This window comes from Lycium barbarum, chromosome 9 (genome assembly GCF_019175385.1).
Source record: "Lycium barbarum isolate Lr01 chromosome 9, ASM1917538v2, whole genome shotgun sequence".
Taxonomy (NCBI): domain Eukaryota; kingdom Viridiplantae; phylum Streptophyta; class Magnoliopsida; order Solanales; family Solanaceae; genus Lycium; species Lycium barbarum.
Genome location: NC_083345.1, coordinates 27507111 through 27579199, shown reverse-complemented (window position 1 = coordinate 27579199; position 72089 = coordinate 27507111). Strand labels below are relative to the sequence as shown.

Genomic DNA, 72089 nt, shown 5'->3' with positions numbered 1-72089 from the left:
TGTGGCTGGTTATACATTGTGTCAATTTTTCACTCCAAACTTGAAAAACAATTTTTTCAAGTTTGAAAAATTGGTTTAAAGTGTACTTTTCTCTCACAAAATTTTAACATTTTTTCAAATGAATTGCATGTTAAAATATTCTTTTTCTACTTAACTCAGTTATTGTTTTGCAAAATATCTCAATTCATGTTCAGACGCCCTCGAAGCATTGAATCGCTCAAGGACAAAGTTTTCATGCGATTTTGGATTGTGTTTCAAAGTTTTAGGAGTATAAAAATTGTGTTTCATTTTTTTTTGTAAAAAGAGAAAGTTTTTGATAACAGTCAAAGAGAGAGACCTGAGGTCCAGCTGCTGTATCCTTTAGGCTTTAGGTCTTTGCCTTAAAGATTGTGAAATTAGCAAAACCAAGAATGCAGGTTTGTGCCCCTTCTTTAACATTCTGGAAAAACAAAGAATAAGAAATTTATGGACCACTCTAAGCTTAGAGTGTACTCAACACTATTTGTAGACTTGTAGGCCTTTTTAACATTTGGGGTCTCTCCTCTATTTACTTAGAATCCGTTTGGCTTATAAGTTGTTAAAAATAACTTATAAGTCGTTTTTAGTTTTTTTGAGTATTTGACTGACTAATTTATAAATTATTTTATGTATAAAATAAATTTAAAAAATAATTGAACTCATTTGATTTAGCTTAAAAAACAGTTTATAAGCTGAATGTAGCTTATAAATTATTTTTTTTAAATCCATCCAAACAGGCTTTTACTCGTTTCATCATTTCATTTGCTTTTTGAGTTTGACCCCCAGCTACTTAGTCCTCTGTGATTAACAAGTATCATCATCTTGTTGAATGCAAGTACACTATGCAAAAGCTTGTTTGAGCTGTCAACTTCAATTCCACCTGCTAGTACTTAAATTTTCATAATTAGAGTATGTTTGGCTAACTTATAAGGCGGTCATATTCATATAAAAGTACTTTTTGATTTATTCATGCAATTGATAAACATAGAAACTCTTTAGGAGTCGTTTGGTGTTTAGGTTGAAATATTTCAGCACTAATTTTTTATATCGTATTTAGCAGGAGGTATAAATTTATTTCATAGAAATTCTTTAGGAGTTGTTTGGTGCATAGGCTGAGATATCTCAGCATTAATTTTTTGTATCGTATATGATACGAGATATAAATTTATTCTGAGATAAATTTATACCTCCTATCAAATATAGTACAAAATAAAGCATAATTTCAAGGGTGGAATATCTCACCTTATCCCAAAAAGGGGGATAAATTAATTCTGAAATTATAATCTCGGGAGAATTTTAGCTACCTACCAAACGATCCCTTAGTACTACTCCATAAGATGAGTGCTTATAAGGCCAAAGTCATAAGTTGGTTACTCTCACGTTATGATTTTTTCATTCTATAATAACTTTTTAGCTTGATTAAGATTTGGACTATTTTATCTTTGATTTTTTTTAATTCTCAACATACTTCTGGAAAACAAAATCTCTAACTTCCTCTACTTCATATTTGTCACTCCTCTGCCTTTTTATTTATACTTTTAAATTTTTAATTTTTTTATAAAATTTTTAAAGATATTTTAGTCATTTTAATAAAAGAACAACTTATCAATATGAAAATTTATAAATAAATACTAATTTAAAGTTAAAATATAAAATACACCAAACCACCTACTTGGAACTGTTTGATAATTTATTGTTTTTGTGGCTCAAATGAGGCTTAAGAGCAAATAGTGACGAATCATTAGGTGCAGAGAGGCTAAGATAGATAGCTGGGAGTTTTCTGAGGCACTGAGCTGTGAAGTGAAATGTCAATGGGTTACTTAAATTCAGTAGTTATCAACTTTAATTTCCTTGGGCACTTAAACTTCAGCTTTTGTTGTGCCTTAATCACGGGCGTGCATTCACCCATGCCAAAATCATAACGGGTCGTTTGATAGAAGGTATAAGCTGAAATATTTTAATATTAATTTTTATATTATATTTAGTAGAAAGTATAAATTTATTTTGAGATAAATTTATATTTCGTATCAAGATAAATTTATATTTTCTACCAAATAAAATATAAAATGCAACCTATGATATAAGTTGAGATATACCTTCTTATACTACTTATTTCGGGACTATTTTATACTATTTCCTAGATGGTATAAAATAGTCCTAAGATATGAGATAAATTAATCCCAAAATTATAATCTCGGAATAATTTTGGCCATGTACCAAACGACCACTAAGGCCTCGTTTGGTTGCTGGTTTGGATGGTTATTACAAAATAAATTTTGGGATTAAACTTATATAATGTACTAAAATCGATACTCCTTTTGTACTAATTTATGCAGTATCTTTTTCTTTTTAGTCTCAATTAGAAAGAATGTTATCTTTTTATATTTAAAAATAATTTAATTTTATGAGTTGATTTTACAGTCACACAAATATTTAAAATTTATTTTGATATTTTGAATCATAAATTACAATTTTTTTTTCTTCATAAACTCCACACTTAATCAAATGGTGGCATATAAATTAGAATAAAGGGAGTACTAATTTTATGTGTAAAATCTTTGTATAACTTATCTCACATATATACAATTATAGATTGTTTTATAAATTTTAATCTCTTAATGATAATATAATGCTAAATTCATGAAGATTTTTGTCTAAACTTTCAGCATCAGGAAAATAAGTATCAAATTTAAACAAAATCGGCAGATAGGAAATAAGTGATTTTGAAATTTTACAAGACTAAATCATATTATTATGGGAAATATAATGATATTTCCGTTTAGATATTCGGTAGATAGGAAACAAGTGATTTTTATACATATTATATTTTTATAAAATATTATTATACAATATTTGAGTAGAACTCTTGTAAAAATATAATTTCATAAAAAGTGTACTGTTACTGCTTTTTATAAATAAATAGAAATATAGTAATATAAAAAATTAATTTCGGAGTAAATGATCTTATAATGAAATGTTGTTATAATGTATAACAAATTATGGAGAGAGTTGATAGTAGCTGGAGGAGTAATTAAGGAGAAGTAGCAAACATCAATTCATGTTGCTAGGGTTTTGTGAGGCTGTCCTTGCAGTAGTACCTTAGCTGTGGATACCAAGAAAGAAGACGAAAATCGTTACCCTGTCCTCTGCCTCCCTAATTTCCACTTTCGGCTAATTGCCTCCCTCCAGCTTTAATCGCCTACATATTCGGCTTTAATTCACTGTTATGTTATCCTTTGGTCCTTGTCTCTTTTTTTTCTGTTTTCTATTCTCTCTGTTTCAATTTATGTAAATTTATTTTTTATTTAATTCGTATAAAAATAAATATTATTTTTTAATTTAAAAATAAATTTACTTTATGAAATAATTTATAGCAATATAAATATTTAAAATTTATTTTAAATTATAAATTTTAATTTTTTTTTAAAATATCATGTCCAGTTAAATGACTTCACATAAATTGAAACGAAAAAGATATTTATTTAACGAAGAGTACAATACAGTATGCTTATTACCTCCCGGTTCTTACTAGTAGTATAAATAAATGCCAACAGCTCATCGTTTTACATTAAGAGTACCCACTCTATCTCCTCCTCATTTTCAAGCATATCAATCACAAGTTTTAGCCATTTTATTCTCATGAGTTTTGTTCTTGCTGTTCCACTGGCTATAGATCCAATCTGAAAGTATACTTGAGGGATGTTAACATACTTTTGCTTAGTTTATTATTTGATCAAACGTCTAGAGAGGAACAAGTGAAGCTGCCAGCATGATCTAAACTTAGTCACTCAAAGAAATATACACTTATAATATATTGCACCATATATTATATGAATGGGTGACCAAGGTTAGGTCATGCTCGGACAGCCTCACTCTTTCCTCTCTTGATAATATATAGTAATTCTGAAGAAGCCTACATATATAGATGCAGCATTTTGATCTACAACTGTGAAGCTAAAAGTTAGTTTGACCGACCAACAACGAAATCACTGTGTTAGGGTATGTGGTCGATCTTATAATAAGCATATTCCTTTACTGTCCATGTGCACTTGTTTCATTCTCATTTCTCGTATCTTTTAACATGCTTGTAGCCCGTGCTAATGGTTTAAATTGCTTGTACTAATCATGCTTTCTTTTCTCTATTTGTTTGGATTGAGATTGGATTTTAATGGGGGCGATATGGGCAATGAAGTTAAGTTTTTTTTTTCTTTTTGTTACAATGATCTTTTTTCCTCTTACATATCCATTCTGACTTTTGCTTGTCCTAGATAATACAGAATGAAAGGAGAGTTTTATCTTTGTTATTAAATCTGTATTGCAAAAAATACTTTGAATCAGTAAGTTAGATTAATTCTTGAAACAGAAAATAAAATTTGCCTATGGAAAATTAAATTGAGCTCACTGAATTCACAGTGTGTCTTTAAGAAAATTATTTTTCTTAGTGTATCCGAAATTTTGAAATTTTTTCTTTCAGTATAGAACGATTTTCTCATCAAAATAGCGGTACAACAAATTTAGATGATTACGAATTATTCGAAGATAGTATATCACATGAGAGTTTTTAAGAAGTGCAGAGAATCAAAAAAATTCGTAAAGAAAAATTTTGAGGATCAGTAGAAATATATAGTCTGTTTAGGAAAAAGGTTTGTAACTTTTTTAAAAAATTTATTATCTTTCAGAAAAATTCCGTTGAAAAAATGAAGAGAAATTTTTTAAGTTAATTCAAAAAAGAAAGAAAATTAATTGATTAAATAATTAAAATTAAAAAAAAATTGATCCAAAAAGATTAGAAGAAGATGAATATCAGAAAATTTAGGAAAAATTCTGAAGATTAACAAAAATGTATAGCATGTTTTGGGAAAAAGTTTGTAACCTTTTAAAAAAATTCCGTTGAAAAAACGGAGGGAAATATTTTAAATTAATTCGGGAAAGAAAGAAACCAAAGTCGAACTGAGCGATAACGGCCCGAAGGGGGATTCTCTTCTTGACCCTTTAGCAATAGAAAGGAGTATTTCTATTTTTAAATAAGAGAATTTTTTTTTTCAAGGAGTACTTCTATTTTTAAATAAGAGAACTTTTCTTTTCACTAATTATGAGGGACAAATGTTTATTTCATAAAGCAAGAAAGAACAATTCATTTTTTCTCAATTTTTTTTCCTACATTTTTTAGTCAATCTATCAATTAAACCAAACAATCCTTACATCTCTCAGTTCTTTCTCTCAAAATTTTGGTGCAAAATATGGCCAAAATGAGCATCAGTGTATCACTGAATAATATTTTCCATTTTTATAGATTTTGTGAAAAGACAACGATTTATCTGCTGATAAGTGTACACAGATCGGACCTGTAGTGTTAAAAGAAGATTAAAGGACGATAATTTTGAAGAGTAAAGGAGAAATTCGTGGGATGCACATATAGCAGATATATGTTCATTACGAAAAAAAGAGCAAGCACATACTAGTAATATCAATCTCTTCACCATGTCTATATAAATGTAATCAATCCGGAATTTATAGGTGAAAGTATTTTAATACCTAATAAATTCAAGCTCAAAAGTTAGGGGAAAATTATGTGTTACAAGGTTTCCTGAAATGACCAGCCAAACAAGATTTCAGAGTCCCGGGAATGCATAGTTCTGATTATAGTAGATTCCATTATATCTTCTATATATAGTGAAGCTAGATTTGGTACATTTTTGGCGGGCAGCTTATTTGCATTGTGTTATTTTAGCCACCCAATTCAACAGCAGCAGCAATCGACATGCAAAGAAATCAAATTGCAACACTTCTAAACCCCACTGGCATCATGTAAGAAGACTAATGTTTGCAAGCATACCTAGAAATTAAACCAAGTATGATGATTGGGATAGAACTGTACAGTTTAGCATGGTTAAGAATACGTAGTTGTTCAATATATGTATTTAAGACGTTTGTCTTTCCCATATATATCTAGAGCTAATCTCTTTGGAAACATACAAGAAATCGCAACTTAAGTGCTGTTTGTATATGGTTTGAAATCATAGTTTGATTGGCTTGAAATTTGATGAAATTGCATGTCAAAATGCTGATTTCATCTCATGGTTTTAAATTCTGATGTTTCAAATCACATGTTCAAATGCCTACTTAGGTTCTATAGATTTTAGTTGATTAGCTCTCATAAAAGCAAATGTGCCAAAATTTTCATTAATGTCTGGAAGTGTTGCTGAAAATATTGAAGGTTTTGGAGGCCAAACTTCATATAAAAATGTTAGTTTTGGTCCAAATTTCATACTCCGGGAGTTTGATTGCACAATCTAATTAAATATGACAAAATTTAGAAAAATTATAACTTCAAATTGAAGTTTTGCATTGTCTGGTGTTGTCTCTGAAATAAGTAGACTTATAAAAATCTATGAAGTTCGATCAATGGCGTAAGTGGGGGTCCCAAAATAACACTATATATGTAGTGCACTTGCCCCACCTGTGGTGTTGGGAGATTTGACACTAACATTGACCTTATATATTAAAATTTTCAGATTAAAAGGTTAATATATGAATAAATGGTTATGCGATCTTACCTCCTTGAATCCTATGCAAGTGTTGGTCATGCTTTTACACTTACAACTGAGCTTACAGAAACAAGAAGCCATCATAGTACCAACTATCAATAGCACACCTATATACATTTAATCCCAGTATTAAAGCAACAAGTACAGTTACAATACGTAACAAATGCATAAATTAAGAGGACTCATCCCCAATTCAAGATGTAAACATAGTCATAAAGAAATAAAACAGTTAGCAGGTGGACTTCATTTAGCTCGATTGATTTTGAAGGGTGGCAGGAGAGCCTTGTCCATCTTGAATTATAGGCCTTCAGCTTCTCTTCGACAGAGTGAAACAATTCTACAATGAGGCACTCTGGCAGACTTGCTCCGTATTTGGGTAGTGCATCGACAACAATATGGTAGCCCTCCGAATCTGTTTCACGGGGCTTGAGAGATTGATCTTGAATTGATGAACAAATGAATTTGATCATGAACAAGGAGATAGACATAGATCACGAACGTTAAAGTAGACTTTGATCTAAGGGGAGTTTTTGATCATTGCCGAAGAGGAAAGCTTCTGGATACTCTCTAGGGAGGAATATTTGGAAGACTTCTTGATTATTACTTCGTCACCTGAGAAAAACGCTTCTTGAATATGTATTTTTCGCCTCCTATTTTGGCCTTATGGGAGCTCGCTGTTCATGGTGATAGAAGAGAAGAGTTTTTATACAGCCAAAACAATTTGATATTGATTGGTTCATTTGATTCGCATCCAAACTCAATTTATCTTGTGATAAGCTTCAATGTGACTGGCCTCACTTTACTTATACACTTGCTGAGCTTGCATTGGCTCGTTGACTTGGCATGCCACGTTGCTCGGCATGGGACATGATTTCATTTGACTTGGCACCACATAATTTAGCATGTCCATTGATATGGACTTTAAGAGCCATTTGGACTTGAGTCTAATTAATAAGATGGTCACTTATCATTACAAGTCTGAATAGACGATGAACCTGGACCTTGGATTTAAATCTGTCCTTGGACTTTAATTGATTTTGATCTGGATTTGATTTTTCTTGAATTTAGGAATTATCCAAGTTCTTTAATGTAATAAAATTCATGTCTACAATAAGAGCTTGTTTGGATGGGCTTAAAATAAGCAGCTTATAAGTCAAAAAAAAAAAAAAAAAAAAACTGGGGTAGACTATTTTTTTTTTTTTTTTGGCTTATAAGCTGTTTTCAGCTTATAAGTTGCTTTAGATAAGCTAAGCCAAACGGACCAAATTATTTTTTTGGGCTTATTTTATGCACAAAATGGCTTTAAGCTGGCCAATCAAACGCTCAAAAAAGCTAAAAACAACTTATAAGCCAATCCAAACGGGCTCTAAGTATCGTGTCCACGGGTGATATTAGGATGGGTTGTCGTCGACGCTTTAATATCGTCGATCATGCTCTTAATGATGAGCGACTCTGTGGCAACAACCTGGTCAACCTCAAATATATGATTGTCGTGATCAGAGTTAATTTAAGATTTGAAATTTATGAATTTTATAATGATCTCATGTTAATACATAATGGTTCTGGACCAACTAACTGAATTCCAAACTATTTTTTTATATATATTTAGTGAATTTTTTAAATACAAACACAAATTTTAGGCAAAAATTATGAGATAATTACATGTTATGTTAATTAGGATAATAATGCTATCAAAATTGACTCATTTTTTATAATTTTACAAAAAATAACGCACTTCCTCCTCCTCCCTCTCTCTTGCTCCATCCACTTCTCCTCCTCCTCTCTCTCTTTCTACATACCTCAACCCCTACACCAACCCATTTCTTGGTGAAATACCTCATTGATTCACCAATAAAGAAGCAATGTTGGCATCTTCCAAGGCAACTTCATCTAAAACCTCAAAGAATCTCGATTTAGTTATCGATTTCTTGGTACAAACTAGCTTGGAAAACACCCAAATGAAAAAAAATGATTTTTACAGCACCCAAATTGCTATTCTCTGATATTTCCCAAACCCTGAAGCCCAAATTATAGTGACTTGTGGATCTCGGGTTGTCTGGGTCGGACCTACTGAATGTAATTGCTAGAGATGTACAAATTAACAGAAGAGGCTTGTACGCCAATAAACTCCATATCTCTTTAGAAACTCCATAAGCGGCTATTGTTGAAGTTCGAAACTTCAAAGTTTGAAATTGAGTTTTCATAAATAAGCTCCATTTTAAGTGGGTATTATTACAAAAGATCGGGTACGTATTGATGAACCTAAATCTGAAATTTAGGGTGATGTGGTGTAGCTTTTGAGGTGTTTTGGATTCAAGGAAGAAGACGAAGTTAGTTTTTGTATAAAACTGTATAATATTGTATAATAGCGTATATGGGTGTATAAAGACCTCTTATAATTTTGTACTATATAATGTTGTAGAATATTGTATAATGTAATATATGAGTATATAAACAATTCTTATAATTTTGTATAATATTTGTATACCGGGTGTATAATATTGTATATCGAGTTTTTAAACATTGTTGTAAAAAAAACAATCGGAGTTTTGTAATTTTTTATACCATGTGTATTATAATATATACCAGATTTCTGAATAATTGAGTATAAATGTGTATACGCATGTATTTTTCAATAATTTAGTATAAATGTGTATACGCACGTATAATTATATTTTTTTAGTGTATATACCTATACATATACAATACTTGTATAATTGTGTATAAATATGTATATGTTCGTATTTTCCTGTATAATATTGTATAATTATATTTTTTTTGTGTATATACCTACACATTATACAATACTTGTATAATTGTGTATAAATATGTATACGTTCGTATTTTCATGTATAATACTCCCTCCGGATAAAAAAAATAGTCCACTTAGCCTTTTTTTCTTGGATAAAAAAAAGAATCCACTTAGCAAATCAAGAAAGAATTAATCTTGTTTTTTCATATTTGCCTCTATTAAGTGTTATATGATCAAATCCTAATGTCTATTTAATTAGGGGTAGTTTAGTCAAATTACCTATTTTTGTCTAGGAGTTGGTATTTTCTTAAGGGGTGTGCAAATGGCTAAGTGGACTCTTTTTTTGATCCAGAGGGAGTAGTATAATTATATTTTTTAGAGTATATATCTACACATTCAATATTTATATAATTGTGTATATGTTCGTATTTTCGTGTATAATATTGTATAATTATATTTTTTTAGTGTATATAAAATATACATTATACACCTTCAAACGCTTATATACATAATGTACCTGTCTTTTGTATATAAGTGTATAATACTGTATAAAAGTATTTTTGAGCTAAAGCTTTGCAATGTAACTTTTGGGCTATTTTTTTGCAATGTATGTGAGCAAATTGTATATTTCTGAATTTTTTCCTAATTATTGGGTTCACGCAAACTTGTAACTAACAACATATAGATCTACCCATGGTCGTGATCAAAAGTATCATTCATTTTGGGAGAGATCAAAAGGAAGCGTATCATATAAATTGGAACATTGGGATTATTGTCCAAACTCGTACGATTTACTCCCTACGTCCCTATTTATGTGATGCACTTTTCTTTTTAATTTATCACAAAAAAAAATGATATCTTTCTACATTTAAAAATATTTTTTATTTTATTGTATCTTTTATAGCCACGCAATTTAAACTTAAATTGGGAGGGAGAGAATATTAATTAGTCTTTCTTGCAAGTCAATCCCTTGCCCTCCTCGTAAAGTCACAATAAAAGAGAAAAAGTGGGAGGAATAAACTATAGTAGGGGCCAAAGGAAAATTAAAGAGGAAGGTAGAGCTGAAAGTATTATCTAAGTACGCGTTTCGACATGTAATTTGAAATCATGGTTTGAAATTTTAAATCATCAGAAAGCTTGTTTTGGGGTTTTAAAATTTTTAAATATAAAACTTGACCCATAAATTTATATTTTGTAAGCAAATACCTATAAGTTGATAGATATTTTTAACAATTACTCCACCGCCCATTTACCAACCTTTATTTATGTCTATTATGTGGGAGGATTATACTAAAGAGTAGTTACATTACTATTCATGATTAATTTTCTTTTTTATTAAACTAAAGTTTGATCAATTGATGTTGTATTTTTTAGAAAGACTTTCTAGTAGAGTATTAATTTTATTATGAACTATAACTTGCTCATTTGGTAAGATTGTATAAGAATTAAGAATATTTTGATAGTTTTCACAACTTGTGAGGTTTTTATGTCTATAAAAAAAAATACAACTTAAGAAATCCAAATTGCATGTCCAAACATAATTTCATCTCATAATTTCAAATCATGATTTCGTCTCATGATTTCAAACCATGTCCAAACCGCTCCTAAGTTGAAAAGCTGCTTCTCAACAACAAGGCTTTGTGTCTATAAAGCAATCTGCAAAGGGATAATTTTCTTTTTACTCTGTCGCTAAATTTAGCTAAAATATAGACGTACTAGTGAAAAAGAAAAAGAGTGAATGGAATAGGTGCTTTAGCTACTTGTTGTCGCCTGACTCAAGCCAATAAGTTGGGAACTATTGTTTAGAAACGTAGTGATTTTTTCTACTTTTGACACTTCGATTAAAGGAGGTGACATTGTCATCCATCCACTGGTTCCCATCTTGTCAAACCAACAAAAGGAATCAAAACAAGTTTGAAACAATAAAATGTCAAAATCACAACTGCTTGCCATCATAAGGATCACGAAATGATCCCTTTTTTATTTTTTATGTTTCTTCTTTTAATGTGTCGTGAAAAAAGAAATTCAAGCAACTAATAATACACCTTTACTGATTAGACACCGATCTCCATAAATACGACATAAATTATGGCTATATTTAGCAACTCTCTTTTTATGAGTAATTGACAAGATATGGAGAGGGGGTAAGGGTTCAATCGCTGATCCACAGTCAAGAGGTTCAATTTATTTCTCTTCGTTAAAAAATAGTATTGCGACAAATAGGTAGATAATGATAACTTTTTTATGTATCTACAAAGTTTTGAATCCCTTTAATACACAAGACATTTATAAGGTTTACGCGCTCATTCTTTTGGTTAAACACGTGTGCGTCATCGGGCAAAAATTGTGTGTCTTAGCTACACTTTGAAAAGCTTGAGTTTGTAAATATTTTGCCCGAGGTGGACGAGTTTGTCACAAAAATTTGATATCATGTAAAGAAATGGATCTTGGGCTAAATTAACTCCAAAAACTAATTCATGAGGGGAGAATTTTCCAAGACCACATGAGGAGATCACCCGTCCTTTTTTCATTCGATGTGGGACTTTCAATACCCACCTCACACCCGACAATTGGGATCCGTCCTTTTTTCATTCGATGTGGGACTTTCAATACCCACCTCACACCCAACAATTGGGATGGACCCTGCACTGATACCGTATAAAGAAATAGATATTGGTTCTAATTCAACCCAAAAGCTAGCTAATGTGGGAATGTTTGCCAGGACAATATAAAGAGACCACCCATCCTTTTTTCATCCGAGGTGAGACTCTTCAACTACTTCCAATAGTAAACTATGTATTATGCCAAAATTGTTTTTTAGATTGTGCGCATATTTAATTTTTTGTATTGTCTTATATAAAAATTCCTGACTTGGTCATTTATCCGGGAAAGCCACCAACAAACAGCATTCCATATTTGTAAAGAAACTCCCACAATCCTCGAAGAATTTAAAGGCTAGATACTTAAAGGAAATGGAACTTTATACGAAACGTGAAATAAATTTGATATGATATATATCAACGACTGATCAGTCACCACATGAAAGTGAATATATTGTTTGGTTTGAGAAGTAAGAGCTGTGCAGATCATGCTTTATATATATATATATATATATATATATATATATATATATATATATATATATGTCTTTTCTTGATGCTTTTAAGCTTTACCCTGTTATTATAGTGGCGGAGTTAAATTATTCATTAAGGGAATTTAAAATATAAAAAAATAAATATACGAAGATGTTAATGAGATTTAACATTTAATATATTATATAATATAAGAGCAAATGTGAGGACTTTTGTAGTCCTCACAATAATTTCCCAATTTTTTAAAAACTTTTTAATTAATTACTTTTAGGTCCTAATTTTATTCATTTAAGTCAATTTTTTGATTTTTTGTTTTTAAAGTCTACTTTTCAAAAGCTATCGAACCCGAGGGCTTTTGTAGTCCTCACAATAATTTCTAAATTTTTTAATTTTTTTTAATTAATTACTTTTAGGTCCTAATCTTATTTATTTAAGTCAATTTTTTTATTTTTTATTTTTAAAGTCTACTTTTCAAAAGCTATCGTACCTCCTACCTCATTTTTCACGTTCTTTGGTTTTCTGGTTGGTGCTCGATATCCGCATTTGAGCCCAATTAATCCAGATAATTCGCACTATATCGCGCCTATTCGAGGGAGCACTTCCTCCAAAGATTTTTTTCATATCCATGTTCGAACCCCTAATCCCTAATTAAGAGAAGAGCAGCTCCATCCGCTGCACAAGTTAAATTATGTATTTGTCTTAAAAGTTCATTAACTATGTATAGATTATTTATTTAGAACTAAATAACTTCAGAAAATTAGGATACATAAGTTATAAATGTCAAATTCTGGCTCCACATTTGATTTGAAGTAAATAATTTCATCAAAATGGAAGTTAAAATATTAAAGGAGTGGAATGAAAATTTTGCTTTCATATAACTACCCACTCGTGGGACTACAGTGGGTATATGGTTGTTGTTGTTCACTTGTACTAATACAAATTATATTTCTTTAGTTAAAATACCTACTTTTATATCTTGAGTTTGAGCCCGAGCTTAATACGAGCCTCACATAACTAATACATATATAAAATATAATTTAACTTTATATATAGAGTATAATTTTTTAGCAAAGAGGATTCGAATAAATCCCTCCCGATACTGTAGCTCTGCTCATGCTGGTTAAAAGGAAGAAAGAAAGCCATTCATTCAGAATATGAATTAACGGTCCCCCACCATGAACAACCATGTGTTAATCTCTCGTTTTGCGTGGATATTCAACTTGTTTATGTCTTATCTTTCCTACAAGTGGTGGACATAGACAGGGATACATGTGATCAGAGAAGAAAACATGAATGCGGGGTTCATCATAAAGTAATTCTGCTGCTTTAAAGACCAGCCCCCTTGATTGAATTGGTATGCTGACACATAATATGAGTAATCACAATGTGGTGCTTTTTTAACTGTTTTAACTTTTATATAAAATGGTCATAGTATTACAACAAATAAGAGGTGCTTAGGTTTAAGTATCATTGTCATCCAAAACTACAACATTAATTGACAAATCTTATGTTGGTTGCCAACCTATATATTGCGATCCTTCTCTTTTATTCAAATTTGAAATCGGCAATATAGACACGTTCACATTGCCATACAAATAAATAAATAAATTCACATATATGTTTGGCCATAAAAAGAATTAGACCCACAAATAGAGACACTAAGAGACATGTTAAAATATACTAATAACTAATGACGGATCTAGAATTTTTACTAAGAGAGCTTAAAAATACAAAGAAGTAAAAATATGATGAAGCCAAGGGGATACATACACACACATATATATATATATATATATATATATATATATATATATATATATATATATATATATATATATATATATATATGTAGTTTTAATCTTGTATATACAATGCAATTTTTTGTCAAAGGGGGTTCGGCCCCTGACCCCTTACTGGCTCCGCTCTTTGCTAATAACCGAATAATTAAAAATTATGTTATTTCTAACCACTTTTACTTTTAAATGTCACACAGTTCAAATATTAAACTTAAACAATTGCAAGACAAGGTGAGCATATCCTCACAAAAGTTAAGGCTTTAAAAGGGGCATATTTTGGAAAGTCTGAAAGAGGTTGTTTTGTCTGCATGGATTTGTGGCGTGGGCGTGATTATATTCAAGTTGTCTCACTATATGTTATGGCTATGCTAATAGTGGACCACTTCCATGTGTTTTTTTTCCACGCATGATGACTAATCACTATTATGCATCTTCCACAAATAGCTTTCACCTCCACCCTAATAAATTATACTAACACCTAGAGAATATCCCAAAGACTTACCTAGATAGATCTCCCTTGTGCTATGTCTCCATACCCTCTTTTCCCCTTTATATACACCTGCACCTCCTGCTTAATTTCAAGTACTTGTGTGTGAAGCAGTTGTAGATTCAGCTAGCCATGGATTTGTGGAGTCAACACAACCCCATATCTGGGGTTAATCCCTAGTGCAAAAACTAGATAGAGTTAGATGTACATTTCAGAACCTATAGTTCTGGATCTGGCACCGATATGAAGGATATTGAATCGGGAACCACTAGCAGTTGAAGCTGCCAGCATGATCTAAACTTTTCTATTGTTCTCGTCGAGGAAAGATCAGATCATGTGGCAGCATCACCTGTTGATGGTTTCACGAAATTTGCATTCCTTGATTCATTTCACTGCTAACTTCAAGCATGTATTCTTCTTCTTTTTGTTCTTGTTTGAGTCAGACAAGTTTCAAGTAAGCCCTAGCTAGCAACAATTTCTGTTGAGGTATTCTTCTTTGTTACTTTTTGTTGCAATTGTGCTTGCGGAAAAGCAAGTAATTCTGTTGCATTAGTTGTTGACTTCTTATACTCAGGGGCGGATATCTTTGATCAAGGGGAGCCAATTGGTATTCCTTTGTCGAAAAATTACTGTGTAAATGGGCCTGATTTTTTAATTGTACATATTATATGTTGAATGACCCTTGATTTAAAATAAAAATAAAAAATCGTAATAGTGATTATTAATAAACAACACAACCGTAGAGCAGGAAAGTGGAAATTTATGTACAACTGAGCAAAAAACCATAGTATAGCCCTCTTCTAATTTAAAAAGATTCTAGGCATTCTAATAAAACTTCTGTCTCATTTTCATAATCCTTTTTTGCACTTTGACTTTTTCATGTATTTATTTTTTATTTTTTAACTTCTCTTAGTGAAAATCTAGGTCTGATATTGTTTATACGGGGAAATTATAGAAAGGATATAACCTTATTTTTTTTCTTCTTTCAGTTCAGGTTAAGTCTTAGTAAAAACAAAGAGGAAGAGCTAGCGGGGATCTCAAATTAGATTTTTAAGGTAAAAATGTGGATATGATTGAGATTAATTAATATATAAGTTGCTTTTTCTTTCACATGCCGACTTTATATATATATGCTAGGATCTAAGACATGGATATGCAAGAAAAAGTAACTGTTGGTGTTCTTAGTGACAGATATCGCCTGTTTAGACTTGATTGTTGCTTTTGAGATCCCTTTTTTTCCACAATTAAATTAATTAATCTCTTCCTCATATTCTTTTTTATTTCATTCTTTAGACAGATGTTATGCTACTGATCATATCATTAATCGCATGCTCATTGATATTTAATTTCGACTACACAATGCATGTCCCTATCATCTGGCATAATTTATTTTTCATTCTTCGAGGATGAATACCCAAAAAATAAATAAAAGCATTTGAATTTTAAGTGGCTTACAATGCTACAATATATTCACCTTTTTCTGCACCAGTTCTTTGACGCTTAAGATAATTTTATTTACTCATAGGAAAAGAGATTAATTGTGGAAGCCTAATAACTAGCGAAAAACTTGAAAACAAGGGAAGTATATGGTACCGTGAGGCGAATGAAGCTAGTTATTATTAGTAAGGGGTCATTTGGTAGCTCGTTAGGATTATGCAAGTATTAGTAATTAAGGTATTAATGCAGGTATTAGTCATGCTTATGCATAAATTATTTCTTTGGATGTTGGTTTGTTAAATTAAAAGTTAATAAATATTACATACTTTTTAAAATTAAATTATTTGTTTATAATTAAAATTGATTTTTTTTTAAAAATATTATATTAAGAAGTTATATAAAAATATTTGTTTAGAAAAGGAAAGTATTTAAGTGGGGGATGATAAGAATAATATTGTCATTTTAATTTTTTATTCATGTATTAGTTATTTCATATTCTACACCACATAAAATAGTATATAGATTCTAACTTATACATGTATTAGTTATGTGGGTTTTTAAATTGTAAACCAAACAACAACAACAATAACATACCCAGTGTGATCCCCCACAGGGTAAATTGCATACCAAACGTCATATTAATTTTATACATGAATAACTTACTTCCTAACTAATTACCAAACGCGATATAAGTATGCAAAAATTAATACATGAATAAGATGTCTCTTTACTAGCTACTAAACGTGATATAGATTAATGCAAAAATTAATACATGATTAACTCGCCTCTTGTAGAGCTACCAAATGAATCCTAAATGAGTAGAACAAAGCAAAATCATAATGAAACGAAAACACAACAAAATCAAGCCAAGATGTCATCCAATCGTCGATTTAAATTGCCAATGCTTTCCTCCTGATGCTTTTAGGCTAATATTTGTTACCTGATACAATTAGAGGAACTACAAGAAATCTAATGAAAATGAATTGAACTTTTTTTTTGTTTCCGGAGGACCTGAAAATTTTCCTGGCATTTGTTTGAAGTTGTTAACTAAGTTCGCAAACTTAAACGCCTGTTTGGCCATGAAAATTGTGAAATTTGAAAAAAAAAAGTAGTTTATTTTTATTTTTAAATGAACAATGATATTTGAGAATTGAAGTTGTGTTTGGCGATGAATACAAATTGAAATTGTTTTTGAAATTTTGTGAATGATTGAAGTGAAAAAAGTGAAAATAAATTTTGGTGTTTTTCAAATTATGAAACTCAACTGAAGTTGAATTTCGTAATTTTCCGAAATTTTATGGCTAAACATAATTTTCGGAATTCAACTCTGATAAGAAGTAAAAGATATTCATTTCCAAACGGTCACCTTAGTTTTTGAGTAAACTGTTTCTTTGAGCTCTTTTTGTTGTTCAAAAGACCAAACATACCCCTTTGTGAAATAAGGGGTACGTGTAATATTCAAAACTATAGGAATTAAGAGAGGTATATGTTGTGAGATGAAATCTCTGGGAGGTTGTAAATTATCCCATTTACTATTTGAAATTGAGTGAATTGGTTCTTCATTAAACTTTGGTCTAATTTATCTCTCGGTTAGGAAAACAATTCATTTACTGTCCTTCATTCTTAATGAAACTCTAACCTAAGGGTAATGTTGAATTGTATAATAAAAATTGAGGGGTAAATTCTTCATCCTTTTCTAAAAAATTTGGACATATGAATATCTTTTTCTGATAATTACATGGTGTAATTACAAGGTTACTTTTTAAATCTTTTTTCTTTTCTTTTTTATTTATTTTTTATTTATATTTTTTATTATTTTTAATTTATTTTTTATTTTAATTTTTTTAAATATTATTCTTTTTACATTTTTTTATTTTTTATTTCTCATTTCCAACCTTTCTTCACATGCTTTTACATAATTTCTCATAATTTGCTTCTTTCTTATTTATTTTTTACATTTCACTTGCTACGTTATCTTTCTTATTTTTTTTTTTTTGTTGTTTTTTTATTCCATTTCACTTAGCTATGTTATTATTCTATTTTAAAAAAAAAAAATTAAAAATAAACCTCCTAATCTTAAAAAGATAAGTCATCCACAAACTTGACTTATAATGATTGATATCATTAAAGTTGAAATACGTTGTTGGATGATGTTATATGCAAACTTAGCTTATACCGAGTGATGTTAGAATTGATAGATTACTTTTTAACATTTAAATACTATTATGAAATAATGGTTGTAAATATTTAGTTTTTATGTCAAACGTGTTGTCCATGATGTTATTGCAAATAAGCCGTTGTAATTACCAAACATTATGCTTGTAATAACACTATAAATACGTTATGAGTTATGACAAACAAACAAGCCGCCGTAATTACTATACTGCGTAATTACTATCCTAGTAATTAAACCAATTCCAATTATCAGGTGGCTTTCCAAACAGACCCTAAGTGATTTGAAGTAAAATAAGTGAAAACAATTTTTTATGTTTATTCAGAATTTTATGGCCAAACAGGATTTTCGAAAATCAACTCCGAAAAAAGTAAAAAATATTAATGGCTAAACGGCTACGTAGTTTTTGTGTAAACTGTTTATTTGAGCTTTTCTTGTTGTTAATTTTTTTTTTTTTTTACCGAACATACCCCTTTGTGAAATAAGGGGTATGTGTAATATTCAAAACTATAAGAATTAAGAGAGTTATATGTTATAAGATGAAATCTCTCTGGGTGGTTGTAAATTATCGTAAGTACTATTTGAAATTGAGTGACTTTGTTCTTCATTAAACTTTGTTCTAATTTTATGGGGTAAATTCCTCAAATGGTCACTCAACTTAAGCAAACTATCTAGTAAAATCATTTATCTATCATTTATTCCAAAGAGAGATGGGTCTGTTTAGTTTTAAGTTCACCCTTACGAGCTCAACCAACATGTGCTCATTTGCTTGTCCATGTCACCCAATAATACCCTCAATAATACACAAAAAAATAGTCTAGGCGGGTCATAGGACCCTCGCAAAGTTGAAGTGTGTTATAATAATTTCGGCCAAAGTTAGAGCGTGTTTTGTAACCTTTTCCCTAAAAATTAATCATAAAGCGTTTTTGCAAAGAAAAACACATAGATGCATATATAAAGATATCATCCTAATAATATAAGTCATTCGATATCACATGAAATAAGGAGATTCTATATCATTAATGTGTACTTCAAATATTATTTTTGTCAATCTTGTAATATTATTTGGGTGAAAATTATTTCCCCCCTACAACCCTGCTAAAAAATATTAAATAACTCTCGTAACTCCGAACAATAGTTGTTCCTCCCTTTATCTCATTTAAAAAATTTAGTACCTATTTTACCCTCTATGTTAACACTCTTCATTTTTTTTTTACCTTTTAAACATTATGATTTGTTTTTCTTTTTTCTTTTTTTATAATCTATTTTATGAACTTACCTATATGACGAACATAATCTAATTTACGAAGTAAGAAAGTGAAAAATAGTTGGAGGACTATTATTTTTCGGTGTTAAAAACATAAGGGATGTTTTAACTCAAAGTCCAAACTTAGAGTCAATTCCTCAAATAGACATTGAACATGAGGAAAATCCCACTAAAGTCACTTTTAAATTTTTTTGGACAATAAAGTCATCAAACTATGTCTATATTTTCAAAATAGTAAAACAATTCATCCCCTTAACTCAAGTTTAAATTATAAAACTCATTTGATATTTCTATTTTATTTTCAAAATGTGAATATTAATTCGGAAAAAAATATGAGAATATTGCAAAATTATATCTAAGTAAACAATAAAAGGATACGGCTGAATGATAATAGAACAGAGCATAGAGCTTAACTATAGGATTTTTAATTGATTGTAAATAATTTTTCCCGGTGTATAAAATTTTCAATTATCAAAACAAATGTTTACTGTTTTTTTTTTTTTTTTTGGAGATGAACTGGTAATATTTTGATTTTTATTTAAGTTTTATAAATAAGTGGAATACAATTAACATAAACAATTCTAACATAAACATAAACACTCTATATATCTTTTTGTTTCATAAGACTTTAGTTCTAAAAACTAAATTCTTCTGTTACTTTGAGTCTTTTGAGTTGCAGTCCTTCCACGCTCAAAATTGTTTGATGCAAATAAGTCTAAATTTATTTCTAAGATTATTCTAAGGGGGTTCTTACGTAAATGTATAGGTCAAATAAACAGTTTACAGTTAGCATAGCTCACTAAATTTTACATCTGGAATAACCAAATTGCTGGAAAAAAAAAGTTGTCTCTTTTAACTTTATCTTTTAACTTTTATAAATTTTACTTTTGTATTTTCCAAGGTTGTAACACCTATTTTCGTACACTTTAAGTGCTTTATTTTCTTCTATTTAAACACCTTATATACACGGTTATATATAAATATATATTTATTATCCATATATACATTGACCATACACTATTTATACAATTGATATACGTCATTTGATAGAAAAAATAAAATAATATATATATATATATATAAACCAAAAATACATGCATCATAGATTTATATAACGTCTCATGTGTTTCAATTATGTCCAAGCACTTACATTCAGTAAAATGTTTAGTTTCCGACTCTGAGTAATAGAAAAATATCAAGATAGTTCAAAAGAAGTTGATATAACAAAGAAAAACTTATAGCATACTTAAAGTTTGAACGATTATATTGTTTTATTTTTATAGCTTTACGTTGATTAAAACATGAAAAATATTAAAGAATTTTGGAGTATCCAAAAATTGGGCATACATAATAGATTTTATAATTTAAGCATGAGTTAAGGGGTTTTATGTCCAAAAATAAATTATTTTACTTTATTGGAAATAAGGACATTGTCTGATGACCTTGTTGTCCAAACAAATTCAAAAGTTACTTTAGTGAGACTTTTCTACAAGTGCAATGACCATTTGAGGAATTGACTCTCCAAACTTAAGGGACTACTTTGGCTCTTTTTCTTTTATTTTTGAAGCGACTTCTGACCCTTGTTACTTTATAAGTCAAATGCATAAATTTCAATGACCATATGAGGAACAAAGAAAAGATAAATGACTTTAGTATGTAATTTCCTTAAGTTGAGTGACCATATAAGGAATTGACTCAATTTTATCTCTCGGTTAGATTTTTTTTTTTTTCATTTACTGTCCTTCACTCTTAACGAAACTCTAACCTAAGGGTAATATTAAATTATATAATAAAAATTGAGGGGTAAAATTCTTCTATCTTTTTCTGAAAAATTTGGACACATGAATATACTCCTATTAGATTGAAAAATTTGGACGCAAAACCTATGAATAGTGTTACTCGATAGGAAGAAATTCGCACCTGAGAACTGGAAAAAATTCATCCAGGTTGGGACGGGTCTTATTGAATTTGCGTTGGGTCTTCCATTTTCGAGCCTCCACGTGTCCAATCCGTTAAGTTAGAAATATATATGAAACTTTAGCTTACAGTAAGGGCTCATATAGTCTAAAAGTATAACGGGGGATAGGCTTGAACAATAAATAAACGTAGAGGGATATATCCAACCCTTTTCCTTTTGTTTTTTAAAAATAATTTTTTAATTAGTAAAGATGATTATGAAGTACATATCTGGATTTCTGGAAGATAGTTAAACTAAGAAAAATGATTTTGTTATACGATGCATATGGTAAGATCTTTCAATTTTAGTAGTAAATCTTTTTATTTCACTAATTGGATTTTTCTTACAAAACACGCTGATTTGGTTCTACTTTTCCCATTATAAATATCGCACCCCTCTGCATTAGGCAAAGTTGGCATTCTGGTTTTCTCACTTCCTTAATCCCCAACTGGTTAGTAACTCATCAATGCAAATTACTTTTCTTATTTTTGGTGAAGATTTTTTTTCATAGTTATAAGTAGCACTCACGTGCGTTGCATACATATAAAAATATAGCTTGACACGTGGTGTAATCACAATGGAACACATGGCAGTTGAAGACAAAACATTGTTTAGGCGTTTCACTTAATTAGATTGAGAGACCCTGGATAAGCCCGGAGCAAACCTACCGAGACAATTGCCTCGGATCATTAATGAAAGAGTGCTGTTGTGTGATCGGTCCAGATTCAAAGCAAACGTTACGATTTAGAATTAAAATAACATTTATTGTCCATTATTGCGCATTAATAATTAGAATTTAACCACGACTTAAGTGTTAATGTATGTGTACTATAAATGGAGCCTAAAGGCCTCTCAGAAATCATCGAATAACATTTACTTAGACATATTCTTACAATTCAGTCTTTTCCAATTAGCTTATTTTGTCACTCTTTTGCATCGGAATAATATCTGTTCTTCAAGGCTAGAGCTTATAATCGATCCACCGGAGGGAAATCCATCAGAAGATTCATTTCAAGGAACAACAAAGCCCAGGCTAAATTATTTCATTATTGCTTTATAATTTCATACTGATTTATTCATTCAATTTCTTTAGCCTTTATTGGTCTTTTTATTAACTGTTTACAACAAATCATATTACGTATCCTTTAAAACACAAACAAATTCAACTTTACTCTTTTAGGGGTAAACAGTTTGGTGCCCATCGTGGGGCTAAGGATAATAGTGATATTGTTTTGTTGCTCTAATTACTGTACTTATCACTTTCAGACTTTTTTATCAGGTAGTTTGGAATCATGACAAACACTGGAAATCAAGCTGGTGGGGCATTGAACAATGTCAATGCACAAGAGAGAGATACGGTGACAGGAGAAGTCAGGGCAAGGAATGACCAGAACCTGGTTTCACCTCATGGATCAGAGCACAGAGGAAATGATTTGCCTTCCAATGATGACCATGAAGAAGAGGAAATGATACCAGGTGGCCCGATCCCATTCAAGCGAATCCCAGTAGGAGAAATCCAAATGTAATTTGTGATTTTCATGAGACTTATGGTCACCGGACTGTAGATTGTCGAGACCTTCGAGATGAGGTTACGCGGTTGCTAAAGAAAGGGTATCTAAGAGAATTCCTAAGTGATAGAGCCAAGAATAGTTACGGAAAGAACAAAGGTTCAAACAAACATTTTGATCAGGCCAAACCAAGTCAGGTGATCAACATGATAATAGGCGGAACGGAGGTCGCAGGAACACCTTTTATTACAAAAAGGACGAAATTCTCGGTGACTCGAGAAATGAGGTCACGAAGCTTTGTTCCAGAAGAAGCAATCATATTCATCGATGAAGATGCATATGGCGTTAATTTTCCCTACAATGATGCTTTGGTAATCTCAGTTATGATAGTTGATACTCAAGTCAAGCGAATATTGATCGACCTGGGTGGTTCAGCAAACATAATCCGATGGAAGGTGGTAGATCAATTGTCGACGATTGATAAACTTACACCATCCTCCAGAGTGCTTAATGGTTTCAATATGGCTAGTGAAACTGTGAAAGGGGAGATTTTACTGCCAATCAATGTGGGAGGAATTCTTAAACACACCAAGGTTTATGTTATAGATGGTGACATGAGCTACAATGCGATCTTTGGAAGACCTTAGATACACGATATAAAGGTAGTACCTTCTACACTACATCTACTTCTCAAGTTTCCAACACCGAACGGAGTCAGACAAATTCGAGGTGAACAATTTGCGGCAAAAGAAATGTTCGCTATTGAGACACATGAGAAGGAAGAGTCACTTTCAGCAATTGGGAAAGGGGTTGAAATTGAAGCAAAATAGCAATTACAACAATGAATTTTGCTCCTGATAAGTCCGCCTTAATGGCTCAAAAGTAAAAAAAATTGAAAATCCGAAATATCCAAACAGATTAATCTGAACCAGAACTTAAAAAATCCAATCCGATCCGGGCTTATTTGGACTGGATTTGGGTTGTGATTTCTTCATCCGAAAACCGAAAATTCAAACATAAATTTTCATATCTAATCCGACGGCCCGAACGCCCATCCCTAGTTCACCGAATACAAACAACTAAACAAAAGGAGATGAGAAACACCTATTAGAACTTTGTTACATGAATACTAGTTAAAGCGAAATGTGTGCCACAAACCGTTTCCTTTTTATACTTTTTTCCTTTCTTCCTCCTGATCTCAGGTATTATGGGCTAAACCCACATTCAGTTCTATATTAATAAAATTCCAGTTTCAATATTCAATATTCAAACTTCAGGTCGAGTTACAAAAAAAAAAAAAGGGCTAGTTCTTAGATGACCTGCTTAGATTAAACTATTCCATTGAGTACTTGCTAGTTGTTACCTCCGCTAGCACAGTTATTGAGTTAATTATGCCCACCGGATTAAATTTGGAGATGGAGACACTCAATCTTTTTTACTGCCTAACATGAAATCTCATGATTTTCCTCTCATTTCATTGACTACTAGGCACATAAACATATTTATTAATTGAACGCTACTTTTAGAGCAACTACCAACATGAACTGGACAATCGTACAAATATTGTTGGATCTATCAATCGCTCCTAGCGTTTTCCAGGTGTGCATAACAAAATGGTTCGCGCCAGCTTCCAGGCACCTCGATAATTTGATCGTGTAACTTCTTAGGAAAAATCACTTATTACCCTTTGTCTCTATTGGAATTAGAACCTGAGATCTCATGATCCTCCCCACCTCATGATCACTTCAACTAAAAGAATGCCTCTGCAGCATAACCAGGGACACTGTGTTGCAGTAGTGGCTCATTTACAATCCCAATCAACCATTGTTAGTGAAACATCCTATGGAGAAGGCAATGCGATAAGGTAGCAAAATACAGTGGGGAAACAAGTAGAATTAAAATTCTTTTAGAATACTCCCCATAAAACTGTTTAGGCATTGAATGGGACAGTTCTTTACTTAATCAAATCATCGTCAGCTATCTTAAGAGCATGTTTTCTGTGCCCAATAAACATATACATTTCAACTCCACAAAGGCATAATCTATAGCGGTATATCATTACTGGAATACCTGAACCATCACCTTTTTTTTTTTTTTTTTTTGATAAGGAATGCTTGAACTAACCATCACTTTGAGCAACTGCATTACAAGAGATTCTAAAAATAGCATATAGTTTATGCCCACTGATAAGATTATGCAAGGACCAACTATATCTGATATTAGAAGGTTAATGGTTTTCCTTCGAGATCCTTCCGATAGTCATCACTAAAGAACAATTATATATTGCCGTTAAAAAGTTTCACCTTCATGCATTGACAGCGTAATGAGCTTTTATACTATCAACACAAGGCCATTGACAAGCAACAAGTTCCTATAGCAAACTTAGATTGGCAACATGCAAAGGATGATAGACTACCTATCACGACCTCCAAAATAGAAAAATCTTTTGCAATTTCACTTAAATAAGTTAAATTCTTGCCACTAATATACATTAACAAGACAATAAACGATCAACATTTTGGGAACATCAGCACATGTGAGGATCCTGAAGAAGTCATGGATGATGAAAAGTGAAAATGATTGTATTCAAGGAAGCTCGGTAAGGATCATTAATTACATTTTTCAAAAATCATACTTAGTGTAAAAATAATGTGTTATTGTCTTGCGGTATAGCTGAGTGGTATATAGGGCATTAACCATAATAATGGCAGAGTTGAAAGTGAACAGCGCATCAAGGAGCAATAACAGAAAGAAAGTCACGCTCGCACAATTAACATAACTCGTGGTAACCATTCTTTGATTAGTAAATATGATACTAACTGTGTCAACTTCCCAATCAAGGCAACCCAATGTCAGGGAATGTGATGTGCTAAGTCGTTGCAGATAGGACCATGATAATGCCCCCCAATCAATAACACTAAGATCTGATTGACTATGAAAAAACAAAGGGACATAGAATAAGCCTAACTTCTCTCATTCATTCTATTAGATGGAGCATGGCCCGTGCTTTGGTGTCTCTTTGGAAATTTTTTATGCAAAATGATGTGTTTAAAGCTCTGATTTCCCCACCCTGTGAATAAATTCATCTACACTTACATAAAAGACAATGCCATCTTAGATCAACTATACATATGATATGAGAAGCTAAGAGAATACAGATTCCCTAATTTAATTTTGTTGAATTGTGGTATGAACTGATCAAACTTGAAGTGCAAATTTCCTGAAGATGCTTTTAGAAGGAGAAATATCTGCTGCCAAAGTATTCAGGAACCTTCACCAAATAGGAGGGCATATCACACTTAAAAGAAGTACTAAACTCCCATCCAAATTTGGAGTATAAGTCATCACTTTCCAGAAGAAAAAAATTTGAGAAGAAAATTGAAACATTAGAATAGAGGCACAATCCAACTTTAACAATTCTCATGGTTATGGTTTCCTTCTCTATGCTTTTAGCAATTACAACTTTCATTACCTACCACACAATTTTCTTCACTAAAATATGCGGCAGAGAAGAATCAAATCAGAAAGAAATGAACAAAATTTCCAGCAGCAATGTTCAAAAACCCACCAGGACATAGGACACTAGGCAGCCCAAATTTTCAAACTTCCACTTCCATACTCGGCTCCAAGGTCATAGTGTCTTGTGCCTTAAACTTATATTCCTGAAAGTATCATGTGTTTAAGAAGTGTTAACATGAAATAAGCTCTGAAGCATCTAGTACTATGATGTTACAGATTTTAAAACGTATAAAAGAACCTTTTTTGGGATGAGGTGAAATGTATAAAAGAAACTCTATAAAAGAACCTTTTTTGGGATGAGGTGAAATGTATAAAAGAAACTCTTTCTCAATGCCTTAAAATTTATTAAAGTTATAGTTAAAATACTTAGGATCCTACTTGCACAAACAACACTTCCATGTTCCGAAACATCCCCGTCATCTATTAAATCATCAAAGTAAAAGATTGGATTTTCAATGTAAAAACCAGGTGTGAAAAGGATCCCTCTACAGAGTGGGCAAGTTGAATTTGGCAACAACCATGCGTCCATACAACTTATGTGAAAGTCATGACTATATAGAGGGAGCAACCTCAATTTGTCTTGTTCTGGGAACTCACAGAGACAAACAACACAATTAAATGGCTCTTTTAAACCTATTATTTCTTTGTATAGAAACACAGAGAAAGCATCAATAAAGGCCTGATCCAGACCTGAGTCACGAAGATGACAAAGTTGTTGTAACAGCCTTTGATAGGCACCAGAATCAGACTAGGCACCAGAATCAGACATTTCAGGATCTCTATTAGATTGAGAAATAGATGAAGAGGCCTATATTTCATCAGATACCTAACTAACAAATGCAGAATACAAAAATAAAGAATAGCCAGTATTATTTTTACTATGATAAAAAGATCTGCTGGGCTAATTTATTTCCAGATGATGATGGTGGTGGTGTAGATGATTCTTTCTGGGCACAACATGATGAAATTGAATGAAGAGGAGAAGAGATATCTTTCCCTGGTTTGAGATTGAACCCAAGGCATTTTTGGCACTGGCACATACTTAAAAGACAATACTTTGCTCATACTTTTTCTAGAATCAAACAGTAATTTCATCACTTGAAGAAAAACATTTAGTACTTCTCCTGGTGGCTCAACTACAAAGCCAGCTCATATATAGGGGAATACAGGAAATAGACCCACGTTTCTTCACATTTACAAGAAATCCAATTTCACATCAACCCAAATGCTCCAAGAAAGAAAAAACTTATAAAATCTTGAGCTGGATTCGTTAGAAAACACACCTCTTTGCAGGAAGTTGAAAGAGAGAACTTGGTGTTTATGCCTTACCTTATTCTACTCCCACAAGCTATGTTGTTAAATAACCAGATGCTGCAACAACAAAAAAATTGGAGTAATTAACTCCAGATGATGGTACTTGGCAGTATAAGTAGCTTCCAAGAATAGTTCAAAAGGCCAAAAGAACACCCTAGACCTTTGAGAGCATTTAGTTATTAGTTTAACAAAGTACACAGAGAAGCAAAAAGATCAAGTATCCTCTCTGAAATTATGCTTTTGCTTCCCGGAAGAAAGGATTCACCATTTACTGTCCCAAGATACCAAATAGCTATACCTACAAACATACGGGTCAAGCTTACAAGAGAATTCCCGTCTCAAAAACAAGTACACAAGTATGTAACAAAGAAGACCATACATAATACCACCTAGATAACCATATATTTTTCTTTTTCACCTTCACAATTCTTATAAAAGTAACACAATGTCGAGCATACCAGGAATAAAGGAGTACATGTGAGTCTCTATTTTATGTGAAAACTCTTATCAATATTTTTCCTCAACTACAGAGAAGTTATTCTTAGGAGAGATTATGTACTCTTAGATACCAATTTCTCAACTATTGCAAAGAAGACCATGTTCATGGAAGCCAAATAGCTAGTTACCCTACTCATGGTCAGTAATAATTGATATCTCAAACTCCTCTTTCTAATAATAGTAGAAGTTGAACTGACCAAGTTCTGTTGTTCCAGTAATAAAACACGCAAAAGATATACTTGTATTCATTATCTAAAATAGAAAGTGTGTATCCCTAGAGCGACATCAAAAAACTTTGGAATGTGAGAAACCATGGACTATTACAATAAAAATTACTGTACAACTTCTTTTCGCCTAGATATTTGTCCACTCAACTTGTTTGTGTCTAGGCTGCTGGATCAATTTTTCTTTTAACAAATCCAGGATATGAGTAAGTAAAATTACCCGAAAACAGGCAATTAATTGTTTGAGCAGTCTATTAGCTTAGAAGGTAAAATAAGAGGGTCCATGAGCGAAGGTATGAGAAGGTTTTCCACTATATTTTCTATTTTGATCACATTCTTTTACTCAACAATCCACTTTCTCACCAAATCCTACCTTAATTAGTCCACGACTTTCAAGATTGTTCGTAAGTTCATTAAAAACATGCTCCATGCAGTAGCAAGAGTTCATTACCCGGGTAACAAACATGAGCCACGATTTTAAGGTATATCAAAATAAAGAAACATAGAAGGAAAAAAGAAAACTTCTGCAAGGCAAAAAGCAAATAAAACCCTCAAAGATTATAAGAAATTAAACTCCAAACAACACCCAATGATATCGCAAGATGCAGTAAGTACCCGCAGATAATTAAATCCCCTTTGCAGTTAAATGCAAAATATTAGGGCAGTGATACAACACAAAAAGATTACCATAACCTCCTAATGCTTAGGTTTGCAAATACCAATGGCTTCAAAGAATATCCCTCATACATATAATTTTAAGCCATCATCTACATGGATACCTAAATACTACAAATATAACGAACTCCTAAACAGATATGATGAACAAAAAGTATAAGAAGTAGGAACCAGGAATAGAAGTACCTTACTATTGCTTTTCAGAAAAATAACAAAAAAATTAGTTATCACCAAGATAAAACAAACAAAAAATACAAGCTTAAAACGGTTGAATCTGCAGTAACGACATAGAAACCAAAATGACACATGCATGGATTACAATAGGCGCGACGTTAAAACTTTAAAATCTAGAAAATAGGGGAAAAGGAAAATTGAAGCAAAGAGAGCGAGGAAGTAGCAGAATGCAAGAGGAAAATAACCAACATTAGAACCATAGCCATAATCAAATAAAACTTGTCTAGTCTAATAGCATAAATTTAGTACAGTCGACACAAAAATATAATCTACTACGAAATTTAAACTTGTTCTGCTATGAGGAAATTCTGTCACGAAAGCTTCAAACGGTGCAACAAGCAAAAAAGTTATTATTGAGTAGATTTAGGCATATCTTCAAACACCTTTGCTGCATCAAAGTTGTTCCCTTATTTAAGTTCTAAATTCTGGGGTCCCTTATTTAAGTTCTAAATTCTGGGTGCTTCCATGAAAGATTTTAAACGAACCAACCACATGCATGTACAAAAACCACTAAGAAAACATGAAGAAAAAGGAAAGAACAGATATTAATCAGTGTTTTAAAAGGCGTTTTCGGGGCGAGCCCTGGGGCGGGGCGTACCAAAAATGCCCCGGGGCGATGGGTCGGGGCGAAAGTCTCCAAAGGCGTACGCCCAGCAATTCGGGGCGTATGCCCGGGCGTTTGGGATGAGGTTTTTTTGTTGGGGCTTAAGTCCAGAAAACTTCTTCAAACTAAAACGAAATTTGTTAAATAAGTCCTTAATATAATGCCCAAATTCTCAAAAGTCAACATGTAATTACTCAAATGTTTTAAAAATGAACTGGAACATTAAATTTAAAAGTCAAGACCTTTTTTTATTGCTAGAATGCCTAACATATATTCTTTTTCAATTCTTTATCTTGTCTTCTACTATCTCAAAAAAGTAACGAGCAGTCACTTGTACTTGTAAGTAGCATATAATAGATTGTTCTAATTAGTTTTTTTGTGGGAGTGGAGCATATATATATATATATATATATATATCACTTATTTATAGTTTTCTTCAATTTTTTACGCTATTTCACCTATTTAAAAGTATTTATTATAATTATATCATTTTATAAAATACTAAAAATTAAAGCCCCATGGGGCTTACGCCCCGTGCCTCGGGGCTTACGCCTCACTGAGGCAGACGTAAAACGCCCCGCCTTTTAAAACACTGATGTTAATAAGTTAAATAACAGACGTTGTACTAACAAAATTAAAAATCTAACTAAAAATGCTAAGTGAATTGTTGAAAATTGAAGATACTAAATCAATATTGTCTAGAAATAGAACCAAGTCAACCAACTTGACATGCCCATCAGGAAAGAACTAAGAGGAAATCAACAATCCACATACATACTAAGAAAATCTGGTCAGAGAAGTAGCGGCAAAGCATGTGCACTCAGAATAGGAGAAATTTTAGCAGTATATGGAACAATGAAGAGTTTCAATAAGTAGCGAAATATACAGATATTCACACAAGTACAAAGACTAAACACGTGTATACAACATGAAATACCCAAATCGTACACTTTAGGCTGCTACTATATGATGCTGTGTTGGTACCCCATTTTTTCACTTTTAAGTATGTTGTTCAATTTCTCTAATAGAAATCTATTCCATCCCATATATAGTGCAATCTCAGTGAAAACTCAAGGCATTACAGAGAAGCTATAATAGGATAAGAAATTGCTATAATATACAATAGCATGGCTCTCAAGTTGACACACAAATTCTATTCAATCAAAAGGTGACCACATTTCTGATCACGAAGACTTGGCTAATATTCAAATAAAGCTTTTAGTTTATCCTCTGTCCTCCTCACGTTTAACCCATTTGACATTCCCACAAAGCATAACGCAACTAACATTGTCATTAAACTTCAATGCCTATAACAGAATGTCACTTTTCAACTAGGCCAGTGCAATAGAAAATTTATCAGTGGCAAACAGCCACTACATTCTCAACCCATTAACTAGCTATTCATTCCAGATAAATAACATTTCAGTCAGTTGTACCAAAATTTCTGAAATCAATATTACTACTACAATACCATTGAACCATCAAATCTAACTCACGTATTAAAAGACCAACATAACAATAAGATTTTTATAAGCAAAAAATCTTTTAGTATCCTCCCCTGGTGCTATTAAGAATGGAACCAAGCGTACCCAAGACTGCAAAAGCCAAAAGCGGACTGACATCCAAAGTATCATATATTAGGAATTATATTCCTGAAAAGATTCAAATAAGGATCCCTAATAGCTGATAATGGCTGTCTATCCCAAGGTATATTAGGAAACCAACTAAGCAAAACCCGAACCATCAAAACCCCACTGTATATATTAAGCCATTTCGCCATTCTAGCTGCAACTAAATACAAAGGGGGTATTCAACCCTCCTGTTGTTGTAGTAAAGTTTAACACACAGTTAATCATTTTTTTCCCATTTTACTTTAGAAATTTTTTATCGTTAATGGAAGATAACATACATATTTAATAGAGAGATTATTAAAACTTAGACATAAATAAGAGTAAAGTTAGTCAATACCCCTCCTAAATAATATTCTTAAAGGGCGTATAAAACTAAAAAACGACAAATAATTTGAGATGGAGTGAGTAGTTTACCAACATCGCCCAACTATATATTATTTATACACTTCGGCTGTATATATTGTATATAGGTATGTATTGTATATGTATATATAATTTAGTATAAAAAGTATACACTATTTATATGTAGTACATATTTTATAAACTAGATGATCAAATAATATTTGACTGTAATTTTCTTTTTGTTTATTAGGGAAAATAGTATTTTAACCCCTCAATTATTGTTAAGTTTTAATTTTGGTTATTCTAACATTGACTTAACACATCTAATCTTCAATTATTAGGAATTAATTTATAGTCACTTTATGTAGAAATAGATTGAATAAAATTACTTTCAAAAATAGTTTCGTCCTATTTGCTAGAGCTTGAAGAATTCCTATAAAACCAGCATATTCAGGCAAGATCTTTTATATAAATCAAAGAATGAGCATACTTTATGGACTTGGACTTCCATACTAAGCGGGCAACACAAACTAATTAACAAGCAAGAAAGCAGTTAAAGTCGGAGAAGGGCAATCTCTCATTCATAAAATTAAAATTCTTAAAATCAAAGAGTCGAGAAGGCTATCCTGTGCAATTACAATAATTGGGTTTATTGATATTTCTAATATAGTAAATGCTATCAGACATATGATCATACTCGACTTGATGAGAGGAAAGGAATAACAGCTCATTCTGATAACCTTTTCTAGGCAAATGAACTAACAAGCAAGAAGGCAGTCAAAGCCGGAGAAGGGCACTCCATCATTCATAAAACGAATTTTTTTAAAATAAAAGAGTCGGGAAGGCTGTCCCGCGCAATTACAATAATCGGCTTTATTGATATTTCTAATATAGTAAATGCTATCAACATACGATCATACTCAGTTTGATGAGAGTAAAGGAATAATTATTCATTCGATAACTTTTCCTATAAAAAAATATAGTAACAAGAAGATTTAATCAAAAATATCAACAAAGTAAGAAAAATACATAAATTACCCCTAACTTAGTGTGAAAAGTCAATTGCACACTCTAACTTTAAGGCAACTTCTTACCCCTGATCTTGTTTAAGGTGAAATTTATACCCTTATGTTGATGTGGCAAAAAGTTGATGTTAGGCGCGTCTGGAATCCAAAAAAAATACTCCCTCCGTTTAAATTTGTTTGTCTTAATTTTCTTTTTAGTTTGTTTAAAAAACAATGTCACTTTTTATATTTAGTACTTTACCCCAATATCCAACACTGCATATTTAAGACTATAAGATTCAAATGATATTTTAGTATATAACACACATCTTTAATTTAAAATCATAAGATTCAAAAATTTTCTTTATTTTCTTAACCTCTTTCTCTATCATTCCTCCAGTCATATTTGTTAGAAAGTTACAATTAATTTTTTACAGCTTTATAATTTTCTTGTATTTTATTTAAGGAAATAGTAACTGGAGCTTGTTGCCTTCCACATCTCCGGTCGAGTTCATAATTTGGTGCATGCCGAAGCTATATATGTTGATAAAGAGGTCTCTAGAATCACCATTAAACTCGACGTCGCACCGGCTGTGTATAAATACGATCTCGATTGCGATCAGAGGCGTGCGTATGAAAACTAGTCTACACCAAATGAACGCAAACCCATGTAATTAGTATTCCAGTGGGCCTCAGAGAATTCTTTGAAGGGTAAGAGGGAAAACCAAAAGTCTGATGTTTGGATGGTGGTATGGTCAGATTCCTCCTAAAGAGCTTAAACAACTTATAAAGTATATCCTAAAAGCGAAAAAATGTGCCATAAGAGTAAATCGCGTGCCAACAAGCTATACATGCAACGAGACGTCGAACATTTAAGTCATAAAAAGAGAAGCTAATTAGCAATTGTGCGATAACTTATAATTTTGTAAGAATAAGATACATTATTAGAAGTAATATACCTTTTATCAAGAGTATCATGAGTGATAAAAACTTGATATATAAAAGAATACGAGAAATGAGTTATTACTTTTTTTTTGGATGAAAATTAAAGGTGTATCCAAATGTCATTATTTGTGAACCATATATTGTCCATAAACGTATGAAATAAGCTAGCTCATGGTTGAATTGTTGGAACATGTATAGGATCAATTGCTTCGGCTGAGAAGTTGCCCTTTAGTAAGCTTGCTTATTTCCTTTCCGATGTCTTCAATACCTAAATATGTGCAAACTTCCCTTAGTTAGAATTAATTCACACTAGCTTGCTCATATTTTGCATGAAAAATGCAATCCACTGAAAACAGTACTGGAGGCGGAAAGAAATATTCACAACACTACAACATGTAGGTGGTGAGATGTTATCGACGTGAAAAGGGAGGCCCTTATATCTAGAGCTGTGATTTTTTTTCTGGATTTGTTAGCCCTTTAATATAGAGTAAAATAAATTACACAACAAATGCCTCAGGAAAAAGGGACAAATTGTGCAGGAAATGATTGTACCACCTACATCGATGAGATTTCATTTCGATGAATGATCGTCTCGGCACATTAGAAACTAATCTTAATTTTATTTTTTGATGTATTAATTGTATTTTTTTAATAATTATTTGGTGTATAGTACGCTAATGTCATGCCCCGAACCATGGCCTGGGCGAAACACGGCACTCGGTGCCTTACTGCATGCTACCGAGCGAACCACATGGCTTGCTGAATTATCATGAGGCATACATGAACTGAATATAGCATGAAACATGATGGGCTTTAAGAAAACACATGAAGCCATAATAATTAAATAGATACTCGTTTAAAACATGAATGCGGAAATACCATGAATCGAGCCAAAGGTGGCTAAACAACTTTGAATATCTGACATAACATAACTTACTAGTCTATAAAACCTCTATCATGAGTCTGGATTGTAAAACATACTTGCTGGGACAAGGCCCCTAGCATACCTTTAATGCATGACTAACATAAGAAAATAGATGAATAACTAAACCCCGAAGGAGATGGGGCTCACCAATAAGCTGATACGCGAAGAATCCTACAGAGCAGATGCGTCATCCTGTAAATCCGTACCTGCATCGTGAAATGCAGGGCCCCCGGGCAGTAGAAAGGGGACGTCAGCACATTGAATGTACTGATATGTAAAGTAACTGAATGAAATAACATGGGACATGAAATAACATGATAAGAAGTGAAATTGAAACTGAAACTGAAACCTGGTCATGAACATGAATATACATAGATATGACACGAGTAAAAACATTTTAAGTAGGGAGAGCATAAATATAACCGACAACATGAAGTCTGGTACTTGCGCCCTACCAGCAAAGCCTCTCATACCTTGCCAGGGTATAACATGTAATATGACATGAAAGGATCCAATTAATACTAAGGAATCGTCCTACTGGGCGGAGCGATCCTTATCCTACAGTGGCTGACGTAGTTTCAGGCTGCTTGAAGCGTTCTCGGTAATTAGTGCAACTCCCAAAAACATGAACATGATATAGTTGGCTAAGAAGCCCATGAATTATATAACTTGCTTGTAAACATGATTCTTGCTTGTATTAAAACATGAAGATAATAAATAATATAACTTGTATGGAAATATGGAAAACATGTATAAGTTCATGAAAATAAACATAAAAGTTCATAACTTGCATTTAAGAACCCATGGAATGCAAAGTATGGGTTTTCATGGATTACGGGCAGATTCTCAATAACCAAAAGGGAATATTAAGAACACAATAACGAACTATTAAAGCAAACATGGTACGTCATGATACATGAACTTAGGGTTATCATAAACATGGATAAAACCCTAGTTTTGGTAAACATCCGCATAATCATGGAGGAACGTGGCGTGGGGAAGAACAATGGTGTTCCCACACGTAAATAGAAACTCTACATGCCTGGTACTACTCCAAACTCGTAATAAAATCTATAATTTATAGAAGAATCCCAAAGCTTTAGTCTTGAATCCTTTAAATGAGTTTTCTTGAAAACCCTAGGTTAAGAATGATGAATTCTTGCTTAATGTTCATTAAAATATGGTAGAGTCCAATTGAAACAGGTTGGGATTGCTTAACTTAATGTTCTTGGTGATGGAGATTGAGAGTTGTTCGTTCTAGGACTTGGAAACTGGTGAAAAGTGAAATTAGAACTGAACCCCTCGTATTTATAAGTTCTAGCCAACGCGGGAGAAGTACGGCCTTAATGTAAGGGCCGTACTTCAAAGTACGGCCTTTACATCGTGGCCATACATTGGGTCAAATTTCCAGTGCCACTTAATTTTCGACGGGGGATGTACGAGCTCAAGGTACGCACCGTACTTCAAAGTACGGGCCGTACTTTTCTGCTTGTACTTGGGTTGTAAACCCTCGGTGCTCTCTGCCAATTCCCCTCGATGTACGCCCATCATTGTACTGCCTGTACATCATTGTATGGCCCGTACAATTCTCGCAACTTGTACAATGATCGATTCAGAGGGAAATTTTCATCCCAAAATACTCCGTCTTGGTTTCTAAGTCCCGAATCATGAACGTAGCCTAGTTTAATGTACGAGGTGTTACAACTAATCCGGCTAATATACACTTGTGTCGCCTAAAGGTTTCACCTTTCCCAGGACTCTGCCCCGAAAAGTTTAATAAAGAATGAAAGAATCTCAACTACTCCATCATACCCTTAGATAATTTTCTTTCACCCGCCATCATCTTACACGAGTAAAAAGTTTAAGTTCTACATGTTGGGATATATATTATTGAACATGTGTTTAAATACGAAAAAGGTCTAAGTATGCCCTTTAAGTATTTGAAATTGAGCAGATTTGAAAATGTCTTTAATTTAATTGGATCCTCAATTAACCTAATTAGATAGTGTTAAAATATCCTACATTGGTGGTTTAAGGAATGAGTAGACTCCTTATATGGACTTGTGCAATCTTCCCCTCACAAGCTAGCTTTTGGGTTGAGTTAGGCCCACGATCCATTTCTCTACATGGTATTAGAGCAGGACCAATCCCAATTATTATTTCTCGATAGTGGGCCCCATATTAAAATCGTCCATGCACCAGATGTCCAGCCCTGGGCGTGAGGTGGGATGTTAAAATATCTCACATCGGTGGTTTACTCCTTATATGGCCCAAGTTCCATTGCTTTACGGATGGTTAATAAGTGAAAAAAGCAATATATACTAGTTGGTAGGTTTGTACATGGACCGGGTTGGTTCGGATTTTTCAAATACCAAACCAAATCAATTGTGTCGGGTTTCTAAATCTCTAAACCAAATCAAACCAACAAAAGTCGGGTTTTCTCGGATTTTTTTCGGTAAAGTCTTCATATAAAACATATATCTTGTGACTCAAATATTTCTTTAGTCCTAGTAAGATACAACTATCTAATTAAGGTGTTTCTAAAGAAAATAACACAATATTTAAATGGGTGATGACTTTGTACTAAAATATTCAATAAAAAATATAATAAAATCGCATAAAACAAATATTGCTAAATAATAAGCCATAATGAAAATGATCATAATTTAAAGTAGTAAGTCATGCTAAATAACTACGGCTAATAAACATCAATTACATGACTAAATATTAAAGACCAAAACGAATTAAGTTATGTATTTTCACTGTCTAAACCAATGCAAAGCTAAAGAATACATAGCCAACATTATTATCATTTCTAGTGTTAGAATTGAATTTCTTTTGTTAGCATTAATATTGATTTGGGCTTTATTTGAGTTACTAACATTTATGAGCTATAAAACTTATTGATCATTCAAAATTCTAAGTCCAAGCTTGAAATAATATGTTAAAAGACAAAAACTATGAAAAAGTTTAAGAAATATTTATAAAATACATTACAAATAAATATTTCTAAAAATTGTATACATGTAATGTCGGGTTGGTTTGGTTGGGTTTGATTTTTTTTCAGTTAAAACCAAACCAAATCAATTATGGTCGGGTTTTTTTCGTCAACACCAAACCAAACCACTAGTCGGGTTTTTTTCTCGATTTGATTCGGATTATCGATTTGGTGCGGTTTGTTGGTTTTCTTTGTACACCCTTACTCGTTGGTGTACCCGCCAACGTAGATAAATCTTTACGCTATAACATAATAGTATTACCCATAAAAAGTTAACAACCACGTAAATCTTCATAACAAATTTCATAAGTTACTGAAAATTAAATCAACGACATACTATAACAATCCAGTCAAATTACACAGCAATTAATTAGCATAAGGGAAATATCTGTGAACGGAAAAAGGGCAAAGACAAGTTATAATAAGCCTCTATCGATCCACAATGAGATCCCATTTGAATAATTAATTTCTTCAACATTCGAAAATGACCCGCCATGAACCGCCAGTAAACCACCGCCCGACGTTTGCCTAGTCGAATGCCGCTTCCTTTTCGCCGCCTTATGTGTCGGCGCCGCCTGCACCACCGCCGTATCACGGTGGAGTTGGACCATAAGGAGATTTCTACACCACCTTTCTTAAGCATATTGTATGAGCTTGTAATAACTAGGGGAGCATAGTTTTTTGTTAGATATATATATACACACACGCACATAGTGTGGTCCTATATATGAAGTTAAATAATAATGGTTTATTAGAGAAGTAATAATAACAATCAATAGGTTTATGTACTGTAATGTTGATGCTGTTGTACTGTTTGAACCAGAAGCGGATTAATGATTTAATCGTTTTGCGTTCAATTTTTAAAATTCTTAATATTAAACTTATTATTCTTTTTGAAATTATGGATTCAGATAGATTGTTTATTTTAGTGAATTTATATATATAAATTTGTGTTTTTCGTTAAAACTATTGAGTTAAGATAAATTCAGTGATAAATTCAGTATCGCAACGCTGGGTCAGCCACTAATTAAAATACTATTGAAAAAAGAAGGAATTTGGTCTTTGAAACATGTTTAGAGCCGGAGATATACTGTCAAGTGAGTGTCATCATTTAGGGATGATGGCCTTCTTTTAAATGATTAAAGTAATGAGATTTCATGGATAGAGAGTTGCGGATTTTGAGGGAATATTATATATAGTTCTTTTTTGTTTCATTACTTATTAAGCAAAGTAATTATAATATTTTAAGATTTGGGCGGTGGCGAACGGGAATATTTCCTTTAAAAAGCAGTATGTAAAACATGCAAAGCAAGTCATGTACTATAATTAGAAAATGAGAGATTTCTATTTTCTAAATATTAAGCTATAAGATATACACATTGAAGTGATCAATGAGTGTGTTTAAGGGTTTTGATCTAAAATTTATATTATGAGAAAGCCTCATAAACTAGGATTAGTTCTCATGACTAGCTCAAATATAGTGCGTCGTCACCATATTGTCTCAGAATTCTCATAAGCTAGTTTTTAAAATTAGTAATTACACCTAAAATTCATTTTATTAAGGCTGAATACATAGAGCCCTTTAAACTTGTCTTATTTTTTTTCATTTAAACACCTAAACTAAGGGTTGTTCCTATTGAACACCTGAATTCAAGTCAAAATGTGCCTATTTAGACACATATTGCTTACTTGGCATGATGTGTGAATCACACACCCTTTAAGACCGTGAAAGCAGCTGATTGTTCATTTTCAATTTTTTGTTTATCTCCTTCACCTTCTCTCTCCTGAGTCCGGAACTTTCATAACCCCAAAACTAAGCAAGTGAACCAAAATACCAAAAAAAAAAAAAAAAGTTTCCTTAGTACCTTTTGCGCAGTAATTTCATGCGCAATAGGTGTTATTATAAACCCTAACACTTCACCATTTTCAAATCACTCTTCACCTCCTCCATTTTCACTCTTTCAACATACTTTAGCCCCCCGAAAATCATGTCTCAAAGCTTCAAATCGTCAAACTTTGCTATAAAACCGATGTTTATGAATGCGGTTATTATTGTAAGCTAAGAACATCAAGGACCCAAGATAATCCGGGTCGTTGTTTTTTGCGTTGTTAAGTGCCCGCAGTAAGTGTTTTTACAAGTTTTTAGGGTTTAGATTTTTTCCACATCATCTACATATTTTACCTTCGAAAATTGATTTTCTTGTAATGTTTATAGGGTATGAATGGTTGCAAACATTTTCGATGGGAAGATAGCATTTCCGTGGATAAAACGGTGGCGACAAAGTTTAAAAAGCCTCCTGTTGATAGAGATACTGCGACCTCACGTATCACTAGAGATACCGTGAAGTTTGACTTGCAGTTTAAGCTTGTGGAAGCTCAAGAAAAACTTGACCTTTTGGAGGTCTTGCTTAAAGAATCCAAAGAAAAATAAAGTTTTTTCAAGGCTAACCTTAGAGACACTCAACACGAGAAAAATGCTTTGAAAGGAAAACTGAAATTTTGGAAGATTATTTGTGCTATCTTGTTGTTGTTTATTATTTTTATGTATTTTTTTTATTAAGTTTATTATTTCAATGTATTTTTTTGTTATTTTTATGTATTTTGTTTTTACTAGTTGTACGTTTTCATGTATTGTGTAATCGGCATCTTTTATGTACTAATTTATTTGTGTTTTCTTTAAAATTGTGAATTGTTGAACTTTTTATGAATTATTAACTCTAAGAAGCTTATATAAATTAATAATAGACTATAACAATCAAAGAAAATTAGAACATACTAATTTTCTTCAAATTGATGACTTCATCATAAATTAAAAATACAAATTAAATCGCGAGTCCAGAACTTAATTGACCCAAAAAATAAGCAAGTGAACCAAAATAACCCATAATCATCATCATAATAGAAGTGCTCAATATCGTCCTGAGAACAATATTTTGGGTTTCTTAAGACATATCTTCTTTTTGTAGATGTTAGTTCTTGTCACGACCCGACTAGGGGGCCATGACGGGTACCCCGAGCTGACTACCGAGCACCACTTATTACGCTAGTCATCATACTCATCTTGGACACATATAATCTCGAAGGCAACGCATGCATATATATAAGCCCTCACGGCTGCAAAAATGATATACAAAAATACAATGTGGTCATCATGGGACATCTACTACCCACACATACGTATCTACGAGCCTTTACTAGAGTATTAAGACATAAGGACGGGACAGGACCCCGTCGTGCCCAAATATATACACAAAATAATATCTCAAAAATGGCACCTCCGCAATAGTGGAGTGCTCCTGTAAATCTGCTGAGTAGCTCCTAGGAATCTGGGCCACCTCCTTGTCTACCTGTGGGCATGAGCACATCGTCCAAAAAGAAAGGACGTCAATACGAACATTGTACTAAGTATGTAAGACATGAGTAATACTGACATAATAAAGAAATAATGAGACATGAGGCGAAGATATAACCTGCTTAGCTTTTAATGGAAAACACATATTATGCATATCAAATATACCATCATCGTTAACCCGCGTCCGGTAACTATCGCACGCCGCCCACTAGTGGTGTCATGTCCGACCATCTAGGCACGGTGTTATCTCAAGCCGCCCGCCTTAGCGGTGTCATTCCCGGCCATCTGGGAATGGTGTAATCATAAGCCGCCCGCCTTAGCGATGACATGCCCGGCCATCTAGGCGCGGTGTAATCTCATCATCATATACTTATCATAAAGCATGCATTAGGAATCAATTAAAAGCTACAGTTCTATCGGGGTGACGTAAGGTCGAGAACTCCCGATTCCATTATAGAGTAGCCGTGATCATCATGTCTAACCTTGAAGGAACTAGCATTATAAGGTGAGTCTAACAACAACGAATAACATCAAAAATCACATAAGGATCATTAGCTTCATAGAAATATCATATCATAAGCTTTGGAATCTCTAGACTTAGGCTCATCATCATCATTATCATATTCATAACATATCTCTTATCTTTACCTCATGAGTAGTTCTTAATAGTCATAGGTTTATAATTTTCGGAATATGAGAAAGTCATGGAAAATTAAAGAAAGTCATGCCTTAGAAAAAGAAGGGACTAGCCTCACATACCTTTTCGCCTTTCTAACTTGCCGACTAAACGCTTCCTTCCAAGTTCGTAATTCTACATTCAAGGGAATTCGTGCTAAGATTAGATAATCGATAACATACTTAAGCTTAAGCTAAAGCAACTAAAAGCTAATAGAAATTGGGCAGCACTTCCTTTGTTTCTATAACTTTCTCCATATAATATAACAACTCCCAAACATCAACAACACACCCACAATATCATAATCAATAAACTTTGTTAAGTTCGATATCATCCCATTCTCAAAATCCCCTCTCAAAGTCATTCATAATCATAGCCATAATATAACACCACACCCATCCTCATATAATGCTTCTCCAATATTCTTAATACCATTTATAACAAGATTATACTCATAACATCTCAAGAATTATGGTTCATGTCAAACTATTTTTCAAGAATATCATTATTTTCACATTTGAGCTCCATATTCTACTTTATTCCAGCATCCAAGTCTTTTAACCATTCGATATTCTAAATAACATGAAATGATCATAAACCTCGCCTTTGATTGTGTAGGAGTGGGTTTTGGATGGAGTTGCCTCACTTGGAGAAAACCCTAACTTCAATTCAAAGAGATTTCTTGACTTCTAGAAACCCTAGAGAGCTTTCTTACACTTGATTTCAGTGGATTGATGATGTTGTTCTTTGATTTTCCTTGGATTTATGTTAATAGGAGGTACATAAAGTTCTAGAGATTTCAAGAAGTGTGGAGGAGTTGAGAAATGAAAAATTAGAAGTGGGAACATGTTTTTATACTTGGAAAATACTCAGCCCGTCGGGAGTTATACGGACCCTTATACGGTCCGTATAAGTGGTCGTATTTCACCATCAGGGAGATTCCCTTTTCTGTAAGGCTATACGGACCCCTTATATAGACCGTATAAAGTTATACGTACCGTATAAGTGGTCGTATAGCTCCATTTTTCTGAAGTTATTCTCGTCGTTTCGTTTGATCTCCAATCCTTATGGAACCTTCTTAGCACTTGTTTAGCACTTCATTAACAGCCTAAGGAGTGTTATAACTTTTCCTCAAGACATTATTAAATCAATATTAGCTCGGTACTTTGCAAACCCTTTTTCACAACATGACTTATACTTTACATTCTTCAACAAGCTTTTTTCTCTTGCCTCGAATGCCTTTGGAATCTTAATTAGAATCGTTAAGTAACCTCTCTTTCTTGTAGGGACATCGCATACGACTCACCCTGCGTTAGTCTATTTACTGTGCAACGACATGAATTTTTTTGAGGTGTAATAGTTCTCTATCGATTGATGATGCTTGTTCTTCGAACAACTTTAGCATGTAAAATCTACAACGTCTTGCTAGCATTCTATTATTTTCTTTTCTAAACCTTTGTATTGCAACCTCGCAAGAATGTGGATTAGTTTGAGGCATGGTCATTAAGAACATTGTTGGGATTTGAGCGTTGAGATTTTCCAAGTTACGAACAAGACAACCTAATTCAGCATGCTGATATGCCCATTCTCGGCATAACCCGTAATAATAATCTCGTGGATCTAAATATTTCACAATGCAAAAATCATCATTACTCTATAAGAAGGTAGGGTTTCATATCGTCTATCTTGAATTCATTGTTATCAAGATAACTCGATTCACTGAAATAGCTGTTATGATTTGAGCTTTCATCACCACTGCTATTCGAATCATTTGGAAGGAATACTGACCAATCTACAATTCTACTACTCAACATTGATTATGTTGTAAACCCCCAAGTACCTTTGGGGTCGTCATTATGACCCTACCTATCTACTTTATTATAAAAAAAATATTATAGGATCACGGGGAATCATCTTTATCGAACATCTCACAGTCTGAATCCCACTTGGATCTGAATTTGAGGTATCCATGTTGACCAAATTCTACCCTGAGGCAACGTATTTTCATCTGATTGTTCTCTTTGTGAAAACGGTTAAGAGCAAAATTGAACTCTTGTGGTGTACCACGAGGCATTGACGTAGCATGACTTTTTGGATGTTTGAATCCGAGTGCCCTCAAGTTTTGTTCTAGCATTTCAGCCTCCCTAACACGCCAATTCTAGTTAGCTCTCATTGTATTATTGTATTCTTGATTGTATCTGTGGTTCGGGTTATTTAAGTATTTAAAATCATCCTCATCTGGTTCTCATGCCCTACCCATTGCTTCGAATATGTTTGCTGGGGTAAAACATATAATAGAACCAATATCAGAAAATTGGTTCCAAGGCAACCATCTGAAGCTCAAGGAAATGTGCTAGGGGGCTAACTCTCCCTATCAGACGGATTGACGCAATAAATTTGTCCTCAAAGCTACTTGGAGACTTCGTGGCTCAGAATCCGCCGCAAAATATGGCACTCCCTACAAAACGCACAAATGAAGGCTTTGATCCAAATGCTTACAAGTTATTTGTCAAGGTTGGGTACAACCTCAACGAGCCTTCAAAGTTAGGGAAACTTCCATCAGGAGCTACCATGATGCAATCACGTGAAGGTTTGGGATACAAACAACCTCCGCCAGTTCGCATCTCCATAAGAAGGGCAAGTACCGACTACATCACTGTGGAAGATGAGTCTATTGCTTCCAACAAAAGGCCTTTAGTGTTTGATCGTCTTGGAAAGTCGGCCGCAAAAGCTTCTGTGTTTGAGAGATTGGGGCCGTTGAAGCTGAAGAAGAAGAGGAAGAACAAGTTCTACAGAGATTATCAAAGAGTTAAAACGCTCGCTTTGCCTAGAACCCAGAAGGATATACAAAGTTTGATTCCTTCTAGAATAAGGCGAGAAACAAACCTTGTGGTTTCATGTGGAGAGGTGCTAAAAGCAAAGTCTCACACTGTGGTGTATACCAAGGAGCGTGAAGAAGATGAGGAAAGTGTAGGTTCTTCATATCATATTACTACACCAAGTGATCAAGATACTTCATTTCAGATTGAGGTTGCTGAGAAGTTGGAGGACATCTCCGCGTGTTACCACATATCGTTCAATGATGGTGATCCTCAAGAGAATGAAGATGCTAGAGATGCTCCTCCAGAACTTGAAGAAGGGGTAAAGACCACAGTAGACTCCTTGAAAGAAGTTAATCTTGGTACTGATGAAGACCCAAGGCCCACCTAACTAAGTGCTTTTCTAACAGCTGATGAAGAAGACACTTACATTGAAATACTCGAACAGTATAGGGATGTTTTTGCTTGGAGTTATAAAGAGATGTCTGGATTAGATCCCAAAGTAGCAGTCCATCATCTGGCGGTCAAGAATGGTTCCCGTCCTGTTATGCAGGCCCAAAGGTATTTCAGACCAGATTTGGTTCCTTCAATCGAAAATGAAGTCAACAAACTCATTGAAGCTAGCTTTATTCGTGAAGTTAAATATCCTACATGGATTTCGAGTATCATTCCTGTGAAAAAGAAGACTGGCCAAATTCGAGTTTGTGTTGACTTCAGGGATCTTAACAACGCATGCCCTAAAGATGATTTCCCGCTTCCCATCCCAGAATTGATGATTGATGCTACCACTGGTTACGAGGCGATGTCTTTCATGGACGGTTCATCCGGCTATAACCAAATTCGCATGGCACCAAAGGATGAAGAGCTTACTGCATTTCGTACACCCAAGGTTATTTATTGTTACAAAGTGATGCCTTTTGGTTTGAAAAATGCTGGTGCCACATATCAAAGGGCTATGCAGAATATCTTTGATGATTTTCTCCACAAAAATGTTGAATGTTATGTGGATGACTTGGTGGTAAAATCAAGAAAGAGGAGCGACCACTTGCAAGACCTGAGAATGGTGTTCGAGCGATTTCGGAGATATCAACTTCAAATGACTCCATTGAAATGTGCCTTTGGAGTTACTACTGGAAAATTCCTTGGTTTCACTGTTCAACATCGAGGAATCGAAATTGATCAAGCCAAAGTTGATGCGATTTTGAAAATGCCCGAGCCTCGAAATATTCATGAGTTAAAAAGTCTGCAAGGGAAGCTAGCTTACATTAGGAGATTCATTTCGAATTTAGCTGGAAGGTGCCAACCATTCAGTCGTCTCATGAAGAAGGGTGCCCCTTTCAAGTGGGACGAAGCATGTACTAATGCCTTCGAGAATATCAAGTCATATTTAATGAAGCCTCCAGTTCTAGTAGCCCCTGTACCTGGAAAACTATTGATATTGTACATTTCAGCACAAGAAAGGTCGGTTGGAGTGTTGTTGGCCCAAGAGAATAGCGAAGGGAAAGAAAAATCTCTTTATTACTTGAGTAGAATGATGACACCTAATGAGATGAATTACACGCCAATTGAAAAGTTGTGTTTGGCGCTAGTCTTCTCGATTCAAAAGCTGAAGCACTACTTTTAAGCTCATAGTGTTAACCTTATTTCCAGAGCAAATCCCATTAAGTTTGTAATGTCAAAACCAGTCCTTAGTGATCGACTAGCAAGGTGGTACCTCCAGTGTCAACAATTTGAGATTACATACATCCCTCAAAAGGCTGTAAAAGGACAGGCATTGGTAGATTTCTTAGCAGATCACCCGATACCTGATGACTGGGAGCTAACTGATGAACTTCCCGAACAAGATGCAATGGTCGTTGAAATTCAACCTCCGTGGAAAATGTACTTTGATGGTGCTGCACAACGTGATGGAGCTAGTGCTGGTGTGGTGTTTGTTATTCCGCAGGGAGAAGTTCTACCATACTCTTTTATTTTGGCACAACGTTGCTCTAACAATGTCGCTGAATATCAAGCACTAATACTTGGGCTTGAAATGGCTGTCGACATGAAGCAGTTACAGTTGCAAGTCTTTGGTGACTCTTAGTTGGTGATCAATTAACTCTTGGGAAGCTATGAAGTCAAGAAGCTGAAATTGCTCCCATATTATGGTTATGCTCAGAAGTTAGTAGGATGGCTTGGTGATGTGACTCTTCAGCATGTTCCTAGGAGGGAAAATAAGAAAGCCGATGCTTTAGCTAATCTATCTTCAGCGCTTACTCTGCCAGATCAAACACAAGTGACTATCTGTCAAAAATGGGTAGTACCTCCGTCAAATGAGGATGAAGGCGCGGAAAATGAGATTAAGCATCTCGTAGTTGTTTCTGAGGCTGTGAAGGAAGACTGGCGACAACCCATCATTGACTACTTAAGTTATGGGATACTGCCAGAAGACTCAAGAAAAAGAACTGAGATTCGTCGTCGTGCACCTCGATTCCTTTACTAAAAGGATACCTTATATAGAAGATCTTTTGAGGGGGTGCTCTTGCGATGTTTGGGGAAGGATGAAACAGTCCAAGATTTGCAAGAAGCATATTCAGGAGTATGTGAATCACATCAATCTGGACCAAAGCTCCACTTCCACATAAAAAGGATGGGATATTATTGGCCAACGATGGTGAAAGATTGCTTGGACTATGCTCGAAAATGCAAGGCTTGTCAGTTTCATGCGAATTTTATACATCAGCCACCCGAAGCATTACATCCGACCGTCGCATCTTGGCCATTTGACGCTTGGGGGTTGGATGTCGTTGGTCCGTTGCCGAAATCTTCTGGTAGACACTTGTACATCTTGGCTGCAACCGATTACTTCTCAAAATGGGCCGAAGCTATCTCTCTTAAAGAAGTGAAGAAGGAGAATGTTTCGAACTTCATCCAAGTAAACATCATCCACCGCTTCGGCATTCCTTGTTACATAATAACGGACAATGGAAAGCCATTTGATAACAAATTGATGAACAAGATTTGTGATCCCTTCGGCTTCAAGCAGCGTAAATCTTCTATGTATCATGCTGCCGCCAACGGTCTAGCTGAAGCGTTTAATAAGACTTTGTGTAACTTGTTGAAGAAGGTTGTCTCCGAGTCTAAACGAGATTGGCATGCACGAATGGAAGAAGCTTTGTAGGCATATAGGACGACTTACCGCACACCAACGCAAACAACCCCGTATTCGCTTGCTTATGGAGTTGAAGCAGTCCTACCACTTGAGCGCCAAATACCTTCTTTACGACTTGCTATTCAAGAAGGGCTCACTGAGAGGAAAATGCTCGGTTGCGTCTTGCAGAGTTAGAAGCACTTGATGAGAAAAGGTTGGAGGCACAACAAAATTTTGAATGTTATCAAGCCCGTCTATCTCGTGCCTTAAACAAAAAGGTTCGCCTGAGGTCCTTCCAAGTGGGAGATCAAGTCCTTGCAGTAAGAAGACCCATCATCGTTTCCCATAAGTCTGGGGGGGAAATTCACCTCAAAATGGGATGGACCATATGTCGTACAAGAAGCATATTCAAGTGGAGCTTACAAGCTAAGTTAGGACACAAAAAAAATGTCCGCTAGGTTGAAAACCTCGCAAGGGGCAGTGTTGACACCCAATTTTGTCCCTCTTTTATTTAATTTACTCGGGTTTCTAAATTTACTGACGAGCTAAATACTTTATTTTTCACAATATTTTATTTGCTACTACTATTAATATCACTACTTTTATCACAAATTTTGAACGGTTAGTCATCGTCTCGTTTTCGGGTTTGGACTCATTAAATTAATTACAAGACAACACTTTGCAAAATATATTTTTTTTTTTTACATATTAATTATTTATCATCTTTACCAGTTATTAAATTAGAAGCCCAAAAATAATTAAATAGCGGAGGAAGGATCAACAATTTTCAGCCAAATTAATGGCCCAAAATACCAACACAATATTATTTCCCTACCCAAATAAGCAACCCACATTTTAATACTCAACCCACATCAACAACCCCACATTTTCAGCCCAACTAAAATAAACTTCAATTGGAACAGCCCACACTTTAATTGGACCAGCCCACATCTCTTAATAACCGGTCCAGCCCACCCCCTTATTCTTTTACCCTAAACCCTCGCTCTCTTTCCCTTCTTCATCCTCACCGCCGCACACCCCCACCCCGCTCTTCTCTCTCTTCTCCCACGTTCTTCTCCTTCCCTTTGAAACCCTAGCCGCCTCTCTCTTCCCTTCCTCTCTCCCACGTTCGCTCTGCCTCTTCACCTGCTCCCCACTTCTTCTTGTCTCCCACACCTCTGTCTCCTTTGTTCCCCACTTCGCTCCACCACGCCTCTGCTTCACCACTCCCACCATGCCTCTGCCTCTTCCACTTCTCTCTGCCTACCCGTTTTCATACAACAAGTTGTCTATACGTTTGTTTTATCTAAAGCTCTGTCGTTGACAGAGAATCGGGCATTTTTTAGGATACCAAAGTCGAATCACATGCAGATAACGGGTCCATTTAACTCGATTCAAAGGATACCGTTGGGGTGGGGGCCCAAAATTTCGGTCGCTAGCATTCTTGAAGAAACCGAAAACCCTAGTTTTCATCTACTATAAAAGAGGGCTTTAAGTCCTTAGCAAAGGGGGGAGAAAAGAACCGAGCATTTTTCAGAAGAGGGGTATTTTGTTACAAACACCATTGATAGCAATCTTTACTTTCTACTTCCTATCATTTTCATTCAATTCGCCAAAAGTGAATACAAAACTTTAGTTCACAAAAAATCCGCAATACTTTCATTCGAACTTGTTTGGCCCAAGGTTCGGATCTATTCATAACGAGAGAGTAGATTCGACGCTGTCGACGCCTCACTTCACTGCACTCGCAAGAGGTAAACTTCGATACATTTATTACTCATGGTCTTTAATTTCTGTTTTGGTTAGGATTTTAGTTTATTCTGCTATATGTTTTTAGTGATTATGTAGTTTCTTTGTCGTCGCGTTATTTGTTTGATGTTTGGGAGCTGTTAGGGTAGGATATTAATCGTTAATTGAAGCTGAAAGGTGTCTATTGTAGTTCGGATGCTTAGACTGAATTTCCAGGACTTAGAACCTATTTAAAACCGGATATACATAGGATATACAGTGAATTATCAAGATAAGAATAAGATATACATTCGATATACATCTGATATACACACCATGGTGTGTATATCTTAGGTATATAGAAGAAGCAAAAAATAGAAAATCTGCCCTGTCCCTTTCTTACCTTCATCATATGGTTACAAGTATCTGATTTCTCTAGGATTAATTAAACCAAAATCTAGCTTATGAAGATCCTGTATGATTTCAACATATGCCTGACCTGAAAAGGGAAGATCTGTTTAATGCACTCTGTTAAAATATATCTGTCCAGAACTGTGTATGCCTATGGAATTGAATAAGAGTGTTATCTTGCTCTTTTAATTGATGTCATCAGTCTATGTTTGTGGAATGTACATTTGTGTCAATGGCCTATTGTTCTGTTTATACTGGATAGAGGTAGAGGTGATTTTAAATCATTGTGTCTTTTCTTCTGCTTTTCATGTTCCACCTTATTATTCATATGGTTTATGGGATGTGGATTTAAATTGAGAAGAAAGACGCATTTCATGTCTATCTAAACTAATTTGTTCAGTCCCTTCAGTACTTGAAATACACACAACCAATATTTATCCTCATTAAATTGTCCTACCTAGAACCAGAGTTTTAAGGAAAATCAAGACCTGACCCTTCTGTTAGTAGAAGTTAGCATTTGTATGGTCTACCCTTTGATCCATAAACACAGATAAGTTCTATGTTACTCATTTGCTCATAGTTAGTGAATTCAAATTTTTGCTTAGTGAGCATACTGTTAAATTTGCCTGCATACTTTATCTATAAGGATTCATTTTCTTAAACCACTCTGTTTTACCTATTTAACTGAGGCTGTTTATGCCTTTATAATTGAACTTGCTTGGGTATATAGCCCCCTGTCCTAAGCTGTTTGGCATTGCCTCTCTTTCTGGCATGTGTTGCTATTGTATTTAACTGCGAACCCTGAGATACGCATGATCTCCCGCACTGTCAAGACTGTAGAATATTTCTATGAATCTCATTCTTTATAACTAGTAAGGGTGACCCCCAATTTGAAAGATAAATAAAGGTGGAAAGAGATATCACTAGCTGGTTTTGCTAATCCTGTTTACTGTGCCATTTTTATCCATACTCACGCTAATGCTTTCTCATAAAAAGTAAATAGAAGTAAAACCAATGCAGGAAATACAGTGATAGTAACATCAGTTATAATAGTAATTGGTCAATATTTGTTTACTTTATTCATTTCCTTCGCCTCCGAATCGTGAGTCTAAAAGGCAAAGATAGGTGCTTTGATGTTTATGGGGCAGCCCTCTTATGTTATTAGGATGTGCTATTGGGGAAAATCATATTTAGCGTCTGTTTCAACAGCCGCTAACAAACCTATTTCAATGTTGCGGTTAGGAATTTGAGTTTACATTCGAATGAAGTTGTGTAAAGTTGATAATCTTGTTTCTTTCTAGAACTAGGACCAAAATCAGAAATTATATGAAGTGTCCATGAAAAAATGTTTCTTTGGTTCTGTCTTTGTAGTATGATACGGGAAAACTGATGTGTACTATGTTTCGATATATTGGTATTGACTTTGAATTTATTTTGATTTTTTTAGATTGTTGACATTATAGCGAATGTAGTGTTTTTTTTTTGAGGATTTGTTTAGAATAACTTCTTTAACTTTCTCCTTTGTCTTCCATAATTGCTTTGATCGGGTCTCTTTCTAATTCTTACTCCAAGTTTCTGTTCTTTTCCTTTGCATGAACACCGGAGCCGAAGAGTCCTACTTTGAGACTCGACGACACCGCTACCACTGTCACATGGAATCTACAACAATATACTAAATTCGCTGGGCCGAATCCCAATAGGCGATGAACTGTTCGCAGCACATTAAGGCTGTTGGGCCAAAGCCCGACAGTCAACAGATCACAACAGTACGAGCTGAACCCATTTGCATTGCATCTACTCTACTTTTATTTTGTGTGCATTTAATATGTATTGTATGACTAACATTTGTGCCCGTTAATTAAGATAAACTCTAGTAACATCAAGGGTTTTAGTTTAGTTATGGGTAGTTAACTCCACAAAATTACATTCACTTCTAGTTATGTTCTAAACTACTTATATAGTATCTATAACATTTATTTGGAGTAATTCTTAAATAGTATGACTATATAATTGAGTTAAAAGAATCAATATTTACTCTTTTTATCTTAGAACACTTGAAAGACACATTTGTTAAAACATTAATATTAATCTTACGATAACTTTACAAATACATTTTAATTTGCTAGTTGGCGTAATTCATATCCAGAATACATATGAAACATCACTCATCCCATTTCTTTGGGTTTATTTATAATTAAACTATTATTAAATCACTGCATTTTCTACAAGTATTATTTTAAACATTACTATTACACTTTCGTTTAAAAATCAACAACATTTATAAGTCGTGTTTACAAAGTAATATTAGGAATATTCTTTTATGCAACTTATTATTTTTACATGTCTTATTTCTAATAACATTATTACCTTTTACTTAAAAAAAACTTTAGCTATATTTATAGGTTATCTCCCAAACATTTATAATACTATATTTATCCTTAGCCTAATTAATCATAAGTCCGGTCGGTTAACCATTGTTAATGGGTCTTAAAGGGTGCCTAATACCTTCCCTTTAGACTAATTGAACCCTTACCTAGAATCTTAAGTTTCGCAGACTTTTAAAACACAGTTAACTTTAAAATAACTTCAATAAACTTTAGGTGTCCTAATTCACCATAAATAATTAGGTGGCGACTCCTTGACATAAACAAAAAACAGGAATTTCCAATATGTCGTACTTCTAATTTGACCCAGGTTAAAATGGGGTGTGACAGGCAGCCTAGGCAAAAGTTAGGACAAAAAAAAACTCATTCTTTCTGAACTACGGTATGACTTGATCTTCTTCACCGAGATACGTAGGCGCTTAGAGTTTTATTCTAAGTTCAGTCGCATGAGTAAGAAAAAAAATGCATCCCCCTAAGCGTTGTTCAAACTGAAGTTCGCCTGACCAGGCGCATGGAGATCGTACATACAAGCATCCTTTTTCTTCAATTTGGACTTTCACTAAATATCAGTGGTCCAACGAAGGCAAATCTCCATGACAAATGGGTTTCTCCAATGGAATGACTATAATCTCTTAGCAAGTGGTTAAATCAAGGAGTTAAAGTCTGCAAAGCATTGGTCTCCAAATTGAAGGCCTCAAATCCGGCAACTCTTTGAGATGAAGTCCAAAGCCATCGCAATTGCAAGGCGAAGCCTTCAAATATGTTAGTCTTCAAGCTAAAGTTTTAAATTCACCATGTCTGCAAGTTGAAGTCTTAAAATCCAACAAGCCTTCAAGTTCAATCCTTCAAATCCGTCAAGTTTTCAAGTTGGAATAAAAAACATCTAAGGTAGATTTCCCGAATTTATCTGGGATGATCCCGAGGGTTTCCAACTTTTATTTTTGGATACATATTAGATTAGTAAGTCTAGTTTCCTGAGAATTTGGCGGCTCATGATTTTGATGTTCCTACATCGAGATATGAATTTTCTCGACGAAACTGCGCAAATCTGAAACTATCAACGCTTTAGCATGTATTGTCAACTTCTTGAATTTATAGGGAACTATTCATATTGTTGTTGGCTTTGATTTTTGGATACATTCTATATTTATGAGTCTAGTTTCTTGGAAATTTTGCAGCTCATGATTTCAACGCCCTTACGTCGAGATGTGAATTTTTTGGCGAGACTGCTCGAATTTGAGAAATATTGGCGGTTCAGCATGTAGAGCCAAATTCTTGGATTTATCTGGGATGATCTATATGTTTTTTGACTTTGATTTTTGTACACATGCTAGATTTATGAGTCTAGTGTCTTGAGAATTTTGCGGCTGGTGATTTCAACGCCCCTACGTCGAGATATGAATTTTTTGGCGAGACTATTCGAATCTGAGAAATATTGGCGTTTCAGCATGTAGAGCCAAATTCTTGGATTTATCTGGGATGATCTATATGTTTGTTGACTTTGATTTTTTAGATTCCTAAGTCTAGCTTCTTGAGAATTTTGCAGCTCATGGTTTCAACGCTCCTACATCGAGATATGAATTTTTTTTGGCGAAACTGCGCGAATCTGAAACTATCGGCGTTTCAGCGTGTAAAGCCGCCCGCAAGAACTTCGAGACATGAAAAACAACGTTTAAGATAAAGAAAATCCTAACACAGCGGCAATGTGCAACGAAACGAGTAAATGATCCTTGATGTTGAAGCACAAAAAAAGATATCAACGAGAATTGCAGTATAAAGCAAAATGTGAGAAGCTTTTATTACTGTCAAGAACATCAACTAATCAAATGCAAGAAAGCAAAAGGAAAGCAAGTAAAAAAAACAATTTTGCCTGCAAGCTAATTTAGATAGAACTTATGGTTGACTAAGTCTTGAAGGTTAGCCTCTAAGTATCGCCTCTTCTCCTCTACGTCGGTCGAATTGTTTGCAGTTGTCTGGGAGACATCAGCACATCTACGGTATTCATCTTCAGCAGCTGAAACTTTAGATTTGAACTTCTCAACATCCTTCTCTGTAGCGTTTCTGAGGGCTCATAGCTCCTTCAGTTAAGACAATATCAAGATGTTCCTTGGCTCTTACAAATGATTCTGATTTTTCGAATTCTGCGGCCTTATCAACAAGAGCTGATCGTGCTTGGTCATAAGAAGTGGCAAGCTCAAAGAAAGAATCCAATAGTTTCTTCAAAGGGGAAATATCCAAGTCCTTTCCATCCATCTCCTCGAGGATCACTTTCACCTCATCTTCAAGAGAAGATGCACAACCCACAGAAAGGTTGGAGAATTTAGCTTGGATCTTAGTCCAGGCCTCCAAAACGAAATTCTTTCGAAGAGTCATCACAACCTTTCTTCCATAAAAAACGGACATAGTTGTTGCTGGTGGTTTGCGAGAACTGAGTCCCAAATTTGGTTTAGACCTCCCATGAGAAATAGAAGTGGCCTCTCGCTCTGATTTAGATGTTGGAAGTGATCCCCGTGAGTCTGGCCTTGCTATAGATTCACTACTATCTTGAGGCTTGCTTTGGTGAGAAGCCACTAAAATATTGACATTGCTTGGCTGCATAGAAATAATAAACAATCAGTAAACTCGTTCAAGTGTCACGAAGCAATAGGGAAATTTAAATCATTACCTCTTTAGTAGCTGTCAAAGTCCTTGAAGAACTGCTATCACTGTCATGAATCTCTACCGTATGCAAAGTAGTGTCTCTTGGCTCGTCTAAAGGTGGTCTGAATCTCTTCGGACAACGATCCCCATGACTGCTATCACTTTTGTCTTGTGGTGGTCGCTTTTTAGAAGCTTGATAAGCCTGAGGAAGCATCTTCTCTTTTTGAACGTCTGTACATGGAGGCCCTTTGCTTTTGTGTGGCAAAACTGCTTTAGACTTTAAAGCAAGAGATTTATCAGCGAAGAACTCTTCATTGTGCTCTTGAAGAATGTCTGTAATAGGGCCAATAGCAGCCACCAATGATTGCAATTTGTCTTTGAGATATTTCCCATGCATTTTTGCCCACCAGAATTTATACTCGGACGAAGAGAGCTTCCTCACATTAGACGTAGTGTTAGGGAAAGTTGCCTTCGACATGGATTTTTGGGACACACAAATTCGAGAGAATCTAAGTCCTTCAGCTAATGAGGCATTGCGAATATCACTTTCCAAGACGCCAGGAGTGTCTTGATAAAACCCAAACTGACGGCTGAATCGGTGCGGACTATATGGCTCGAAGATGTAGGAGTCCTCACTCCTCAAAGGAGGTAATTAAAACGAAGGCTCATAAAGTAACTCACCTCCAACTCTGGTTCCTTGCCATTGTCCACAAAATAATGAGGACGGGACCTATTTGGCATAGTAGAAGTCCAAGCAACGCTATCTCCTCGATGAACGCGCTTTCTTGCATGCTCCCCGTCAAAATATTTTGCAGCACCTTCTCCAGAATATACTACCATTAACGGAACTGATGGTCCATTAGGAAGTGCAAAATGCGTCTTGAAGTAGTGAGCAAGCCAACCATATAAATAATGACTGGGAAATGACACTTTAATATGCTCAAGTTGCGATGACTTGGAAATCTTCGCTAAACCATTGTAAATGTTTGATAAGACTGGGACTGCAAGACTAATTACTCATTTATTTTCCATCATGGCCGCCATTCTAAAAGTCCTTGGTCGAATGAAGTCACCATCTTTAGAGGGAAATACAAAGGCGCACAACTAACATGATAAGAAGGCTGTCAAATATGTATCATCCCTTTGTTCATGATCTACTCCAAGTTCGGAAAACATTACTTCATCTGGACTTGACCACTCGGCTGCTTCAGGTATAGCTCTAGTTGGATTATATGTTGACTTCAAGCGAGCAGACTTTTTCTCCTTCCGTGGTGGAGCAGGTTCGTATTTCAAAGCTCTTTTGCACCAAAAATTTATCCACTTGCTCAAAGGCACCCTTGGATTATGAATCTCACCTTCTTGAAGATATTGAAAGGCTACGAATAGGTGCTCACATGTTTGGGGAAGGAACCTTTCGTTATTCTCATTAGTACCTGTAAGCTCCTTAGCTTCGGACACTATTTCTTCGTAAGGGGAACAACCAATGGGTAGACCTCCAATGACGTGTAAATCCCAAAGGGATATTGATAGCTCTCCAACGGATGTAAGCAATGTATTTGTCGCTGGACACCAGGCTCCAAAGAATGCTTGCAATATGTTTGAATTGCGATCATAGGTGAACAGAGAAGCATAAATAGAATCATATATTCTCGTTGTCTTCAAAGTTTGTTGACTACTGCCAAGCACATCTTCAGCCCATTCCCAATATCCTGGTGTATGATGATATTCACGGTCAATTTTCATGGTTCCTGATCCCCAATGTGCTTGTCCTTGAAGTATTCGACGTCCTAAACAAGGAAGGGTGCCCGCAACGTTCGATTTGCGATGGTTAGGATTCTGAAGGGACCACATGGTTGATGATCGATTGGAGCCTTGGTTGTGTTCTGAAGTCCAATTTAGCATATAGAGAGAATTCCTCAAAGATGGTCACGGACCAGCGTACCAACCGACCAGTGGAATATAAGTCAGCAACTTGGTTAAGATTTCGCCATTTTCAGCTTCAATAATGAGATACTTGTTTTTGGAGGACGAAGACGTATAATCTCTGAAGTGAACCATCTCTTCAAACTGCATGAACAAAAGAAGCTTGGTTAATCACAAGGTTGAAGTTGATCGAATTCATGTAAACAGGACTTGTCAGTCTTAAGGTGTCGGAGACAATGTTAATCTCTCGCACCCTAAGCCGATTGTTTTGTGAATGTATTGTTAAAAGGAGCACAAATTGTCAGTCTCAAAGTGTCGGAGGTAATATTATTCTCTCGCACTCGAAGCTGATTGTTTCTTGCATACGTCGTCAAAAGGATCTTTATTTGTCAGTCTGAAGGTGTCGGAGGTAATATTATTCTCTCGCACTCTAAGCCGATTGCTTCATGAATATATCAATAAAAGGATGTCGCATGTCAGTCTTAAAATGTCGGAGGTAATATTATTCTCTCGCAAATTAAGTTGATCTCTCATGAACTTTATGTGTTGAACCTACAAAAAGAAGTGAGAAGAAAAGACACACCAAATAAAAAAATAAAAAATAAAAAGAAAAGGAAGAGGAAATTATAGCGGCAAGACTTCTAGTTGGCTGGAAATAGGAGCAGTTATTGGAGTCCATAAAGGACAAGGTTTCCTAACCCAATTGAAAATCCTAAACCTACGGGCACACGTAGAAAGTGAACAATATAACACTTCTGATTTGAGCAAAAAACAAAAGGAGGGGAAAGGAGGTTCGTAGGGCCCATGTCACTACATGGAAGATTTTTACGTGAACTAAAAAAAAGGGTGTCTATTATCATGCAATTTTGACACACTTGCAATTTTTGCAACTTAATGTTCCAGCTTTGATCTAAATGGTCAAAGAAGAATTATGACACGGGTGTTTGCCTAGCAATCTGAGTAAAATACTTTGTGGAGGGACAACTACGTTATGTGTAAGTTCATAATGGTATATACCAATAATGTATTCCAAGAAAGGAAAAATTGGTATTGTACAATTACTTCAAGGCTAGTCACGAAACATTTTTGGTAATATTACCTCGACAAGTCTTGAAGTAGGGGGCATTTGTGGATAAAGAAATTTTATTAAATTTAATTCACAAGAATTTCGGATCATAATAAATTCAAAACATTCGTCCAATCAAATATTATGGATTAATATAATTTTGAATTAATTATTTAAGTCCAATAAATACGGATTTAACTAAAGGTCTGATTTTATTGGGCTAGTCCATTAATTTGGGCTATAAATAATGAGTCCACTTTGTCAAGCCCAAAATGTCATCTTATTCAAGAGGCCCAAATTGGTGCCACATGTCAAATGACGTGACACGCCAAGTCAAACGAAGAAGCCAATAGGATCATGCCACGTGTCAAAATGATGTAGCATGCCTAGTCAAATCAAAGGCCAATGAAGATATGCCACGTGTACAAATGACATGTTCCGGCCAATCAAATATCGGCTTGTCAGCTTAATTCTAATTGGTCGAAAGAAGCCTGTCCTTATCACAATTCCTCCATCCTACAACTATAAATAGGGGTCTCATAATTCAGAAAAGGGACAGAAATTCTAACAAGAAGTCAGGGAGAGCTCGTGGATCAAACACCGCAGATTTCTCTACAAGCTGAAAGCATTCAAGCACTCAAGTATTTCTCTAGAAGTTCTAGAGATCCAGACGAAGATTCAAGACCAAGCTCAAAATCCCTTGAATTCAAGTCCAAGTCAAAATTAAATCCATCAAGTTCAAGATCAAGCTCAAAAGCCCTTGAATTTACTATAAAAAAAAGGCGAATCATAGAGATTGTAACACTCATATTCTGAAATCAAATACAAAAGTTGTTGCGATATTTTCCTGTCTTGATTATTTTTTTCTCGACGCGAATTTTATTGTCTACAATATGTATTCAGCCTTTTATTAATGTATGTTATCACAACTTGACCCGGCCCATTTCAATTCCTGTTACATAATGTTGGATCCACTTGTTTTATATGTTTTCTTATGTCCATTTGTGAGCGAGGGAGGATCATAGTCTTCGTACATGTTAGGTTCCAAGAGTCGATTGTTCGGAGACAGACCATATGAGGAGTCAGAGAGGGGCGTTGAGCCTTGATTTAGCATGCTGTGTCAGGCACATGTATACCATTTTGTCCACTACAATAACTATCCCACATTAGTTGAAGGAGTGTGTTATTGTCTCCTTATATGATTTTGGCTCATTCTCACGTCATAAGTTAACTTTGCGGTTAAGTTAAACTCTACATCCAATTCCTCTAGCCAAAAACGGCCAAGAGAGAACATCAATGCAGATTGCAAATTAAAATCTTTTTGTCTCTCTCTCTCCCCCCCCCCCCCCCCCCCCCCCCCCCCTTTTTTTTTTTTTTTTACTGTTACCATAAAACAATCTCACCAATTAGGCAAGCACTAGAAATTCACTGTGCAAGATCAACTGTTTGCCTAATTGATTTATTAAGAGTACTGATGTGAACCAATACTACTAGTTTAAGAAAACATTGGACTTCATCCAATGGCCTGAATTAACAATTACTCATATAAAAATGGTAAATATGTTATCTAAGGCAACGTGCCCTAGGTAGTAATATTGGTTTTGTAGTTCATAAATGTTATGTTTATTAACAATTCGCTAAGTACAAAATGTGATAGTAACGTAAGAGATGAATACAAGCAATGTAAGACAGAAGTAAGATGTAATGTATGCCTACCTTATTAACATTATCTTGCTATTTGATTAATAGCCAAATACAAGACTGTTAACTTGTTATCACTGAGAGTTATATTGAGATGGATAAGATCCTTCATCAATAAATAGAGATTTCGTATTCGAGCCTTGCGAATGGAAAACATTTCGATATAGAGTGCTTCATTTTTTAATGAGTTCTACATGACACTAGTCGAATCATTGGTACTAATTAGTCAGGACCTCAAAACGGATACCAAACATTAATGAATGAGAAATAAATTTAAAAAACTTATTGATAAGGTTATGCATAAATGATATTACGGGCAATAGACCTTTGTATATAGTGGCAATTAATTCGTCATACATCTATAATCTAATAGTACTAACAACGCTTTTTTCTCATTAAAAAAAACACTTTAGTGCTTGTACTTGCATTCGTGCAGAACAGTCCTAATGTTGTCGTTTGTGTTGGATATTTGCTGAATTAAATAACTGGGCGATCTTAATTAGGATCCGAATCCCCACATAATAGCATAATTATATCCCCATATTTTGAGTGATATCTGGCAAATCCATTCAATTCTTTTTTAAAAGAGATTTTGCAAGAGTATCGTTTGTTTATATGTACACGAAGGGGAAGGCCAGAGATCATGATATTGACTTGATAATGAGACTCTCGCCACTTGATTCTCAACTCTTAAGCGAAAAATTAACTACGCTTATTTTAACCATTTGTTATTTAAAATTCATCGACTCGATTAATTCGACTCATTCGTAGGACTCATTATACAGGACGCACCCTTTTCAGGATTTCTTAATTCTTAGAATGTAAATCTGAAGTCTCTCGTTAAGGATGAAATCTTCACTCTTGTAAATATGTAAAAGATATAAATCATATACACTAACAATCATAGTATCATTATAGTTTAACTTGTTACAGTAATTTAGTGACCATTTTTATCGAAAAACAATATTTACGTATAATTAACTACTTTATAAATGACATGATTGTATAAGTATTTTTATATAATTCGTGTATAGAATTTAAACTGGTATGTTAAATGATGGCATGTGAAAGGAAATCCTTGCAATCCGGAGGGGAATTACTATATTTCAACTGAAGAAACTCATGATTCAAAAGTAGGAAAAACTTTTATCAGAATTGAGAAAGCACATTGAATAGATCGGCAAAGAAAGATACGATTTCAACTGCCAAAAAAGTCCAAAATAAATGCTAAGGATCTTCGATTATACAAAATATCCACATTGCTGTTGTTGAGGAACAGCCAAATAGTAAATGACTCCTATGGCACCTAACTTACTATATTTATCATAACACAAAAAAGCAAATTCCTCCGTCCTTAGCAAGGTTCTGATTCTTAAAATGGAGAAACTCATGGTAAAGAGCGTTTATCCTTTTATAAGTACTATGCGACACGAATATGAATTAGTCAGCTAGTATATTCTAGATACCCTAATGATTATACCAGAAAAGGAAAAAAAAAGGAGAATAGCACTTTCGGTCATTCAATTATTGGTAAATTGATAATTTGTTTGCTTGTGATATATAAATCAATGCATTTAATTTTCAATTAATTAAAATATGTGCGTCCACGCGAAAAATATGTTATATTTGGACCATTTTTAGAAGCATATTATTACCTTCGAATATAGAGTAACAATACAAGTTTAACATAACTGAAATGGTTGAAATTTCAAAGATTTGTGAATATTCATAAGCTAATGGATCAAAAAGTGCACATTTCAAGTAATTGAAGATAACTGTGCTTAATCAAATATCACATGAACTAAAATTAAAATCGGCCAATAATTGGACTACCAAAAGTACTGTTGTCATTCTGCTAGATTTTTTTTTTTTTCATGAAGACGGTCCACTGGACCTGTGTTTGTATGCACCTCGACTATTTTTTCAAGCCGACTATTTATTTATCAACTTCTTCTTCATTGCATTTCTTAACAGGGTACTTAATGGCATTGAGTTGCACTTTACGAAGAGCAGCTTTGCCAAGATCAATCCCACAGATATCAGAAAGCCTGACGAGGTATAGCAAAACGTCAGAAAGTTCTTCACCAAGATGTAACTTCTCATTTTCTTTCCAATCAGGCAACCCCTTTGAAACTTCTCCTTTCCACTGAAATATTTCTGACAGTTCTCCAACTTCTCCCACCTATATATATATATAGTAAATAGATCAATTTAACCAATTTAAAAAAATGAAACAAGAAGAGGAATTAGGATGATGGAAGTTGGTTTCATGAATTACTAGGACAAGCACAGAGAAATAGCCCTGTTTTTTTCCCTAGAAATGACGAGCTTATGAATGGGAATTGTTTTTCAATCCGTTTTATTTTATATAATAGTGTTCGACTGATCACACTGTTTAAAGGTTATTATAAGTATCATTAGAAATTGTGATATTAAATTTGTGTTGATATTTCGTGGCCGTAAAAACACATCACTACTCACTAGTATATTATAAGAGTAAAATGAGAAATTTTAAGTTTAGTTTCTAATATAAATAAAATAAAAAGTGTCTATTTTGTTTTTTCATATAGAAAGGATACCACATAAAACGAAACAGACCAGAGGAAATATCAAATAAGTGGACGATACCCATCACTGATACGAACTCATTAATTGATCTTACAAGTTAAGACATATTTTCATTGGTTTTAAGCAGTGTTTTAAGAGGCTAGGCGTAAGGCGGGGCGTTTTACATATGCCTCAACGAGGCGTAAGCCCCGAGACACGGGCGTAAGCCCCGTGGATATTTAATTTTTAGTATTTCATAAAATAATATAATTACAATAAATATTTTTAAATAGGTAAAATTACATAAAAAATAAAAGAAAACTGTAAATAAATGAAAAATAATATATATTATATATATAGATGTGTTTGATCCTGATCACAAAATACTAATTAAAGCAATCGATTATACACCACTTACAATTTGTATTTATATATAACATAACTTTACAAATATAAACAATACAATGAAATAAAAGCTATTATGAAATGCAAATTAACTCTAACTTCTTAACTTTCAAACAATGAAAAATCACAATTTCTTGAAACAATATTACTATCAAACTATCCATTTTATCTCCCTATAAGCAAAAAATCAATAAAGCTTTATCAGTATTATAATTAAAATGTAACTCCTTCCTGAATAAAATAAAATTACTTTCAAATAGAGAAATAATAAAATATGACAATTTTGATACATAGGACAAAAGACCAAAGATAAGTGAAAATGTACAATTCGGCTACGTATTTTTAAAAGAAATATTAAGTGATATTCACCCTCACGATGTTCTCAAATAGTAAATATGCAATATTACGACTTGTTATTTGAGTTACACCTAATCTTCTTATTTCTATAGATGAAAAACTATTAAATATCATTCATTTATTAAAGAATTATGAGGGTCAACGATTATAATTAAAGAATTTAACATATAATTTGTGTAAGAACTGTTAGGCGAGCCCCGAGCGTTGGGCGTTAAGAGTGTTTAGGGTGTACAGTCGGGCGCTTAGGGCGTAAGTCTCACAGGAACTAAGCCCCACACGTGAGCCCCGAGGCGTTTTGCCAGTGCCCGCCCTGGGGCTAGAGTCCTGAAATTATTTTTTAAAACACTACTTTTAAGAAACGAATCGGAAAACAGGCGAGTCATCATGTGTGACTCAACACTATGCAACTTCTGTATACATTAAAAACAACCCTTTCAATTTATTGATTCAAGAAAAATAAAGAAGACGGAAATATCACGACACGAAAACTAGGATCGTCTATCAAATATATATGTAAAGGATCAAAAAGGGATCACTAGTTAAGTGATAAGTACACAAATATTGATCATTCATAACAATTCACGAGTGGAAACAAACATAAGTTTTTTTTTTTTTTTTTTTTAATCTCAGATTTAATAGAACGGAGGATATCTCTTAGATACGCAATAAAAATGGAACGATAAAAGAAAAAAACCAAATCATGACCTTCACTTAAGTACACAAATCTTGATAATTCATAACAAAACACGAGTGGAAACAAACATGTTTTTTTTTTAAAAAAATTTCAGATTTAATAGAACGATGGATATCTCTTAGGGCCCGTTTGGTACGAAGGATAAACATAAATAGTCCTGGCATAAGAATTTAGCAATTTCTTATTTCTTGTTTGGTTAGTAATCATGGGATAAGTTATCCTAGGAGTAAAAATAGTGTTGGGATAACTTATACTTGCCATAGGATGGAATAAGTTATTCCCGAATAAGTTATCCCGCGATAAAGAAGAAACCTTTTCTTTTTAGAAATTATCCAATGTATCATACTTTTAGTCCAACATACCAAACAGTTAATAAAAAATAACTCCAGAATAACTAATCTCAGCATAATTTATCCGAACGTAATTAATTTCAGCATAACTTATCTCAACGTAATTTATTTTTGAACCAAACGACCCCTTCGGGATACGCAATAAATTTGGAACGATAAAAAAAAATCATTGACCTTTCACAAACAACAAATATAAACAAAAAACAAAAGGTGGATAGCAGGGGAAGTACCAGAGCCAAAAGAAGATTTCTGGGGCTATGAAACTTCTCCCAATCTCTTTCGTTAGCAAAATCATCCATTTTCTTCTTAAGAAGATCAAGCGTTACACTCATCTCTTCCTCCTTTGAAACTCCAGTCATCTCTCTCTTTTTAATTTTACTTACCTAAATTGGAAAAGTTTTGTCTAAGACTTGGAACGGACACAACTAGAAAAAATAACACAAGTGAGAAAGCAGGAAAAACAAAGAGACAGAAAATTGCTTGTCTGAATTGTGATTGCCCTTTTGGCTTTACTACTACTGCTATTTATTAACGTGAACAGAGTCGAGAGACCAAAAAACAGAACCAATCTTTTCTTGTTTGGCTCACGGGAAACCGGCTATTCCCAGTTTGCACACCCTAGTTTTGATTGAGGAGTTACCTGTTATTGCTTTAACAATCTGACTATATCAAGATTTACGTAATTTAAGATTTAATTAAGCTCCATAATTATTAGTAATAATTTTTTATATTGATCCTTGTGATATATGACATAACACGATTTAACCTTCAATTAATTAAAATGTGTATTTTTGATGCTTTATGTAAAAAATATGTTATATTCAGAATAGTTTTAGATATATTATTGTCAAATATGGAGTAACAAGATAAACTTAACATAGCATGTGCATAATTAAATGGTGGAGCAGTTAATAATTATGCTCAATTGCGTATCAGAGGACAACTCAATCCAAAGTGGAGTAGAATACTTGATAGATTATATAGTTACCCTGTCTATTTCTCTACCTGTATATGATTATAAATAGATAGGAAAGCCTTGAGGTCCAGTGCTAGAGACCAACATGAACAGGCGGTTGTACATATCTCAATTGGTTAAATGAAATGTATATATATATAATTCTGATTTTTTTTTTGAATATTTACAATCAAAAAGATCAAAGTACTTTTCAATTAATTAAAAATTAAATGCGATGAATTATATATTATAAGAAGTAAAATATTTTTTTTAATAAATGTAAAGTTTAAATTCAAAAGTGTTAGTAAATCACTAATAATTAATCAGATATCATAAGGAGTAGATCAAAACTTCTTTTCTAAATAATGGTTATCACGCGTAAGTGTGCTGTGTGCATAATTATTTTTTTTCCAATTTAAATTGACACTAGTCCAAAACAAGGATCCTCACTAAGATACTTGGGAATACTCGTGTGTATTGGGGTCCATGATGTTTTATGCTTATTGTTGGTTTTAATGGCGCGAGCCAACAAAAGAGAGAGTCTGCTCGAGACACACTAACAATTTCGGCGCGTCATCTTCGAGTCATACTTGTAATACTTTTTGACTATTTTAATTCCTTCTGATAATTAAATTGCCTAGTTTGTTTTGTTCAGTTTTTGGAGGCTAGAGAAATAAATTAATGAATTACCGTATCAGGATATTGGGTTTTAAGAAATTTCCATACTTTCAGAGGATAAATGAAGGAAAAAAGATAATTGAATTACTATGTTAAACAATCTCAATCTGGGTTGATTGCAAAAGTTTCTTGCACATAGATTATTTTTATAAGTAATATTTTTGGGGACTAGAGATATTAAATTAATGAATTACCATATTAGGATATTGGTTTTTAAGAACTTTCCATACTTTCAGAGGTTAAATGAAGGGAAAAAAAACTGAATTACTATGTTAAACAATCTGAATCTGTGTGGATTGCAAAAATTTCTTGCACATAGATTATTCTTATAAGTAATATTTTATAGCAGGTTATATGCGACTATTACTACCCAGTATCCACTAAAATTCTCCCTCTTAAATAAATTGCCTAATTTGTTTTTTTTTTTTTTTGGAGACTAGACAAATAAATTGATAACTTACTAGTAGTAAATATTAGGATGAGTTAAGAACTTCCCATACTTTCAGAGTGTCAAAGGATTTTTTTTTTTTCAAAAAAAAAAAAACAATTGAAATATATGTAAGATGTGTGGATTGCAATACTTTCTTCCATAAAACACAATTTGCAGAAAGACGTGTCATACAGTGTAAACATACCATTATGGTCTGTCCTCCATATATTATTCTTTCGTGATAACTATACATGTTAGGGTTAAGCCTTAACCCTCCACCGATGGGGGCTTTGCGGCTTGGCTGGAATATAAAAAAGAAAAAAAAAATCTTCCGTAGAGATTACTCTTATACTAAAATTTACTGAAAAGAGTTCACTTGAAATCAGAGGCGGATTTAGGATTTGAAGGTGATGGGCAGTGGCGGAGCCACATAGGGCTGAGGGGTTCATCTGAACCTCCTTCGGCGGAAAAAAAATATTATTTATACATGGGTAAAATTATTTTTTATGCATATATAAGAGATGTTGAACCCCCTTTGCTTCTTTGTATGTTTACTTTTTTATATTTTGAACCCCCTTGGTGAAAATTCTGACTCCGCCACTGGTGGCGGGTGCCACAATTTTCTTCAATGTACATCTTGTTAGGAACGTGTATTTGGGTCGGGTTCATCTCTTTTAAGTTTTCGGGTCAACTTAATAGGCCGTTCTTTATTTGCAAATATGAAAATTACATCTCAAAAATCAAGAAACGAACATAATTAATATCTTAAACAAGGAATCACACCCATTAATAACAGAAGTAAAATCAACATTTTCACCAAAGAACTTACATCTTTTATGTACATTAAAAAATGAACTTGCACAAGTAAAATGACATCTTCAATAAGGGAATTACACCAATCAAAATAAGAAAAATAATAGAAAAACTCTTAAATAGGTAAATTACACCCTATAAGTAAATGTAGAATTAGATAAACTATAAGTTCTAAAAAATAAATCATTAATTTCATGTGTTTTCTTAGCAATGCTTACAAAATTTTCATCACAATTTTAAGTAGTAAAGTGATTTAAATAGAATTTAATAATTATAGAAAAGCACGAATTTTTATAATACACTCCCTCCGTCCATTTTTATTTATCCACTATACTAATATAGATGTCCACTTTTACTTGTAAGTTTTATAGTTTGAAAACCCAAGACATAATTTACGATTTTATACCCATTTTACCCTTATTATTAAGTACTCCAACTCATTTCTCATTTTATTTATTGATTATTAAGAGTGGCCCAAGTCAAATATAGACAAGTAAACATGGACGGAGGGAGTAACCAACAAGATAAATTATAAAAAAAATTGAATTTTGATCTCAATCCAAAATTCTCATTGAGACCCAAGTTTTCGATTTAAATACTCACAGATTTGAGATTAAGAGAAATGCTTAATATAAGGGATTTTAAAGTTTCTATTTTGTGTGTTCTCTCTAGAGATCACAGATAAAATAATAGAGTAGAGAAAAGAAAATATAAATAATAAAAAGATAAATAGAAAATTGGGAAAGCCAAAAAGGGAAATGACTTGGTACAAAGGAACTAAAAGCACAAAGAAAAACATGAGTCGGAAAATGTTCAAGATAGATTCAAACTTGTGTCTACCAGCCATGACACCTTTGTCTAATTTGCGACTGGGGTGGCGGGATTAAATATTTAATCTAATTTAAGTAAATTGCAACTTAAGTATATAAAAATTTTATCAATCTAGGGAGTGTCATGCCACCCCTAACCTAAAGGGTGAATCCGCCCCTGCTTGCAATAAGTATTTTTACTAAATCACTAATACTTTTGGTTGTCCAAGGCTAGAGAAAAGTGTAGATGTTTAGGAGAAACGCTGCTGAAGGGTAAAAATTTATTCATATCCTGTATTACACCAAATTAAGGATAAATGACATTATATGCTTTTACTGTTGAGTTTTGATGACTAAGAAACAAAACACACTTATGACTAAATGTGTGAGTTAGGCCCGATTGATGATAAATTGTGACAATCAAAATAAAGGGTACTAAAGTTATTGTTGGGTGGTGCGAATAAAGTACCACACTGGTAGCTGAAAAGAAAAAAGGGGCTACTTATAATGAGTTGGATACTCTTAATGATGTGAGGCCTTTTGGGAAAAACCGTGTGGGTTTAGCCCAAAGCGGACAATATCACATCATGTTAAGAGTATCTTTGGGCCGTTTTAGCCCAACAAATTGGTATCGGAGCTTGTGGTTATATTTGATTGTGTTGATTGTCTATTTGAATGATGGAGGCGAATATGAGCAAGATGGTTTGTTTAAATGGCAGTAATTACCATATTTGGAAAAGCAAGATGAAAGATCTTCTATTTGTCAAGAAATTGCATTTACCTGTATTTGCTTCTAAAAAACCCGAGTCTATTGAAGATGAGGATTGGGAAAGTTTGTGGTTATATTAGGCAATGAATTGAAGATAATGTTCGAAATCATATTGTGGATGAGACAAGTGCTAAAAGCTTGTAGGAAAAGCTCGAGACACTTTATGCTTCGAAGACTGGCAATAATAAGTTGTTCCTACTGAAATAATTGATGAATATTAGATACAAAGAGGGCAGTCCTATTTATGAACATATAAATGATTTTCAAGGTGTCCTTGATCAGCTGTCTGCAATGGGTATCAAGTTTGATAAAGAAATATAGGGACTTTGGCTTCTTAATACTCTGCCAGACTCTTGGGAAACTTTTCGAGTTTCTTTGACTAATTCTACTCCCAGTGATGGTGTAACTATGGAATATGCTAAGAGTGGTGTTTTAAATAAAGAGATGAGAAAAAGATCTCAAGCTTCGTCTTCTTCAGCTTCACACTCCGATGTTTTGGTTACTGAAGACAGAGAGAGAAGCAATTTTAGAGGTCAAAATGACAGAGGAAAAAGTAGAAGCAAGTCAAGATCCTCCAGGTACAAGAATATTACATGTGACTATTGTCACTTGAAAGGGCACATCAAGAAACATTGATACAAGTTTAAGAGAGACTAGAAAAAGCAAAAGAAAAAAGACGATAATGAAAATCGTGTTGCTGTTATTGCTGAAAATGATCTTCTTGTTTCTTGTGGTAAAAATGATATCAATCTTGTTTGTGATGATTCTACCTGGTTTGTGGATTCAGGTGCCACTTCTCATGTCACGCCATAGAAGGAATTATTTTCTTCTTATACTCTAGGTAATTTTGGAATGTTACGAATGGGCAATGACAGTGAGGTTGAGGTATTTGGCATTGGCACAGTTTGTTTGAAAAGTAAGAACGACTCGAGGTTGGTTCTTAACAATGTTAATCATGCTCCATATGTTCGTCTGAATTTTAATTTCTATAGGAAAGCTTGATGATGAGGGTTATGATCAAACTGTTGGTGGTGGGCAATGGAAGCTTCTTAGAGGGTTAATGATTGTGGCTCGAGGTAACAAGATATCTGACTTGTACTTATTTCAAGGCTCCATTTGTGGTGACTCAGTAAATTTGGTAGAGAATGATACTTCATTAGAGTTAAGGCATAGAACGCTGAGTCATATGAGTGAGAAGGGGATTGATAACTTGGCTAAGAAGAATTTGCTTTCTGGAGTGAAATAAGCAAAGTTAAAGAGACGTGTTAATTGCTTAGCCGGGAAACAGAAAAGAGTTTCCTTTCAGAGTTATTTGCCTTCAAGAAAGATTGATTTGCTGGAGTTGGTACATTCTGATTTGTGTGGTCCTTTTAAAGTAAGCGCTTGTGGTGGTGCACTTTACTTTGTGACTTTTATTGATGATCATTCTCGCAAACTCTAGGTATTTTCTTTGAAGTTCAAGGATCAAGTACTTGATGTGTTCAAGACTTTTCAGGCCTTGGTTGAGAGACAGACAAGGAAGAAACTAAAATGCATCATCTCAGACAATGGTGGTAAATACATTTGTCCTTTTGATAATTATTGTAGACAGCAGGGTATTCGGCATCAGAAAACTCCTCTAATGACTCCTCAGTTAAATGGTTTAGCAAAGAGGATAAACAGAACTCTAGTTGAGAGGGTTAGATATTTGTTTTCAGATGCTAAGTTGTCAAATTCATTTTGGGCATAAGCACTTAATACTGTTGCTTATGTTATCAATTTATCTCCTACTGTTGCTTTAGATGGTGATGTCCCTAACAGAGTGGTTTGGTAAGGATGTCTCTTATACTCATCTGAGAGTCTTCGGGTGTAAGGCCTTTGTACATGTTCCTAAGGATGAGAGGTCAAAGCTGGAAATTAAAACTAGGTAGTGTATCTTCATTGGTTATGGTCAAGACGAATTTGGCTATCGTTTCTATGATCCAGTTGAGAAGAAACTTGTTAGAAGCCGTGATGTTATGTTTTTTGAAGACCAGACAATTGAAGATTTTGACAAAGCTGAGAAGGTTGATTCTCAGAACAGTGAGAGCTTAGTTAATGTTGATCCAGTTCCTGTGACTATTGCACCGGACAAAAATCTTCAAAACAATGAAGATCAAGTTGATAATGAAGATGGTGATCATGTTTAGAATGACCAGCATGATGTTGTTGATGCTCCAATAGAAGATGATTTGGTTGGCCAGCAACCAGCTGCTATTGATGCTCCAGAGAGTTCTCTCAGAAGATCCATTAGAGAGAAAGTACATTCATCTCGTTACTCTCCTAATGAGTTTGTACTCTTGACTGATGGGGGAGAACTTGAAAGTTTTGATGAAGCCATGGATAGTGAAGAAAAAGAAAGGTGGTTTGATGATATGCAAGATGAGATTAAATCATTGCATGATAATCATACATTTAATCTGGTTATGCTTCCTAGAGACAAAAAATCTTTGAACAACATATGGGTTTTCAGGGTGAAACATGAAGATGGTAACCCAGTTCCATGGTACAAGGCTAGATTGGTTGTCAAGAGCTTTAATCAGCAGAAGGGAGTTGATTTTGATGAAATCTTTTCTCCAGTTGTGAAGATGTCATCCATTCAGGTTATTCTGGGCTTGGCTGCAAGTCTAGATTTATAGTGTTTCTTGATTGCCGGGATGGCGATTTCCTCCACATAGTCGGGAGGGGGAGAATTGGTGGGTTTTTTGTGTTTTCCCTTCTGATGTGGAATTGGATTAATAAAACCTAATCCAATTTGGACCAGACCACTTTTGTGCTAAAATCCTCTATATATAGGATCAACTTAGGTCTTATTTTCATAACACAAGAGTGAATTTATAGCAGCCATATAGACAAAAAAAAGTGATAGAGAAGTGCAGATTTTAGTCCAGAAAATTTCTGCTACAGAAGTCCTCTTTAAAAAGTGTTTCCTGATTCGTTAACCATTGGATCGTTCTCAAAGTTGTACTGGAGGTTCTCAACATATTATTATTCAATTTCAACGGTGAAGATTGGATTTTGTGGAATATTGCTCCAGTTTTTGAGTATGAACAGTGGCTCATTTTTAGGGGTCATTTCTCTCCTTTCTTCACTTGTTTTTGTGCTATCTTTTATGTATTGTTGCTCCTTGTTTGGCGTTGATATTGTAGCCATTTGGAGAACATCATTGTAACTCTTGTTGATTATAGTGGAGCTTTTGTGGGCCGGAGGTCCGTGGATTTTTCCTCTTCACCTTGAAGGGGTTTTACCACGTAAATTGGGTGTCTCTTGCAATTGATTTGCTTTTGGTTGCTTTGCTATTTTGTTGTTGATATAGTTGTTGTCTGGATTTTCATTTGTGCTAGTATTTATTATCTTCTCTTGGTTCAGATAGTGTGGGAAGTTTTGACTTGGGTATTTCTTTCGTTGTTACCTCATCGTGCAATTTGGTTATTGCTTGTTTCTTCCCAACAGTTACAGGATAGGTGAATAACTTAATGTACTATG

The 72089-nt window shown here is 34.0% G+C and overlaps 2 protein-coding genes and 1 pseudogene across 2 annotated transcripts; 1 reads left to right on the top strand and 2 right to left on the bottom strand.

The window, feature by feature from the left end:
- The first annotated feature begins 22819 nt into the window (after nt 1–22819).
- On the top strand, nt 22820–23682 carry LOC132611803 (uncharacterized). Its single transcript, XM_060326172.1, has 2 exons — nt 22820–23003; nt 23093–23682. Exons 1-2 carry the CDS (start codon nt 22820–22822, stop codon nt 23680–23682), a joined length of 774 nt encoding a protein of 257 aa, XP_060182155.1.
- Nucleotides 23683–26692: 3010 nt separating this feature from the next.
- Nucleotides 26693–28167, bottom strand: LOC132610740 (RING-H2 finger protein ATL46-like; annotated as a pseudogene).
- A 33326-nt stretch (nt 28168–61493) lies between these two features.
- Nucleotides 61494–64729, bottom strand: LOC132609809 (uncharacterized). Its single transcript, XM_060323969.1, has 2 exons — nt 64362–64729; nt 61494–61960 (listed from the first exon to the last, which is right to left on the bottom strand). Exons 1-2 carry the CDS (start codon nt 64488–64490, stop codon nt 61715–61717), a joined length of 375 nt encoding a protein of 124 aa, XP_060179952.1. The 5' UTR covers nt 64491–64729; the 3' UTR covers nt 61494–61714.
- Between the last annotated feature and the right edge of the window lie 7360 nt (nt 64730–72089).

Coding starts and splice junctions, on each gene's coding strand:
- LOC132611803 (XM_060326172.1), top strand. CDS start 22,820: ATGACAAACACTGGAAATCAAGCTGGTGGGGCATTGAACAATGTCAAT. Junction 23,004..23,092: donor AGAAGAGGAAATGATACCAG/GTGGCCCGATCC, acceptor ACCGGACTGTAG/ATTGTCGAGACCTTCGAGAT.
- LOC132609809 (XM_060323969.1), bottom strand. CDS start 64,490: ATGACTGGAGTTTCAAAGGAGGAAGAGATGAGTGTAACGCTTGATCTT. Junction 61,961..64,361: donor GAAATCTTCTTTTGGCTCTG/GTACTTCCCCTG, acceptor ATATATATATAG/GTGGGAGAAGTTGGAGAACT.